General features: G+C 42.5%; 1 protein-coding gene across 1 annotated transcript; it reads right to left on the bottom strand.

The window, feature by feature from the left end:
* Positions 1–43,477: 43,477 nt before the first annotated feature.
* On the bottom strand, positions 43,478–52,962 carry valopb (vertebrate ancient long opsin b). The gene is made up of 5 exons (XM_031561299.2): positions 51,878–52,962; positions 51,190–51,400; positions 49,835–49,952; positions 48,912–49,151; positions 43,478–44,460 (listed from the first exon to the last, which is right to left on the bottom strand). The coding sequence occupies exons 1-5, from the start codon at positions 52,239–52,241 to the stop codon at positions 44,173–44,175; spliced, it is 1,221 nt and encodes a 406-aa protein (XP_031417159.1). The 5' UTR covers positions 52,242–52,962; the 3' UTR covers positions 43,478–44,172.
* Positions 52,963–72,089: the final 19,127 nt, after the last annotated feature.

Genomic DNA, 72,089 nt, shown 5'->3' on the forward strand with positions numbered 1-72,089 from the left:
ACAGTATATTTCTTATTGTCCATTGCTGTAGATACCATTCCATCACTGCCATTGAGGTGGACCTATTTGCTCTAAAACCATACTGATGTAATTTAACAAAATGTAATGTTTTGTCTAGCTCCTGTCTACACAAATGTGTCATCATACCGATGTGTTTTGAAAACAGTACAAGGATACTTGGTCTATGGGTAGCATATTCCATCATATTTATTTATCTATCGTTCTTTGTGGTAGACAAAGAAGCTCATTCCTACTCACTGGCACAGACCTGTAACTCATCAACCGATTATCAAACTGAAATGATAATAATGAAATGAATAATGAAATAATAATAAAACTTAATAAAATAATACGTTTTCCCAAGATAATGACATCATTAATTCAATATCTCGGAAAAACAATACATAATAAGGAAGACAGCTAGCAAGCTCTGTGAGCTCGATTTTATAGTGGACGTATCAACTTGGCAACCAGACCTTGGGATGCTGGGTTTCTGATGAATGTGGGAGAAATAAAACATATCCTGTTGAATATTTTATTGTTTTCATCCTAAAACTAAAAGCATGTGATGTGTTTGACTGGGTCAAAGTGAAGTCTAGCAAACGCATACCCCAAAATCTCTGATTTGGACATTTTCTCCAGCAAGGCAAACCATTTCAGCAGCCATCAAACCTTGTGAAATTTGATGCACTGATCAAGGCTGCTCCTGCTCCTCAGTTATCGCTACCCTAAATTATATTCCATTAGATACCGGATTAACTTGTTTTCCTGGGAAAACAATGTATTATTTTCCCGAGATATTGAATTAATTATGTCATTACATCGGGAAAACAATATTTCGTTATCTCGTGACAATTACATAAATAAGTCAAGATCTCGAAGAGTAAGTAAATCATGTAAAATTGGGGTCAACATTAAAATTGATGGCAGCTTAGGGCATCTGTACATGTTTACACACTTCTCTTTTGCTTATTTCAAGACTATGAGCCCAGAGAATACTGGGTTGTGGTCTAGCAGAGGCTAGTTTATTCTTTTGAGAATTGCCACCTAATCTGGCTCATTTCTTATTCAAACTGCCTACTGTACTTCTAAAGGGCTACATGAATGTACTGACTAGTAAGAAACTGAAGGGCCCTTTTTCAACACCATCATAGGCATAGGCTGCGAAAGGTCAAGTCATAAGTTTTGAAATGCATGAACTCCAGTCATATCACTGCAACTAGCCTGTTCTGTTTAAATTCTCCAGAGCTTTGTAGACACTGGGTGTTTTAAAGAGATTATGGGCTTATCATGCTAACAGGCTTTTTTTCAACTAGCTTTGCTTTGATAATAAGACCGCTCATTCTTAATAAATTAATTAGCCTCTCACAGCTGAATACAATGATTAAAGATGAACTAATTTTGCTTGTACCAGCACATGTTATTTATTGATCATTGTACATAAGTTAGCTTGCTAGATTCCATGTAATTTTAAGATGGCCTGACAAAACCCAGCGGCACATTGTAACTGCCGTACCCATGACAACAAACAGAATTCACAATCTCAGCCAGCGCAAGTCTTTCGCGTGGAGCTGAGAAAATTAGGTCAAGTGTGGAATATGAGCACTTCTTTTTCTGTACTTTACACAAACTCAGAACAAGGTGCTTTCACCTTTCATGTCGCCCCCTTTCCAAACTCACGGTGAACTCTTTAGCCAGAGAGCTTCCTTTTCTCCCACAGCTCCTGCGAGAGTCCTCAGTTAGTGTTTGACATCTCTATCTGTCTAAATGATAGCGTCAAAGCTCAAGCACTAAAAATGAACTCGGAATCACAAGGCAGCCCATGCTCTTTGTAGTGTTTATTTCGCTAATGATTACTTTCCCAGAAAAGACTTGTCTGTACGCTGTAAACGAGGGGATGAGTTGAGCAGGATGAGCTTTAGATGTCAACAAAGTCAGCACAGAGCACTGCCTCTGAGAAATAGAAAACAGAGCTATGTCAATGACATACATATATACGATACATAAAGTAGGCCTAAATATAGCTGATTATGAACCTCACCGTACCACTGAATGTAATTATATGACCCTTGGTCAGAGTTATCATTTGTGCGCAATACAGGTTAGGGTTATTCATGCTCCTCCAACTTATCCAATGGTTCATACAGTATATCCAGTCATTAAAGTTGAATACAGCGCCTGATGACTATCTAAGTCTCCCAGCTCTAACCTTGCCTATAGTCCTGTGGTGCCTCACAAGCTCTGATGATGCTTTAATGCTATGAGTCAACCGATATTATGAGAGGCTATTTGTGATGAACAAGTTATAATTATATCGAGCGAACAGCTACAGAGTTTCATTACTGTACAAGAAGAGTGCAGTGCAGTTATGCTGCTGCTCCATGTATGATTGCAATTGGGTTGCAGAGCAGTGTTGAATTATTAAGCATGGTAAGAAACACATATCAGCTTAAAATAGCAGTTTTACTCCGATGGATGCATGCTTTTAAATAATTAGCATATATTTTTAGCCCAGACGACAACTATTTTCTGCATTGTTCAAGGAAAACCACGCCACTGGAAGGAGATCTTTTACCTCTGAAGTGGGCACCTAGAGGCTCCCCTCCTTTGAAGTGGGAAATAGATGATATAAGGGAAAACAGGTTATCCCATAAGAAATAATACATTCCGGAACATGAGCACTGCTGTAACAAAGGAAAATGAATGGACGATGAATTATTGAATGCCCAGGGATGGGAGTCAGACACAGACAGAGGTCTCTGAACAGGTGGGTTAACATCACTCTCGTTACACCTATGGAACACCCTGTTCAAAAACGCAGACAGTCATAACGTGTCAGAGACTCCTGGTTCATTTCTTTCACCGTTTTGCCTCTTTTTTTCCTATTTCTTTTCAATTCTCCTTTTAGTCTCTCTTGCTTCCTTCTTTCGTTTCTTTCATTCTTCCTTCAGTTCCCTCTGTCTCTCTCTCTTCCTTTTCCAGTCATTCTTCTGTGTTTTTCTCTTATTTCACTTCCCAATTCCCTAACCACGTGTCTTTCCCATCCACCACCCAGGCACAGTTTCACTGCCAAACTAACTCACACACTTCCCTGTGTCTTTCTCTCCCTCTTCCTCGTTCAATCCATCAACCTGGGAACCAAACTGTTTCCCACTCCTTATTTCTCTCATTCACTGTAACAAACTAACCCACTCTCTCCTTCTTATTCCCTTTCTCTTCCTCTCTCGATCCATCAACTTGGTAGCCATGCTGTTTCTCTCTCTCAGATTCTCTCTCACTCTCCCACATGCACTGCACCCTTGCTAACTAGCCGACGCTGGCCGACTTTCTTTCTCTGTCTCAATCCATCAACCTGGCAACCATAGTTTCTCAAATATTTTTCTCTGTGTTCTGTATCTCTGGAGCTGCTAAACCATCATCCACTCTGGACCATGAGCACACCGCTATATTTCAGTATCCAGCATACAGGTATGCAAGACAAAACTTCACAGAATGCAAACAATGAGTGCGCCCAATTAACTTTGCTATAGTTATATCTTACATAACATGTATGTTGTGTTACAGTATATAATGTGTATGATATATACATATATGTTCACCATCAACAAACCAACTGTATTTTTCTTTCAGTCTTCCATCAAGAGTCATTCAGACAGATTTCTGTCACCTGATCATATTTCTCTCTGTCTGTACTATTCTTTTTTTCTCTTCTCCACCTTTCCGTTGTACCTCTCATTTGACATCCACCCTGAAGTAATCATGTCCTCTTTTCCTCCTTCTTTCTCTCTCTCTCTCTCTCAGTTTCTATTCGTCTCTCAATGTGGGCGCACAGGCAGTGCTGTACAGGCAATCAATCTGTCATGCGCTGGGTACTTTACAAACGCCCACCTTCAGCATTAAAACAAAGACCTCCCACTACCTCTTCTTCCTCCTCCTCCTCCTCCTCCTCCTCCTCCTCACTCCAGCACCTCGCCACCACCACCACCGCTGCTGCTATCTGTGCCACAGTGTTGACGGCCTGTCAGGCTCCCGTTTTTAAGTATCCTCGCCTGTCAGGCACTGGGCATCAGTCCTCATTGGGAGGGACAGGGCTGAAGGTTGGAGGCTCAAGGGTGGCAGTGTGCTGGGAGTGCAAGCACAGAGGGGAGAGAGAACAAGAGAGAGAGAGAGAGGGGGAGAGAGAGAAAGAAAGGAAGAGAGAGAGGAAGAGAGAGAGACGGAGCACCATATGGTCCTGCCCGAAGCCACGCGCAGGCCCCACTATCTCTGCCTCTCCACTGACATGTTTGGGGAAAAACAGCTCAAGACTTACGTAAGACGTGACAGCGCAAAAGGGCCCTTGGTGTCCTTTGGGAAAGTAGAGAGGGGGAGAGAGAGAGAGAAAGAGCTGGGGAAGAGAGGCGAGAGAAGAGAGGAGTGGAGAGATGCTGCATTTTAAAGAGTCTCCGAGCTAGGGGGATGAGTCTTGCAAAGGGGTCTGCCAAACCCCCTCAGTGTTGTTTGTGTTTGCAGTGTGGTTAGCAGCCCACCCCCATACACACACACACACACTCACACACGCACACTCACCCTAACGCACCCACACACACTGCTGGACAATGACAGCTCGCATATCTCACACGCGGCCCTGTCTCCCATCCAGCCAACGCTCTGCTGGACGGCTGCCTGTGTGAAAATGACTCGTTTAGAGCGTTCCACAAGTTTAAACAAACAGCGCGCCCCGCTGCCGCCGCCACCACCAGCAGCCGGAGGAAAGCTAAATTTATAATCGCCTACAAAACACGCGAAGATACAAGATGCGCCTCTGTGCTGAGACAGGACTTTGAATGCACCCCCCCCCCCCCCTTCTCTCTCCTCTCTCTCTCTGCTACTGTCACTTCTTTTAGTGTAGAGACTGAAAAAGAAGACAGAAAAAGAGAGAGGGGGAGGGGGAGAGAGAGAGAGATATAAAGCCCAAACGACTTTTAAGGAGGTGTATGGTGTGTAATGAAAGCAGCCCTTGGTTGGCACAGTCTCGGCTCAGCTCGATTTATAAAGACAGTTGGCACCCATTACCGCATCGAAATAACAGGGATGCTCTCCCACACTGCCAATCGACCAATGAGCTTATTTCCCCCCTATCCCTCTGTGAGGATCTTCAGTGGAATACCCTTCTCCGCAGGTCCCCCCCGCACACCGTAAGAGAGAACTTAAAAAAAAAACAGGGGTTGGGCTTGAATTTTATCTGCTCAACCAATCACGTCGCCCAAGCTTCTGAGCTATGAGTCAATGAGAACTTAATTTAATAAGCACCTCTGAACCATGTAGAAGCTTTGATGTGATTTTTTGGGGACGTTTTTTAAGCCTATTTGCTCTTCCGCGGGGAATATCTGATTTTGTCCTCATTTAGATTTTTCTTTTTCCTGTCATAGAGAGATGTTCTCCCTCTTTATCTAAACCGTTATCAATACTTCAAGTACATAAATAAACAGAAACACACAGCCATGCATACACAAAGACACAGACGCACACATGCATGCATGCACGCTCACTCACACACACAGAGAAATGGCAATGGAGAGACCCGGAGGCTGCAGAGAAACAGTAAGTTAAGCTCATCAGAGACCTTTCTGTGACACGTGTCACTGCTTCAGCTGGCCTGGAATTCCTCCTGCCCCCTAAAAATAACAGGAGACCTACATATCAGAGGGACGAGAGATACTTCAGCTCTTGCCCCGGCCTGCATGGATCAGGGGTGCAACAAAACGCTTTTAACACACCAGTGGACATCGCATCACACGGATGATTTGCTTGGCAAAAACATACGGAAGGACTCAAAAAAAGAGAAGAAGGAAACTAAAAGCGGGGCGCTCCGCTTGGCTCCGCGGGGGGCGCCCGGCTCGTGAGGCACCGGGGGTTGTGACACTGATTAGTCAAAATGATGGGAGCAGATGTGAGATATGACCGTTGCCAGGGTGTCGCTGTCTGCATGGAGGCAACATCATAGACAGAGAGGCAGAGAGAGGGAGAGAGATGGTACAAATATTTGTTTGTATTTGTGTGTGTAGGACAGAGAGGGAGAGAGGCCATGGTACAAATGTGTTTTTGTATGTGTAGGATAGAGAGAGGGAGAGATGTGGGGAAAACAAAAAAGACAGAGACCGGGAGTGAGAGTGAAAGTGTGTGACAGGGATGTATACTTTTATGGAGAGAGTGAGTAAGGGGGCGTCACAAGGGACAGCCGTCAGATGTGGTATTGGCTGATGTCAACCCTGTTTAACATTTGCACAGAACTGATCCCCAAGCAGTAAAAGCTGAACTCATCTGACCCCCCCATCTAAAAGTAAGTGTAAGACCCAGGATAGATGTCTGTATCGTGAGAGATTACGCCTTGGCAGTTCTGATATTGGCCTCGCTCACGTAGTGACATGCCCCCCCCGTAAGTGCTTATGGGGTTATGTAGACTCATAAAAATATCAGAAAGCTCTTGAGACGTTTAATACCAGCTCTTATTGTGCATATAGATCTCTCAAAGCTGGCAGGGTATTAAAGTCTTTAAAACCTCTGATTCAGGAATTAATCTCTAAATGTACCACACTCTCTTAAAAGACGAAAATTCTGCACCACAGCAACGGTAAAGTGTGTGTGTGTGTGTGTGAATGTGTCCAGCTGCGGTTCTCAAAGGTCTGAAAACATCAAAGAATGCCACATTTTGCTGATTTCACGGGACAATACCTCACCTTTAAAATGTGTGAAATCTGACACTAGTGACCAAAGAGTGCAAAATTGGACCAGGCTTTATCTGTCGCCCTCACTCTCATCACTCCCCAAAGTAACCTTGGAGAACCACTGATTGGACCTGAGAGACTGCTCTCGTGAGTTCTCCCAGCAGCCGTCAGAGTCTGTAAATCGCCACTAACGCTGATTCTGTTTTGCACAGCCAGCCCCCCCTGACAGTTATGAGGTTCACATTGGCCCGCGGGTCAAGCTTATCTCTTTGAGCATCCTGCTATTGTGCGGCGAAGTGCCAACAGAAACCGCCGGCCTTATTGTCGGAGACATTTGGTTGACCCGAGTAGAAGAGGCTCTTTAATGGAATTAGCTTCCCGGCAAAGATGCGTCTAATTAAGACCTCAGTACAATCCTGTGTTTTGGCATGTCTCTGATCCGCCCAGTTTAACAGATTTGAGTGTCTGTGAAGATCCTTCCCTTAATCAGCACCCCATTATGTCATTTTGGCAGGCAACCTTGGCAGCTGTCCAACACTGATGACATTTGTTAGTGTAACTCCATATTTTAAAGTTAATCCTCCCTGATTAGGCCTTGTGGTGAGATTTGTATTGGCTTGTCCTAAAACCTAATCTTATCATTCAAAGCCCAGTCACAAAGGATAGGTGTATTAGTCCAAAACATATGAGTAACGAGCATCAGAAGGCACTGAAGCCAGTCTGGCACTGCCATCCCACATTCATTGTGGTCTGGAAACATTCCATTGGATACCAATTGAGCTCGATGTGTAGCTAACCAATGGCGGTTCAAATTATATTGAAGCTGAATGGATCAGCACTTAACACTTAAGTTCACAGAAGAGTGAGATCATAATGTGACAGCAAGTAAATCGTTACATCTTTTCCCTCTAGAGAAATCTATGCAAAATTCTAGGAATAGTTTTAGACACTTCATTTCCCTTAACACAGATCCACAGATGGGATATTTTCTAGGCCCTTCCATAACAGTAACATTGTCTGTATTACCTAAACTGCTCCCCACAGCTCACTGATTGTGAATACAAAAAAACAATTATCCACTGAGAATTTCCAGACTATAATACTAAGCTGATCTATGGAAGTATCAAGTCACTGTAAAAGTCATCACTTTCAAGTCTTCCCCACAAAAAAAAACCCTCCCTGGACAAACCATGAATCGTGTCACTGGAACACCTATTAATAATGAAGACAACCTAGACACAGGCAGAGGGATAGAGAGAAGAGTGGGGGGGAGGGAGAGAGAGAGATGCTGGAGCTTGAAAGGGAGCTTTATTTGTCTGCTTCCCAGACATCAATGCGCCAGAGAAGAGTGGAGTGGAGCCTGGGGAGGATGTGAGCGCGGATGAGGCTTCCGTGTGCCGAGCGTCTCGGCATGGCAGATGAGTTAATGAATCGCTGATTACCACCCTCATTAGGTCCCCCTAGCTCTGCCGCCATGCAACGTATGTGTGTGTGTTTGTTCTGCTACTGCTGCAGCAGAGGCAGCATCAGTCCTCTCACAGCTGCAGCCATGACGGAAGCACCCAAAGGACTCCCCTCCGTCAGGCTGACTCTCGAGCGGCCCCTCGTATTGGGAAGGAAAGCATATGCTGCCCGTCAGGAGAAATGGGACGCATGGATCTTTGAAGTGGATAAGTGGAGAACGGAGGGCAAAGTGTTTGGGCTTGAGACGTGTCTCCTGTGGTGTTTTCATGTTATGCCGTGTAAGTGTACAGTGATATCATTACCACAGAGCTGTTCTCTTTCATATCTCTTCACTCCCCTACATAGTCCAAATGTACGGGGAATCAACCCACCGGATCTAGTGACATATATACTCTTTAAAGGGAAACTATGGGTTTTTTAACCTGGGTATATTCCCATCTTTTTGGTTCTAAACTTACCCGGGACAAAAACGATCGAAATCAATCCAGTATTGAGTTAGAATGTATCACCGGCAACCGCAAAATAGCTGTACAATGTAATACCATGGGGCAAGCATCTGTGTCTGACACTGACAGGCTCACAATGTTATCATAAGTGTCTGACAACATGGAAAGGATCCCTTCAGAGATAGACCTCTGTCTGTTTACCTCAATAACCGTAAAGAAACCTGTTTCCATTTCTTTACTGGTAATCAACCCCTCTCTCTCTCCCATGCGAAACAGTGTGCCAAATGCCCAAGAAGAGGGTGACATAGTCAGCTCTGTGCTAGCGGCTCCTCCCAATAACTGTCTGAAATGGGAGACCCACTCCCATTAATACCCTCAGAGGAAGACGTGGACGTGGTTTCTCTGTTCCCCTCTGGGGATAACGAGATGTTGACAGCAGGGCGAGCTAGAACAGGGGGTGAAAGTAGCCCAGAGACTGCTGATCCATCCGTGGATTTTCAGCTGTAGGGCGTAGTGAGTAGGGCAGCTGCAGCCTTAGATCCTAGTGTTCTCCCCCTCAGCTGCAGCCTCAAACCCTAGTGTTCTCCCCCTCTCAATTTTAGGACAAGAGAGAGGTACAGCCGGCTCCTGTTAGAGTGCCTCTTCGCCTTCGCCAAGTATTGGATCTCAGCGAGCTAAACCAGTTTATCCATCCCCCTCAGATGCAGAATGATGACTATCCCAAGGGTGCAGCAGGCAATAAGCCAAGACGACTCTTTTGTGACTGTCAATCTTCAGGACACTACTTTCAACTACCCATTTGGAGAGGACATTGGCATTTACGAGTCCATGATCTTCCCCTGCGGAATTTCTCTGGCCCCACCAACATTTACAAAATGCATGGAGGCTATCCTTGGGTCTCTCCAGCATCAAGGCCTCAGGGTCCTAAACTATCTAGATGATTGGTTGGCGTGTGCCTGAATAACAGATGTGTCACCACCATGTGTCTGTGCTGCTGGAACACATCCAAGGCTCGGGGCTGCGCTTGAATGCAAAGATGAGCAAACTGGAGCCTTCAGAGGTCACACAGTTCCTTGGTATGACCTTGAACTCCAGGACTGCCATGGTGGCCCTGAGCACAGAGTGAAAGGAGGCCATTACGGCCTGCCTCTCTCTATTTCTCCTTCATACAACAGTCAGCTGGAAGTTGTGTCTCCGCCTGATGGGGATAATGGCAGCCTTGGTTCAGTTGGTCCCGCTTGCCCTCTTGCACAAGCAGCCTATGCAGCTATGTTTGCACAGCCTGGGCCTAAACCCCCCAGTCTCCCCCCATCAACTAGGGTCCGGGTGACTCGGTGGCTCAGTGTGGCACTCTGTTGGTGGAAGCACCTGGAGAATTTGGAGAAGGGAAGCAGATTGAGCCCGGTGGTGCATCAGCAATTTTTGGCAACAGATGCCTCACAAGAAGGCTGGGGGGGGGGGGGGGGGCTGTGCATTCAGGCTTCTGCGTCAGAGGTCCCTGCACTGGCAAATGGGTGGGCACATCTATTCGCTCAAGCTCAAGGCAATTCACCTGGCACTCCAGCACTTTCTTCCAGGCCTGCAGTTGTCATCATGTGCTGGTCCGGACCGACAGCATGGTGGTTATGGCCTACATCAACAGTCAAGAGGGGGGGGGGGGGGGGGGGGGGGGCTCTCGTTGCTTGTGCTGGTTGGCCCACGAACTATGGACATGGGTGTATCCATAGTTCCTCTCCTTGTGGATGGGTCCTCTGAACACTACTGTGGATCAGCTATCCAGGGGAGGTTCCAGGAGAATGGAGGCTTCCCCTGGAGGTGGTTGCACAGATCTGGCACCAGTTCAGGCCAAGTTGCTAATCTATTTGCCTCCAGCAAGACAACACATTGTCCAATGTTTTTCTCTCTGGGGAAGGACAACTCACCTCTGGGGACGGACGGATGCCTTGGTTCATCAGTACAGCAGATCCTGCAGTCTATCAATCAATCAATCAATCAATCATCAATCTTATATAGCGCTTCTCTAAGTACTCGAAGTCGCTTTACAGAGTCCAGTAGTCATTCTGTCATACCGGTGGAGGTAAGTTACATCTGTAGCCACAGCTGCCCTGGGGCAGACTGACAGAAGCTTAGCGACCAATCAGCACCTACGGCCCCTCCGACCACCACCAACAGTCTATGCAGGAACAGCTGGATATAGAGAAGGCCGCCACCATCCTTAGAGGCATGGTGGCTGCACCAGTGGAAGACCATAGGCTATCTGGTCACCGCTGTGCTTTGATTGCACAGTTTCTGAAGGGTTCCAAGGGTGCATAACACGGAGAGTGCAAGACACGGATGGAGCCTCAATGGAGACTTGGAGTGAGTTTTAGGAGAACAGCATGTTGGTCTACGTCTCACTAATTCCGCGAGGATCCACATCTATCATCCGGTGGGTCGATTCCCTGTACATATGGAATATGTGACCGCATACAATGTAATCGAACGTTCTACAGCCAACTGCCTGCATTTTGCATCTCATCACATGAGCCAAGGCAATTATTTTGGAAAAGCAGTGGGTATTGAATGAGGTAATGAATTTCATACATGTCGGCAGGGGAATTTTTTTTATTCAATAATGTTAGCACATCACACAGGAACAATGCAATCAATCCTCTGTCAATTCTCAATTCTCTGTCAAGGATTTAAGACTACCTTAATTACTGTTCAGAGAACAACTGAATGTCTGTTCTTACAGACATTTCTTTTTTAGTTTTTCTTCAGCTCAGTCATTAAATTCTTCAGTCAAGGCTTTGCTGAATATTTATATATTTATATATTTAATATATATATTTAAGGGAATATTCGTAACTGTTCTGGGAACAGTTTCTACATCCTGTTTGAGAAGCCCACTGGGGGCGAGGCCTGCTCTGGGTCCAGATGGGAAGCTGCTGCATCCAGACACCCAAGGACCCATCTGCAGCTGGGCCGAAAATTCCACGAACATCCAGCCATACGGTCACACTAAGAATAGCATCTTGAAATACGTTTGGCCTACATTAACCACCATTGGGAATCTGTTAGATTTAACACAAATTATGTGTCTGTGTGTGTGTTTGTGTGTGTGTGCTGGAAGACGTCACCTTAAATCTTGGGTCTCAAAAATGTCATACAACAAATCATCAAACATCAAGTCACTGCTGCAAAGAAAAGCATTAGACATCAATGCTGTTTTTATAGGTGTGTGAAGAGGTATTATGAATCACGTATCAATACCTAAAAATATTCAAAGTATACTGCAATTAAAATGGTATCCGTTTTCTAAACAAAGTTCGGGATTAATAGCTCTCACTCACCCCACTTCCTCAGCCTTATCTGTCTACTATGTCATGCGTTCCACTGTAGCTCTTAGCTCACATTACCCCTTGTCCATAGCAGACTCAGCAGACTTTGCACATGTGATCTCTGCTATAGACATCCCAGGACCATGGCCAGCTACCAAGCTAAACACGGCTTTAATTAGCGCTCTGATGGCCGAACTAGTGAAAAGGATATTAAAAAAGTATGGGAGGGTTTAAAAGTACAACTAATTATCCTCTTAAATAGCGATATGTCCTGAGTACAGAAAACTATTACAGAAGAATATTTTGAAAAGTACACCTTTGAATCCAAAACCTCGCTATAGTTTTCTGTAACCCAGATTCTTTTTCTTTCAACTCATACGAAGCCAGCCGCAGCTGTCAACACTGCTATCTATTATCTTATTATAGGCATTACAGCACTGCAAAACAACACTCATTTCCAGCATAAACGACATGCACAACCAAGAAAATACACACACTCAAACACACACACACACACACACATACATGCATGTACAGAAATAAACACACACACTCATAATGGCCTGTCGTTTCTGCATGTGTCACTTACTTTTTTTTTGTTTGCCTTTACCTGAGGGGTGGTGGAGAGGGGGGTTGTGGGTATTTAAAATGTCTTAATGTGTTTTTTCTTTATTTATTGGCTCATGAGCCGTGCCGTCCCTGGGCGCTAGTGAAACCGCGTGATCCTCATTCGCCCTGACTCATCCTCTTTAAGTGCCTTTCTCAGCCTCCACAGGAAACAACCCACTCAGGAGAATCACACTGCTGTGTCCCCCCCCCCCCTCCCCCTGCCCCCACACACATCCCACCCTACCACCACCACCCCCCCACCGCCTCCCTCAACCCACCAACCCACCCACCCACCCACCCACCCCCCTCCCCAGCCTTCACCAGCCCCTGTCACATCACATTGTGTAAAGGATTAAATCATAGGGAAACTTCTTGTTGCTGTGCTTGTTTATTGTCAGTAAATATCTCGGGACATGAGCATTCACAACCGCCAGGTTCTGCCCTACCCTTGGTCACGCCTCTCTGCAGTGCGACACAGGCAGAGGGGAACTAACGCCATTATGCAATGTAGAGATCAGTCGCTGTTTGCTAAATATGGCTAATTATTTTAGGGGAGGCTTTTTATTTTATTTTTGTTGCTGTTGCTGTTGCTGTTGTCATTGTCGACAGCAAATGTTTTATGGCTTGGTGTTGTGTAACTGTGGCTGAGAGGCTGAGAGAAAATTCCATACACAGAGATAGAGCTGTCTGGATTCATTTAATTGAACTAGTTTAACTTCATTGATAACAATGTGCCAATAATGACAATGGTGAAATGGATTTCCTGGCTATCTTATGGATTGTCAGTCATATGTCATTGTTTTATTTGCATTGCCATTGTCTACAACCAAACAAAGACATTCAGAGTTTACTGAAACCAATTAGGTCTTACAGGGACATTGATGTAAATTATTGTTCTTGCTCCAGAAAGACTTCTTGCAAGATGATTTAGTTGCATACATAGTAACCCTGGCCTTGTGAATCGTTTTATGACAAGACTATTGTCTCTTGTGTGCTTATTTCCTCAATCCTTCAAGTTAGACTTTTAATTGGCAAACCAGTGATTGATAGTATCCAAAGCCTGTGGTGGCATTAAAAAGTTAAAAAGTTGTTTGTTAACTAAAAACCGACAGTGCTGTCTATTTTCTGATCATAACAACTGATAAATCTTTGCTCAATGTATTCATGGCCGCCACAAGTAACACACTGATGTAACAAGCTTCTAACAAGGCTTTTATATGTTCTCAACTCTGAGGGGGCTAGTCGCATTATGAGATTATTCATATCATATCGCTATCCAAGAAAAATCCAAGTTTCACTTTGACATAATCTAGTTGAACTGAATTTAACAGAATTGGTCTCGCTTTGACCAAATGCATAAAAGCAAGATGAAAGAAAGACTTCAGGTCAATGCTACTTTCCCATGCAAGTGGATTGTATTGAAATAGATTTTGTTCTTTTGTGCTGATTGTTTGGATGAGTTGTGTTGAGCCATTTGCTTAAAGTAAGCAAAAAGTAAGACGTTGTTGTCTAAAACTTAGCGCGCTAACTAGCTAAAAGCCAACATACTAGCCTTGTAAATAGCAACAACAGCACAGTAGCAGGGGCGGCTTGTCCATAAGGGCGATTGGGGCGATGCACTGCCTAGGAAAAAAAAAAAAAATGTAATATTTTTTTTTCTGTCAGATTCTACCACTAGACCGTCTGATCTGCCTCTGTATGTCATTGTCGAATCAGGTAACAGTCATTCAGTCAGCCTAAAGTCGTGCTTCAAATGGCCCCGCCCCTTCTGGGGCGATTTGGGGCGAAATGAAAATCGCCCCAGACCTCTCCCATTGACTCCCATGTTAAATCCATTTTTTTCACAAAACAGAGCTCTCTGTCGCTACCGGACGGTAGTCCTTTAGCGGATGGTAGTCCCTCACATTGCGCATGCTCAGACATAAACGGTTTACGGCATAAAACTCAAACATAATCGCGCATGCTCAGACAACAAAACGGTTTACAGCATAAGGCTCTGGCTTGTCTTAACGCATGTTAGATTTAGGTGGTTTTCTAATTTAAGTTCACAACTTCACATAATTTCACATACTTGCAACAACCCCCAAAAGCTAGTTGGCATAGCACAAGCTAGAGCCATCAAGGTGGCTCCTGGCCTTTTGTCTATGTTGATGAGCCATCAGACATGGTTCCTGACTTTTGTGTGCCTTGGAACTAGAAACATTAGCTGGCTTTTGTCTACAGCCACGACAGGATGGTCAAGGCCACAAGGCATTAGCATCTATATGGCCATACCTGACCATAGACCCAGTTTTCCCTCTGACCTCCAGACACACCCATGCCCTCCCCTTTACACCTCATGTTAATTCTGCAATATAAAATGTCTGTACTTTCTGTAATGTTGGAGAAGATGAAGCAAGGAGACCGAGCCGTGAGCAGACGTGCCTAGCGCATGCTCGTGCTGCGCCGAGCTGACCGTGGCTAGTGACTGAATAAAACACATTCTTTCGCTAAGCCGTCTTCTACAAGTCTGTTATTCCTGAACAAGCTAACTTGAACCAAGCGTGGGCATCCGACGAATTCGACGGAGGACAGCGAGATCTTTCATTTGGCGTTTCCACCCAGTTTCAAGAAGTTAAAAGGACAAATACGGTGAGAGAATATTTGTATTTTTTACTTCGCTGAAAAGAAGAACAGAAAGTTGCTGTGTAAGAATTTAGAGCCAGTTAGCAGGAATACGAATGTAAAGCTGGGCCTACAGTGATTTTGTTTTTCCGAGACAGATCAATTGTTTGTACGTGTTACGATTCCACAATCGTAAGCATTTTGAGCATTCCTTGTTGAATTGTATTGTTTAAGGTATCTATTATTAGTAATATTACCTTTTCGGAAAAGCATACATAACGGTGTAGGCTGTGAACAAACGTTTGATAAATTACTTGGGACTGAGGTCCGAATGGAAATAATTCCAGTGTTGAATTTTTACAGGGTGAAAGACGATTTCAAAAGTCGCATTATAAACTGACCGAGCGTTGACTGCGGGAAGGATTTTGTTTGATAATTATATCGATGGCTTTTGCGCACAGAAGTGGCATAGCAAGGTAGTAATTTATCAGAGTGGGCGATTTGATTTGCTGTCCGGGTAAACTGTAATAATTGCAATAAATTGGATGGGTTATAGTAAGGTGAGTTGCGTTGCATAGGTAATTTTGACCATAGCGTTTCGTTTTTTGAATTGCCGTCAAAGGGATTTAAACTCGTAGTTCCAGCTGACCGTTGTCCGAGAGCCTATGAGCTCGTTGAAGTGAAGAACTTCTGTTTTATTTAGTTATTAGGGATTTGGTGTTTGATTTAAAACTAAAATAAGCAAGCGACCAGTTGTTGGCATAGTTTTACTCGAAGGTATTTTGTGCAACATCTGTGAAGAGAGAGAGCATTTAAATTGCTGGGAGCGCGGCGCGCGTAACTCGTCTGATATAAAGATGTTTAGGAAGAATTTGAAACAGGCTAAAAATATCCCAACCACTGAGAAGGGTGGTTTAGGAGTCCCGGAGGTGGACGAGGCAACCATGATTGAGACAATCCAAGGCTTGTTGAATAGTAGTCTTAAACTGGATGAGACCGAAAGGAAAATTGAGTTTAAGTATAATATTGAACATGATTTATGGTGTCTAGACGACGTCAAACGCTGTTTCGGAAAAATCATGCGTGTGAAAGAGAAAATCCCACTTTCTCTTGTCACACTAAATCAGTTAATGCGTCGTCAGAGGGAACATCAGAATGCAGAATCAGAGAGAATTCTGAGATTGGAGAGAGATAAAGTTTCGTCTCTTGAAAGTGTATTGGCTAAGTTGAAGGCAGAGCTAGCCACTCTGAAAGGACAAAGTGACGCATCCGGAACAATGCCGATGTTAATTACTGAGTGTGAGCCAGAGAACCTGAGTGTAGACTCAGATGTTAATGATGGAACTATAAGGTTGAGATCGCTAACAGCTCGGTGTGCTGATAGACATGTGAGGCATTCTTCTAGATTTCAACATCCCAAACCCAGATGTGGGTCCAGAAGGAAAACAAATGATGTATGCCGTAAATGTGGGGATTATGGCCATTGGGCAAGAGAATGCAGGTCTCAGGGCAGAGACAGACATGCTGCTTATTTTAAATATAACAAGGAAGGAGATCATGAAAGCATGTTCTGTAAGGTTTTGGAATTTAAGGTAAATGCTAGGCCAGTTGAGAGTCAGTGCGGTACAAAATTGACGAGAGCAGTGCAGAGAGCCAGAGTGGTGTGCAGACATCCAGAGCCACGTGATGGGGAACGTACTTTGTATGAGAAACCACAAAAAGTATTGTCATTCCCTTCTGCTGCTGCAGTCATGGTACATGGAGAACTGACGGCACCCACAGCACACAATGCATTGCCCCAGAACAACCATCTCTGGTGGAGCGCAAGAGGGAAGCAACTTGACTACGGCTAAAATCAAGTCATGCTCTTTTGTGTTAATCATATCATTACTTTTAGCAATGATATGATGATTGGATGGGAATTTAGATGATGGACTTGATTATGGACATGATTATGAGATATGGGTTGATGATATAGGTCAGAGCCCTAGTATTAAGGCAGTTTTAATGTTCAGTGTTATGTTTTTTTTCAAAATAGTTTGTTCTGGTCCTATGAGTGAAATGCCTCATTTCTTGGAATATGTGATACTGCCGCAGTTTTCTCTGTTTGTTTTTCAGAACAACAGTCTAAGGAGCAGCATGAGGGGAACTGGAACGCAGGAACCATTGACCCGCTGCATTGACCAAGCCATCACCGTTGTCCAGATTCACCTCACCCGTTGGACAGCAGTGACGATACAACATTCAAAGACTTGACCAACAGAAACTGATGAACCAGAGATGCATGGTCGCCATTCACAGCTCGCGGAAGGCGGGGGTCGCTGTGCAAAAAAGCAGGGCCGTGAAATAATTTTACCCAAGCAAATTATGGGATTTTCGATTTCACCTGAGATAAAGGACATGACATACTGGTTGCAGGAAACACCAGATCCTGACTATTGATCCCAATACACTATAGGAACATAAATTGATATCACTACACTATAAGAACATGTGTTCTGTTTTAAACCTTTTTACCACTACACTATGGGAACACGTGTTTGTTGACATTTTGTAACAATGTTGGATTGTTTGATCACTATGTCTGATTATGTTCGTTATGGTTTTGTTAGGGTTTATTGTGATCATGATGTATTTTGATTTATGATCAGATGGGGAAATTGTTAGATTTAGGTGGTTTTCTAATTTAAGTTCACAACTTCACATAATTTCACATACTTGCAACAACCCCCAAAAGCTAGTTGGCATAGCACAAGCTAGAGCCATCAAGGTGGCTCCTGGCCTTTTGTCTATGTTGATGAGCCATCAGACATGGTTCCTGACTTTTGTGTGCCTTGGAACTAGAAACATTAGCTGGCTTTTGTCTACAGCCACGACAGGATGGTCAAGGCCACAAGGCATTAGCATCTATATGGCCATACCTGACCATAGACCCAGTTTTCCCTCTGACCTCCAGACACACCCATGCCCTCCCCTTTACACCTCATGTTAATTCTGCAATATAAAATGTCTGTACTTTCTGTAATGTTGGAGAAGATGAAGCAAGGAGACCGAGCCGTGAGCAGACGTGCCTAGCGCATGCTCGTGCTGCGCCGAGCTGACCGTGGCTAGTGACTGAATAAAACACATTCTTTCGCTAAGCCGTCTTCTACAAGTCTGTTATTCCTGAACAAGCTAACTTGAACCAAGCGTGGGCATCCGACGAATTCGACGGAGGACAGCGAGATCTTTCACGCATAATGTAGGTTTATTTAACGTAATATTTAATAATGTTGTAAACGGTTTAAACTACAACATATGGGGCTTGTCTTAACGCATAATGTGGGTATATTTAATGTTATATTTAATTATGTTGTAAACGGCTAACAGCATAAGGCTCTACGTCAACATATGAAACGAAACTGGGGAGAGACTTTTTGATCCTCCACCTCATCTGTTTTGTCCACTGTGACAACATCTTCCTCGTTTTTAAATAAATGGTCATGTTTTGATAAAACTGGCTTTCGTCGTTTTTTTCCCCTCCATGATTGAAAATGGATCTGTCGTTGTGACGCCTGCGCGGCTTCGCTGTCGACAGCAGTCGACAGTGTCGCAATGTGACGCATGCGCAATGTGAGGGACTACCATCCGCTAAAGGACTACCGTCCGGTAGCGACACTCTCAATGCATTCTCTATGGCTTCCGGGAGGGCTCGCCCCTCCATGTCGTGTCATAAGTAATGGACGTAAAAGAACGTCATACAGCCTTCGACAGAGGCATATTCTGTCAAGATGGCTCCTGTTCAGTGCAACAACTCGATTCGCTCTTTGACAGAGACTCCTCTTTAGTCGGCGTACTAAGATAAATTGACAACAAAACAATTAGGACTTCCTAGACCAAATGTATCCATTCAACAGGTTTCTACAAAGGGAGGGAAATCCTACATCCAAGAATTGGAACGAAAGAAAATCGCGGTCGTGAAGTGGCTAACGCGGTCTGTATTTCTATACATGTATTTCTATATGGTCACTTTTCATAGGTTTCACAGTGTGTTTCACAGTTCGCTTCTTGCACTAACACTGAATAATTTTTAATGTGATGACTTATTTTGCTTTTGTAAGCCAATACTTTCAAGATCAGTCAATAAATATTGTTGGTTTTGACTTATGTTACCCCTTCTTTATGTTGTTACTGGACATATCATGTGTGTTAAGCTATGTTACATCATACAACATTTGAGATACGTGGATAATGAAAAAATGGGATAATTTAATGTGGAGCCACATCATGTTTGCTTATGAAGGCTCCTGGATGCAACTGTCTTCCATAGCTTTCCACCTGTAACTTGCTACTCTAGCTATGTAGCAAGAGGGGACATATTACTGTTGTGTGTTGCCAATAGTGGACAAAAAGGTATTGCTTTATGAGTTAATCAGCTAACTTAATGTACCTACAGAATGGGTCATTAATCATTATCAAATTATATTATAAAATGGCCCCCCCTGAGAATTTTTTCAGGAGCCGCCACTGCACAGTAGATAGATCACAAAACTACACAGTAAATGACTGTTGGCTGTTGAGAATGGCGGTGTTTTTCTTTAAGTTAATGAAAGTTAATTTAAGCATGTTATATAAACTAGTTATCGAAAAAAGGTAAAAAAAAAATCAAAATGGTCAAAAGCTACATAATTTGCCTTTAAATTGGAGAGTGGAAATCTTGACTATCAAAACAGTGTGTTTGTCAAAAGCCTGGAGTTTTGGTATTATACCCTTATGGGGACATGGTCAATTAGCTAGAAGAGATCATATTATTTTTTACAGTGACCTAAAGCACCTTAATGTGGACAGTGTTTAATTTTTAATCTTCCCACTGACCAAAGAGGTCAGGCATAAAATAAGATCCACGTCCATCCATGTGAAGGTAGCACAAGTCCAAGGGTTAACTAATGAGTATAGTGGGCTAAAAGGGTTCAGGTTGATCAATTTGCCAATTAAGATTTAGAATGAATAATTAAGGAGTGCACGTAAGTAATGCTTCTTTTCCAAGAGAAGCAACAAAGTAAACTGCCTTTGCAGGCACCAGAGTGACCTTTTATGTTAGAAAGAAACTAATATCAACTCCACCAAAGCTTCTTTCACTTTCTTTGGAAATGCCATTTTCATATGCATATATGCTTTCAGAATTGACTCCACACAAAAAAAAAAGAAAAGAAAAGAAACGAGTCACATGTTCTTTGGCCATCGCCACCGGGCATGTGCTGTTGAGGATTGCAGTGGCACATATCAGGCCTTATTCTGATTACATACAGCAAGCTCCCACACACACACACAATACACCCCCACTGCCATCACTGAGACGAATCTCTCACTGAAGTGACATGAGTGAATTCGAACACCCCCTCTGGCTCTTCCCTCTCCTCTCCCTTCAAATACATTTCTATGGAATGTACAGCTGTGTTGTTTGTGTTTTTGTATTTTTTTGCATGGAGTAATGTGCAACATAAAGATTTAGGACAGACTGAGGAAGTAAGGCATTACGGTTTTCATTTCTCATGTGAAGGTCCTCCTCTCAGAGCCAAACATATGCCTCAAAGCTTATCAATTCTCTTTCAACTTTCACAGAGATCTCTTTTTTTTCTCCCTCCTTTCATGATGTTTCAGCGAGGTATAACGGAACAGGTGGCAGGATTTTGACACGTTCCAATTCTTTAACAAAGCAAGTGTGCATAGTTAGGCTTGCATTTGCGCGTGTACAAACACACACACAAGCCCACATACTTAGGAACACACTATATATACACACACACATACCCTTTCAAAATATATAAGCTATGTATGCATTCAAATCCACACATGGATTCCATACAATCTATGCCCATTTTGACTGAGAGGAACACGTACTACTGAGAAGAGGACATACTACTTGCCCATTTCATCACCCCAAGAATGCCTTGGTGTCAGAAAATCATTCTCTCTCACCAGGGATTGGTGGACTAGGAATCCTGGGAGACCCACATTCTATGGTGGTGATTACAAACCGAGTCCCTATTGGTTCTGGATTAGGGGCCCTGTGTGACCCCCCACACATGGTCACCTAGCACCAGCGAGGCCCAGGCGACATGCTGCCCCACAGCGCTCTGACAGGAGACACATGAGTAAGCGCTCCCTCGAGGGACTGGAGAGGCTAACTCCCTATCCGTGAGGGCCGTGTCCTTCTGTCTCCAGAACATTCCCTTATGCCTTTTCATTTTTCTCTTACACAAATGGACATTCACACAAACACACACAAACACAGACAAACACACACATGCACAACTTCACATGGACGCGTGCATACAATCTAAATTTCATGCATCGTAACTTACTAAATGAAAGTGCGCACGTGCAAAAGGACACACACTTTCTTTCTCTATGAGGCATATTCTATTCACTTATCTTCTTACATTCATAATATAAGCCAATGCATGCTGACTGCCCCTGCTGGTCTAAGCTGTTTTTGCCGAGCAATGGCAATCTTATGCTGGTCTACTGTAAACTCAGTAATGCTTGTCGTATGAAGATGTGTGTGTGTTGGGACATCACCTCAGACATAGCCTGACACTGGCAGAGTATATCCAAGTGTAGCGAAGGGAGAGCGTGGTCACCCCACCCGGACTCGAACCCAGGTCTACAGGGTGCCAAACATGCACTCTGACCGCCACACCAAAGAGCCCAGCTCAATGGCATGGCAGCCAGAGAGCATATTCATCTGTAGTGACGATCACATCATCACACTGCCCTCACCTTCGGGAAGCGCACCCATGCGCTACACGTACACAGACATCCCTCACGCATACACCAATCATGCTTCTCCCATCCAGAGCACCCCACACACACAAGTGCTTCACCCAACCATGGGGTGCTTCACACGGGGTCAACATTCCTGGGGGTCCCTCACACAATGTTCACGGGTGCGCCTCCGATGACCTCACAGCAGGGCATCCCACTTCTGACACCATTTGTAGCGAAGGGAGAGCGTGGTCACCCCACCCGGACTCGAACCCAGGTCTACAGGGTGCCAAACATGCGCTCTGACTGCCACACCAAAGAGCCGGGCTCAATGGCATGGCAGCCAGAGAGCATATTTATCTGTAGTGACGATCACATCGTCACACCAAGGTCAACTTTTGTTTGGATAGGCTAAAGGCTCATGGCCCTCGGTTGAGAGCCTTAAGTGCCACACGTCTGACAGCAACAAGTTAATGGGGATACTTTAGGTGATTACATCAAAAAGCAAAGGCTGGAAGGGGATACTGGCAAAGGTCAAAGCCTGGTCCAATCAATTCAAAATATCATTCTAGTATTCTATACATTTTATTTGCTTATATAGCATAACAATTTACATAGTCTCAAAGCGCTTTACAGAGGCCAAGGCCTGAACCCACTAGAGCAAACACAAAGTAATGGTGCTCGACAAAGAAACTCACCCTTAATTGGAAGAAACTTTTAGCAGAACCCAGCCCGGAGGAGGGGACCCATCTGCTCCATGCAGGCCCTGTAAAGGGATAGAGAGAGAAGGGGGCAGGTAAAGCAACAAGAATCAAAAGTCAAGCAGATTATTAAAATATTCATATGAATAGGTACACAATAGATATTAGCACACATGAAGCAAATACTGCATACACCCACATTTCAAGAAAAGGAGGGGGAGTATAAGTAGCCAGCAGCCACAAGACCACGCATATCTCATATACCACTGAACCATGCAAAATCTGATGGAAATCCAAGACCACGATGAATGAAATTTGTAGAAGAGCAACCTCATGATGCCCCCAGCAACAACTTTGCACGTCAATAAATGCTATGCTGGCTTCTTGTGACTCTAACTGGTGTGACCTAAAATCCCCACTGGATCAAAACACAACATGTGCTTGTCAAGGGTGTTAGTCTGTGAAACCAGTATGACCCAGCAAAACCTTGCACCAGCAAAGCAGTTAATCCAGTAGTAGCAAGGACCCTACCTCCTGGAATTAAAATATCATGCTACAACTGATAATTTCCCGTTTATAATCAGGACATGAAGTTCGTGCTCTCTGCATGAAAGTCCTTGAATTATTAATGGATTAACAAGTGGAGGAAGTAATAAAGAGGATGTTCTCATTATATGCTGTGCCTGTACAGCTTCATTGAAAGGCATCAGGGAATCTGTTTCTCGGGAGACAGTGAAAGATTGGGAAGAGAAGCTCTATGTAGCCATTTTGATTGCTGGGCTTGTACTCGGGTTGTTCTTAGTAAGCTTCCTTAATAATACTTCTTAAATGTAAACATGTACAAATGCATTCTCGTTATACTTTCCCGATCACATAGCTTATCTGGCCTGGAATGGAGCTTATTGACATATGTGCGGAGGTGGGAGCGAGGCACAATGATAAAATAATATCAAAAGGAAAAAAAAGACACCATAACCATGATTTATGACAAGTAAGATAAAGAAGGCAAACAGCGCCATCTGCTGTCTGGATATAATAGCTTGGATTAAAAGTGACCACGAGGTTTCAAACCAATGTGTTCACCGCCGAGTATGAGTCCCAGAGAATACTGTAGAGGGCAGCAACGTCATTGGGTCTAAACGCCTCCTCTTCTCACCAACCTCACCGTAGGGCAATATTGGGAGTTCTGTCTTGTCTTCTGTGTACGTTTATTTCTTGAACAAGCTTGCACAGCACACAGTAAGTGGGGTCGGAGACTCTCTTGAACATGTACTGGTATTGATTATTTGACTTGACAGGGATAATTAAGCTTGAGATGATAACCATGAGCAGGGAGTCTGAGTAAACAAACCTGGATATTTACTCACTGCTTCAAAGAAAAATGGTTTAAGGCAATTCTGGGAGGAAAAAATGTGGATTGGAAATCAGAGCGAGAGGGAGAAATAGAGAGAGAGAGCACAAGTAAGCACAGACATTTGCTTAAGGGTGTCAACAAGATTTCTAAAAGACAGTGAAATTAAAGGAAGGACTGAAAAAACAACAACATGGGGAGCATGAGAATCAGAGGCCTTACGAGGAAATGTACATATTTATCTCAGCTTCTTAGTCCCCTTGAGATACCATTCTGTTCTTCCACTCGGTTTCTGTTGTCATTGACTTTGAATGATGGAAATATGAGGGCAGTGGACGCTGGGTCTTCCCGTTGAAAGGACAGGGGGCACGAGGGTCATCGGGAAACACCTGGGTTTAGGGCCGCTGACAATCTTGCCACATCACCCCGTCGACCCTTTGCTGTGGCAAACACACACATCAGCCCCACGTCGACCTGGGGTGAGATGGTGGCAGACAGACCGAAGTCCCACTAAATTATGGAGGAGCCTGTCAACCTGCCAACAAGATTTAACACCATTCACACCCTGTGCGTCCACACACACATACACACACGTACACACGGCACACTCTTATGCCTGCATGCACACATGGGGCATGCTGACGTCTGATTTACCTAGGGGGTCATGGCAAGGGGCCCGTCCAGAGGTGTTCATTCCTGCGATTGATGAACGGAGTCGCTGACCCGGCGAGAGCAGACAGAGGCCGCCATGTCTCCCTCTCAATCCGGTTCTTCCTTTCATCCAGGATTCCTCGTAGGCTGTTCTGATAAGGCAGATTCTTGCCTTTGATGGAGAACTAAAAAGCATGGGTTTATAAGGTTCGGCGCACAGCACTCAACCCCAAACTGGACTCTCCCTCAGAGCCTTAAATCACACGGCGGCTCGCTATATTACAACAGAGATCCGCACGGCTCAAACGCCGCCTCAAAACATAGCATACTAGACCCGGAGTTCATCATCCCGTCCAGCTTTGCATAACACTCTCCAAATGTGAAAACATTCATGGCGAATCTTTCCTGGGAAAGTTCCAAAGATGTAATTTCAAAAGGTCACGCTTGAACTTCACCTTCGGCCTGAGGAAGTTCTCATGTAGCACTGCAGTGCATCACCTCATGTCTCGTGCACAGACTCCTTGGGCTGGGAGGGAGATGGAAGTAGGTGTGATGTGAAGAGGCCACAGAGAAGAGGACAGAGAAAACGGGCTCAGATATGTGTCTCTCTCTCTCTCTGTGTGTTTGTGGGTGTGGGTGTGTGTGTGTGTGTGTGTGTGTGTGTGTGTGTGTGTGTGTGTGTGTGTGTGTGTGTGTGTGTGTGTGTGTGTGTTTCTATGTGCACATGCCTGCACTTCAGTTTCTCGTCAGCTGTGTGATGCTTATGAAGTATTCACAGAGTGCAGTCTTGCTGAACCACAGAAACATTCCAAAGGCCGTTTGGGTTGGTTTTGAAAATGAATAATTCCCTTGTGGCCCATGCGCAGAAGTGCAGAGGAGCTCTACTCAACTCTATTATAGATCTAGGCAGTGTCCCCAAAATAATAATTTACTGGTTCTGAAGTCTAAATTGGGCTCATGAGAGTTTAAAACACAATGTGAAGAAATCCCATAGGCATCTGTCCCTTTAGTGATTTGTATTGACCACCCCACTAATGGGCTTCTTGACCATGTTCTTTGATACCATCATGGTGTTAATGGGCAGTGACAATTTGATGAGATGAAAGTGCAAATGTTGGGTTGGTTAGCCCTGTGGGTAAAGTAAACCAAAGCTGCGCTCAAGTGAAAGAATTGTTACTTTATAATAATAGTGTCTCAAGCGGGAGTGAAAATTCCCCCTCAAAATAATTACTTGAGTAGGAGTAAACATTTCTCATAAAATGAGTACTCAAGTAGTTTATGTGATGATATTTTTACACCTATTAGGCATATGTATTATATTCAAATGTGAGGTTATGCCCAAAATATAAAAATGTAATATGCTTTTCTAATAAACACAACGTAACCCATCTGCACATCCAAGTCAATGTTTACCTTTTACCAACATGCTAAAGTTACATCTGAAGCAGGAGAAATAGGTTATCAGCAGTCAAAAGGCCAAAGCAGTCGACGTTGTAGGCTAGAATATGTGCGTGTGTGAATACAAATAATTTAATATAAATGTTGTGAGACGTGCCCGGCGTAATGTACCAGAGTATACATGCATTTTTTTTTTTTAAACGTAAATGTACTTGAGTAAGAGTGAAAAGAATTCTGCATTAAATTTACAATTTATTGGAAATATTTAAGTGCATATAACGGATTAAACCTAGCGTGTTACTACCCACCGCTGGGTGTTTTCCAATGAACACGACTATGTTGGTGGTTTATTTTGTCACACAAATGCTGGTCCTGAGGTAAATGGAACAGAAGAGGTAAGGCTGGTGGCTGAACCATTAGAGGGTTTTATGATTATATTAAGATCCCCATTAACTTATACAGAATATCAGCTCCTAGGGTCCACACAAAATATGGAAATATGACAACAGATGAATCACTTACAGACGAAACAACCACATGAAATAAAACTAAGAAAAGTATAACTAAAAACATAATTTCTTGCAAATATATCCCTATACGTATTCCTATTTACATACACTTGTCACTTATACTATATATTAATATACACTAAATTCATAAGAACTGAATATACATTCAAAGGGAAAACTTCCTACATATTCAAATGCACGTTCCTATAAAATGTGCGAAGTATGGTAACAGGCGTAGTTGTAAACTTTGGTATGAATGAAAATCATGGAACAGGAACACACCACACCACACGTCTTCAATACATTACAGAAACTCGGATTTCTCCCTGAAGAGCTCTGGCAGCAACAGCAGTGCAGCATCTGTTAAGAGATACTCAAATTAATATCATGCCCATTCAGATTTTTATTCACACAGGCTATCACCGCAAAAACTAAATGTACCATAATGGCCACTTATCTCTGTACATTCTAGCAAGAAAAAAATACAACAGATAATCTCTCTCCATTCCTGCTTCTCAGACTACCTCGGTTTGTCAATGATGCAAAAATGTGTGCAAGAGTGTTTTCAGATTTATGTATTTAAAAGTAGATTGCATGCATTTTCTCATGGGTTGGTTCAAGGAGGGAGGGTGAAGTGTGTTAAGTGATGTTGTCAAAGAACAGTTGGATCAATAAAGACCATAGATGGGATTTGTCCTTCTTCTTAATAGCTGAATCTTTCCTCTGGAGAGCAGCTTGCAGCTCTGGGGGGGGGGAGGTGGGCAGACTGAATACTGCTGGCCAAGGTTGGGTAAAAGAAGACAAGCAGGGTCCTTGTCTAAGCATCTCAACACTGGCCCAGGACAGTCTAGACAGGACAGTCTGTTGCCTATGGTAACATTCTCTGAACATCACACACTTAAACTACGCACACATAATATGAATGAACATGAGTTAATGTAGACATGCTATACTTACTGTGAGCATGGTGCATGGTCCTCCAGGGGCAATCCAGCTTCATGTCTGGGTGAGAAGAGGAATTTGTTCAGTTCTTTCATAAACATCACCTGCAATTTCATTGACGGGAATAGTTTTTCAACCATCCGTTCAGTGAGGCCCAGTAGTCTCTCCATCAATTTCCTGTTCTTTAAAACGAAAAATAATGTCATGTTAGTTCAAGTGTACTTAGATTCACTGTGCACTAATGTCCCCAAGACACTGAATACTAACGTAGTTTAAGAGTGTGTTCACCTTTAACTTTGCACACTGTGATGCAGTTTGATGAATATATCATCATCATGAACATAAGTGTCAAGAGCGTGATAATCTTTGTCCTCCCCTGGATGAACCACATCTGCAGAGACAACAGGGGTAATGATTATGAATGAAATGTTGTTGAAGTTCAAATAGCCCTTGCGTGTATGAAATAGCACCCTTTTTAGGCAAAAGGTTCTATTTCCTTGGCTAAGAACCCCCATGGTTCTATATAGCACCCCCATGAACCCTTTTTTCTTAGAGTGTAGGTGCTCAATTTGACCTATGGCTAAGCCCCGCCCCTCGGACGCAGACGAGCCAATGGCAGTTTAGTAACAACTGCACTCGGACATCTTGAGTTTACAACTCCATAGAGTAGCATTAGAAACCGTGATTCTTCACTTGTTTTATGGGGTTTGTTGTAATGTAAGTTGAACAAAAATGGTCAAACGATGTGCATGGGGTAGATACAACACTTATACGAGGTATCATGAGAGGATAGGCAATGGGGTACATTTTATCCCATTTCCCAAACTAAAACAAGGCAGGGCCAAATGTCTCCGGTGGATTAAGTTGTGTGGCAGACCACACAGTCAACTCTACGTTCATTAGCTATCTGCCATACTCTTGTTAGGTTGGAAATGTCCTCTGCTAAAGCAATCAACTAAGCCTACATGATCATAGGCATACTCATTATTCACATTATTGTCATTGACAGTACCGGCTTACTTTCACCACTGATGTTATGCTAGGCTTAGACAAGTTATCTCTGGCTAAAACGGTTAAAACTAGCTAACGTTAACGTTAGCTATTCACTAGCTGCGCTAGCGTAGCTATGTCAGTTATCGGACAGTTTGTTAAAAATCAGCCATTCTATTAAACAATCGATATGCACAAGTATACATGAGTTTAATAATGAATTAACATGACAACATGAACATTTGCCGATAACACACGCATGCCGGTTACGATAGCTAGCTAGACAGTTAGGACACTGTCCTGTCAGGGGCAGGTTAATGCTAGTTATAATAAACGTAGGTCTACATCTCAGTGCCTCTCCAGATTAGTTAAATTAACTGAAGATAAATGAATTTAATCTTTCCCTGCGGTGCATGAACAATGCTGGTATTGGATGTATTTATCTGCAATCGTGATGACCGTGAGATGAGGCTTCTCCCTCTTGCATAGTGATCTGTACATTTTCGCCTCAAATTTAAGCTTGTTATCCACCATATCTAGTTTCAAATTTTATATATATCCCTCCATTGCATAATGAAGTCCCTTTTGAAGGCTTTTAGACGAAATCAGGTTCTTTTGTCTCCTAAAGTTGTCTAGAGCCTCTTGGGATATCGTTTTGACACTGATAGCTGCCATTGTAAACTATAGTAAGCTCCGATAACTTGTCCGAGTTAGCAACAGTAACTAAGGGGGGCGGGGCTTAGCCATAGGTCAAATTGTTTTCTAAATCTTGATTTATTGTGTGCTTTAGCAGTCTGAGCTGGTGCTGAGTTCCATTCACTATATGGCTCGATACAACACTGCGTTGCTTTGATTGTGTTCTAGATGTAGGACCTGTTTAGAGATGGTGGCATGTCTGGTGGGGTAGGTATGTGAGAGAGCTGAATGTCAGTTGACTATACAAACAATTAAGACAAAAACATGGAGTGATGCTGTCAACCTCTCCTCAACTTTCAACCAGGAGATGCATGCCATTCAACCTTAGCAAGACGAGTTGCTCTGTTCTGAGCTAGCCGCAGTTCTCCTAAATCATTCATCGCAACGCCTGACCATATTATTGGGTAATAGTCTAGATGTGATAAAACCTCTGCAGTCTGCAGGACTTGTTTGGTCAAATATGGTGTTAGAAAAGAAAAGCACCTCATTATAACAGACATCTTCCTCCCCATCTTTACCACAGGAGCATCTATATGCCTTGCCCACTACAGTTCACAATCTAGAAAAACTACAACAAGCTTTGTTTTCTTCACTTGCACAACAGCTACGTTGTACATCATCAAAAACATCAGATTCAGCTGAGGTCTAGAGTGCAATGAGTGGTTAGTATCAAATACAATGCTTTTAGTCTTTGATATGTTTAAGACTACTTTACGACCCATTCTAGTGCTGTCTGCAACTCTTTGTTGAGGGTTGCAGTGAACTGTTGGTGCATATGTATATTGTTGTATCATTTGTATCATTGTTGTATCATTTGGGACATGGGACAGAGTGGACAAAGTGGAAGATCATCAGTAAAAATGGTAAGAAGTAAAGGGCCAAGCAAGGTTCCATTAAAGAAAAGTCTGTGCGTTCTATTGGATAGATAGCTTTCTAACCATGATAATGCAGATGGAGAAAACCCTTAAGACATATACGTTTTTTAAGTAATAATTTGTGATCAATCACTGCTTCTTAGTTCTCCCAGGCTTAGGTGCTACTTTTAGTGCTAAAGGGGCCCAAAAGTTGCACTATTTATCAATTCACCATTATTTTTAGGAGTTTTTCCTAAATCAGCAAGTTAGGAGCTACTTCTAGTCTTAAGATGCTTTGTGAATATGGGCCCAGGCCTCCCACGCTATAAATCTCTCTGCTCACCTCACCTACTCTATCAAGCAATTCACACAAATGATCCAGATACTCACTCCTAGAACTTGGTGGCCTATAACATTTTATTATATAATCCTCCATAGGTCTCCTCCATAGGTCCCTTTTATAGATCTTAGTTCCCTGTATTGCTAGTGCAGCAGTATCAAATGAGTCATTTAAGTGGGTCTCAGGGTTGGCCAGAAGATCAATGTTGTTTGATGTTAGCAAGTTATCGATATCCTGCTCCCTATTTCTGATGCTACAGATATTAACATGGACTACTTTTAGGCCTTTCCTGGGACATTTATCAGATACAGACATGATATGGAAAAGAACAAACAAAGCATAAGCATAAGCAACACTATTCAACATTCAGTCAGGTATGTGTGTGTGTAAGTGTGTGCGTGTGTGTCTGTGTGTGTGTGTGGGCTTGGCTCTTTCCACTCTCTCAGTTTTCTGGGAAAGAGGGTGAACAATGAGTGTCAGTAGCAGATGTATGCAATGTTCCCTTAACCTCTTTCAGCAAAATGAGTTATTTTTGCGTCTGGCATACTCAGTATGGTCCTCACTGAGGAAGATGTTAGCTCCCTGCATTTTATGGCCATCTTGTCTTTTAATGGTTTTAATGGCTGTTGTATATCTTTATAAGTATTTCCTTTGCTCGTTTATCCAAGCCAGGATCATAATTGCATAGAGCTTAGAGCATCTCACATTCATAGTGCAATGCAGGATCAACTTAGACAACATGTCAGTCCACCGCATGATGTCTATATACATGTGCTGGCACACACACAGTCTTACATCTGTGTCCAATTTACCGGGTCAAAATAATCTAATCTGTTTTTGGACTGTGGGAGGAAACCATAGACCTGATGGAAATCCTCATGAGCATTGGTCAAGACATACCTGACATGGATCTAACATTATTTGAGCAGATTTAAGGGATTTTGGAGCCACTTGGAGCATGTCATTTCTCCTAGTCATTTATAATGTAGTGATTTAAAATATATCTACACACGTGCTTTCTAAGAACTGAACCCAGGTGCTTTACCTGTCAAGCACCATATTCTCTGTGGGGGAGGGTGTTGGGATAGTGACCCAGGTCAATGATCAGTAGTCTGCTCACGCTCATGTTATAATAAGTTGTCAGGTTTTATTGGCACACACGACATACTGCAACACACACGTGCATATATGGAGGCGACACAGGTCTGAAGATCTGGGGAGGAGCCAACAGGGAAACGAACCCATGACCTTCTTGCTGTGAGGCGGCAGTGCAAGCACCTGAGCCACCATGCCACAATAATATAGTCACTGAAAGACCAAAGAGAGGCTTATGTGCTCTTGTCACAATTTTGTGGTTTGCCTCCTCATGCTGAGAACCAAAATGATGTATGTAAAGATTTTAATAACACACTCAAGCAGTCAGACGTTCCATTTGGGCTCAGAATCTAGTGAAGTTGTAAAGTATCAGTATCTAGTTTAAGTCTTAGCATTGATAAGCAGTATCAATGTTATTGTAAGACTGATGAAATATGTACAATAACCAAACTTAATGGCAGTTGATTAGGTCAAAACAGAACACACTGTATTGGTTTGCATCAGTTGTTTATGTGTTTGTTTTTTATAACAACTAAACTCACACATACAGACATGCATGCATACATACAAACCTGGCCTACATGATTAATATGTAAGAGATAATGTATAGTCTGCCGTTTTTTTTTTATCAAAAAACACATCCCAACAGGACAAACAGGACCCTGGACAAGCAGCACGACCAGCGGACTATACATTGCCCTGATTTTGGTTACTTGCCAAAACGATGAAAGATTCCTTCTCTCCTATCTCTTTTTAAGCCATTTTGTTGTTGTTTGTGGCAATAGTCAATAGTTGCTGACTTCAAGTTACAATGATTTTTTTTACAATAAGTGAACGGACTACTTGCAGAATGATATGAAAGATTGAAATTGCCAATGCCAGCGGTCATAACTTTTTTGCAGCAGCAGTCATTATAAAGAGATATGGGACCTCCAATTGTTGGGGTGGCCCATTCAAATCAGTGCAACATTCGGCAGCATTCTGAGGAACCGAATTATAAATAAACTTTAGCAGATGGATGTTGCTGCTATGATGTTTTCAATTCATTGCCATATTTCGCTGTTGCCCGCCGCAGAGGCTTGCTGCCCTTTTCCATTGATGCCACTGTGTGTGGATTGTTTTTAAAACCCTCTGTGGACTATATCCCTGTGGAGGGATATTTAGTTTTTGTCAATATGCCTTTAAAGCTCCGCAAGATTTTGTCTTAGAGTCATAAAAAGAACACCCCCATAAACCTTTAATCTTCTACATATATGCCACTTGCGCATCAATGTTTTTAGTTAGAGGAAATATACAAAAACATCAAGGCATGTCAGACTACCTAAAAAGGTCTAACAGGCCTTAGACCTTTAAGGTAAGCTTCTCTCATCCCCAGAGTTGTCCCCAGTTGTCAACTGTTGAGTTGAGTTGCTTGTGTCTGTCTCTCTCCAGCACGACTCGCACCAGTCGGGGTAATGAAAGGCTTCTCACACAGTAACATATCAGTATCCACAGCAGCATATACAGTATACAGCTCATTTTCCCATGACAGCCAGAAAGACAGGTGAGGTGTGGTGAGGGTGAAATTTATTTTTCCATTTATATTCCACACTAACAGATTTGTAATCTACTACCTGGCTTGACAGCCCATACTCACAGGTTAATCCAACAAGAACATCCATTCCTGTGTTTAGAAAGGTGCAATAGGCAGCATTCTATCGGTAGAAAACTTAGTAGTAGTTTTCAAAGAATGTGATCGAATGAAAAATGAATAAAACTGTTGATCCAGGGTCAGTGTCACATTTCCAGACACTTTCAAACGTCACTTAATTTGGAAAAAAATATTTATTTCTTGTTAAAACATAACCAATTGTGGTATTATCTTCTCTACCCAGTATGGGGGGAAAGATGTGTGTTGCATTTTTATTCACAGGAAACTAATTATAAACTGAGAGGAATGGAGTTTCAAAATCGGTTGGTATAGTTTACCAACTGGGGGGACAGATTCACAAATTTCATCTTCTCTCTAGGAGACCTGCTAATGACCCCAGGAAAGCCTCTGTTCAAAGCCCTACCCCTACCAAGCAGGTGTTATCCCTGTTTAGGAGAAGAGGCTTAGAAACTGTTCTAAAATCAGTACGGTTTTGAAAGTTACTTCAAAATACCATGATACCATGACACACAGACATTGGATATATTTAAGTTTGACATAACCTACAGTAAATGTTTTTAGTTGGCACATTTCAATTGATCTCATTCTGAATAGGTCTGAGGTTAAAGGCAGACTCCATGATTCATATCCATTCATGTACATTCATAATAATAATAATAATTCATTTTCTTTGTAACGCACTCTTCATTCAGAAGAATCTCAGAGTGCCAACATATTACAAACTAACTATAATAATATAATAAAATAAAAATTAGTTAACATAAGCATAATAGAAAACTTAGTGGCAGTGATTTAACACAAGGCCAGAAATGCCTTCCTGAATAAAAATGTTTTTAGTCCAGCTTTAAAGTATCAGTATCCAGGAGTCCAGCGTCTGCGTTGCCCTTAGGTGGTCAGGGAGGCTGTTCCATAAGCGTGGCGCTGCCGAGCCGTTTTGGATGCCGAGCCGTTTTGGATGTATTGCAGCTTCTGGATGTTGTTGCCAGTGATCCCATAGAAAAGTGAATTACAATAGTCCAGTCTTGAGGAGATAAAGGCGTAGACAAGCTTCTCTGCATCTGATAGGGTTAAAGTGGGGCGGAGTTTGGAGATGTTTCTTAGATGATAAAAGGAGGTTTTGCACAGATGTTTTATATGGTCATTAAAGGTCAGGTGAGGGTCAAACCTAACTCCGAGATTAGTGACTGTGGAGGAGAGGGGGATGACCTGGCTGTCGAAGGTGAGATGAGTTAAGGAGGATGACTGAACCTGGTGTGGAGTGCCAACAAGAAAGGCTTCGGTTTTGCTACTGTTTAGCTGGAGAAAGTTGTTGCTCATCCATGCCTTTATCTCCCCAAGACAGGCGGTGAGACATGACATGGCTGCAGTGGGGCTTGGGGCAGTTTTGATATAAAGCTGTGTGTTGTCAGCATAACAGTGGAAAGACATCCCATGTCTGCAGATGACACGACCGAGGGGGAGCATGACCGAGGGGGAGCATGAGCATCATATACATGTCTTGTCAAATTCAGCAGATTGCTCCTCGTGGTCCTCTAGCTGACCTTTCAGTGTATGCGCTCAGCAAAAAAAAAATCGTACAGTCTCTGTAAATAGGAAACACAGTGGCTCGGACAAAGCCATAAATAATTCCAGCCTATCAAGACATTGCTTCAATCTGAAAAATTCTGATTGGCTGTTGAGGTGAAATATCAACAACCTTTTGCCAGAATTGTGGACTCTACCCTTAAAACCGATGACCTTCTCACGTAATTTTTTCAATTACACTTCAACCCTCAGCTTAAATTACTCAGCAAATACATTTCCGGCGGGAAGAACATTTGCCTGGAGAGAAAAAAAAATCCTCAAGGTGTGTGCTTCTAAATGCAAGGCTGATATTGAAGTGATTCTCCTGACATGACCTGACGTCTGTGATTTGGCTACTGGTTTATTGCATTTGAACGTTTCTACAAACGACAGACCAAAGGGCCAGAGGACAACAAACAGCACAGAGGGATCAAAGCTAATCCTTCAAAGTGGGCTAGCTACCTAAATGAGCCTGGGAGGGGGAGATAAGTCAGTAATAAGACTGTTCATTACCGCCAGCATGGTCAATCATCACTTACATAACCGAATACCCCCACCTCCACTTTGATTATCCTTTCTGGAGATGTCAACCAAAAAAAGTCCATTGGTAATTCAGTCATGCTTGTACGTGTGTGAGTGTGTGTATGTGTGTGTGTTGTTGTGTGTGTGCGTGTGTTGGGGTGCATGTGTCAGAGAGAGAGACTAGTGATATGCATTTGCTCTCTGTATATGTAACCATTCTATCATTATTGAATAATTGCAAGACAGGCCATAATTATTCAAGGGGGGGGAAATTGTCACACTAAAGAGCCGAACATTTGTATTCTCGAAATCGATCTGGCCTTGCGCCTCCACAATGACAAGGTGACATGAGAGCTAAGGAAAGACATGGTGGCTCGAATCTTGAGGATTATCACCAATTTCATGTCTCAGCCTATCTATGGCTGCAGAATGTCTGAGCTGTACAGACTGTACATTGATGCTATCTGCTATGACTGTGATTGGGGTGGGGGTCTAGTTACTCCCACTACTGTAATGCTATGGAGACCATAAATCCCAGTTTACTCCCCAAAGCAAATATGTAATTTATGAAATGTATGTGATGACAGTTTCAATGCAACAGTGGTAAAAAGACTTAGGCAGCTCGGGAGACAGGTTGTTTCTCAGTGTTCGCAAGAAGTAGAGCCGCTGCTGTGCTTTCTTGACTGTGGCGGTTGTGTTCATCTCCCATTTCAGGTCCTCTGAGAGCATAACCCCCAGGAACTTAAAGCAGGAGGTCCTCTCCACTTCCTCACCATTGATGATGAGGGGTTAAGGGGTTCGCCTTTTGCCGTCTTAAGTCGACTATGATCTCTTTTGTCTTTTTGACATTCAGGGTCAGGTTGTTTTCTTTACACCATCCTGTCAGTCTGTCTCTTCGTCTCTGTAGGCACGTTCGGCTTACACAGGCTGTAGCCGAAGCCCAGAGTTTGGTGATCAGCCGGTTTGGGACTATGGTATTAAAAGGTGAGCTGTAGTCTCACATATGTCTCCTTCTTGTCCAGGTGTGTCAGCGTTGTACGGAGGGCTGTGACGATAGCGTCCTCAGTGGACCTGTTTTCCCTGTAAGCATACTGATGCTGGTCCAGGGAGCGAGGGAGGTTAGCCTTAACGCGCTTCCCCACCAGCCTCTCAAAGCACTTGGCGATGATGGGAGTGAGCGCCGCAGGTCTATAGTCATTTAAAGTGCTGATGTTGCTTTGTTTGGGCACTGGAATAATGATTGTTGTTTTAAAACAGGTTGGTTTATTATTAAGAGAACGAATTAGCTCCATGATTGACATATCTGTGCGTCATCCATTATGTTTCTTCAAATCAATTCATATCTTTCTCGATGGCCACAAGCTAAAAATGCCAGTTCTCTTTGCAACATAGCATTTTGATTTCACTAGCTAGTCGTTTCATTTACTACATATTATTGAAATGTGATTGCTGTATTCTGTAGTCACCCCTAACTAATCAGTGCACAGCAGGCTGAGAGCTGAACGTTCCCGGTTATTAACGCAACTGGATTTCTTTCAAATTCCACAACCTTTACCTGCTGTTTTTAGTTGTATATGCTCATTTCCAACATTAATAAAATTCAAGTGTTATTCAATTCAAGTGTTATGACAGCCATGCCCGTAACCATGAGGTCACAGAGTTCTTGGTAATTTCACCAGGCCTTGATCATTTCTTTAGATCTAAAAATTATATTTGACGTTAAATACAACTGAATAAAACAAATCAGTATTTGAGACCGTCTCCTCGGAGGGACAGTTTAGACTTGTTGTTATTTAGTGTCCGCTGTGTGTTAGAGAGTCGTGAGAGAGGATGCAAGCACAGCCCCTTGCATCTTTAGACACGCGTTGGCAGGTGGCTTTTGTGTGTTCTGACAGCACGCCATTTGGTAAAATAGTGATTAAATAATTACACTTTTTAATTCCAAGCCTCGTCTTGTCAGATTCATCATGTGCCTAGGCATGCTGCTCATATTGCACTGCAGGTAGGCTGACATGTTTTTAACACTGCCTGCTGTGACAAATATGATATGGCATGTTTCTGTCGAATGGGGAGGGAGGACAGTGTGGTGACATTCCTGGACTGAGTTGTGTGTGTGTTGGATGCTTTAATCGATTAAAAGCTAATAGGTAAGGAATCACGTTGGTGCTTGATTTTTGAAGGCCGATGTAGGCTGCTGGTGAAGCAGTGTGCTCTGTATTCTTGGTCTGCCCTGTTTACATTATGTAGTTGGCATGGGAGATTCTCTCAAGTTTGGTTTTGACTTCATAGTTCCAGCAATGTAAACCTTCAACGGGAGCAGCTGGTTTCCAGCAAACACGTTTACATATTTGAAGCACATTCATGAAAATTTCATCCGCTGTTTTATGCAGATTTAAAAATGTGCACTCTCCTCATGGCAGGAGGAGTTGTAAACAGCTGTGGGTTTAAAACTTGTCAAGAGAAACTTTAGTGGAAATACGTCATACAATCTGCAACAAACCCCATGTTGATGTAACTAAACCTGTTTTCATCAACCAGTATCATTGCACCTTATGCTAATCACTTCATTCCAGAGAATAACTTTCTTAAGCAGCTTAAAAGATTTGATGCAATGTTTAAGCATTCATTTGCAGTGAATAATTGGATGGAAATCCAACTAGTGTTGTAACAGAATTATATTGTGCTTTCGTTGACAAGGCATGTGTTTTACGCTACTTCAGGTTAAAGTGTGCTTGATTAATAAAAATACGGCAATATTTTGTGGTGTTGGCCTACTACAGATTCTGTTTTCAATGAAAACAAAGAATGGAAGATTGGACTGGCTTGGTTATTGAGTATGCTACCGTTGCGATACCGACTGTCTGGCCTTTCATTCGAATCACCAGTAGTTTAAAGAATATGTAGGCTTGTCATGGACCATGAGTGAAAGCCGTGCCTGCTCACTTTTGCCAAGCCCTATCTGAAAATAATTTTCTGGCCACGGCACTGGTACGAGGATATGGAGAGATTAATTGCATCGCCAATGAATATTAGGTAAGAAAACACAAAAACAGTCACTTTACCATATTCTGTATATATTTTATATACTGTTTTCTTATGTTTCTTGACTTGCGGTGCTTTTTTACCTTCTTATTACTATGTTTATTGTTATGCACCAAAATGCCAAAGAAACTTCCTTGTATGTGTAAACTTACTTGGCAATAAGAACGATTCTGGTTCTGATTCTGATTCTGATTCTGATTCTGATTCTGATCTGCCCAACATGTGACTTCTGGTATAAACCACACCCAATTCCAATCTTATATGTGACTACAGATACAAATACAGATCATTTTGTTTGTGGAACAGATACAGATACAAATACTACAAATCTCTAGTGTAGTTCATACATTATAATGGTAAAGATTTTCCCGGTGACACCTTAGCGTTTTTTCTTGCTACAAGAAAATGGATTCCTCGTTCTAGGCTCAGCTGTAAAACCCACAGAGCTACACTGCTTTTCAGTTGATGACACTTCCTTAACAAAAGCAGAAATCGTGTTGTGTTCATTTACATGCTCAATATAAGTGTGCTGGACAGAACCTCCTGGGTATATAAAATTACATTGTTGACCTTGCTGTGTAAGATGATTGACCAATCCTTGCTATTATGTGTTGCATTGGGGTTGTGGTTTAAGAGGGGGTACGTGATGATAAATCCTCTTGTGACATACACAGACCCTACTGCAGTTATCCAAAGCAGTTTCATCACAAATGAATTTTGTGATTACAAAAATGATAAACCTTTCACTAAGGAAAGTGGATAGCATCTGGAGAGATGCACTGATTGTCGCCTCATAACCACCTCTCCAACAATTTACTTGAACTCTGTCATTAGACTGACATAACCATGTCACAAACATGTGGTGATAGATGCCCTGTCCTATCATAAGTGATGACTGTCTATGTCCAATGATTTGACAGTGTAATTTTACCATCATTAGGTAATTGTCATGCCAACTCTCAGAATTTTAGATGCCATAAAAGACTGCCGCATTCTACTAAAATGTCACAGCGTGAAACTGTCAAAGCATACATGATGACATGTTACTGAATACAGACTGTTGCAACTTCAGGATAAGAATTCTGCCATGTTTATGACATCATGGATATAATGCTATGGCACAGGAAAAACAGGTTTTCTCTACTGAGAACACACTCTTTTCTACTGTATATGCTGTCAAAGCAAAGCTCCTGAGCCCTGGCCAAAGTGGTGCTCTATTACGTCCTTGACCTATGAGAAATGCCATGGGCCATTGTGACCTCACGCCTTCTTCTTCTTCTGTTCCTCTTTCCAAAAAAGAAAGAAGAGGAAGATGATGGTAAACACACAGAGAGAGAGAGAGAGAGAGAGAGAGAGAGAGGCCTCAGGCAGCAAAGCATGCTGGGATAGGATTTCCTGTTTACGAATGCAGACTAACGTGAGGCCGGCTGTGGCGATGGAAGAAGCACACCGGGAAGCAGAGCAAGAAATTAGCATGAAGATGAGACAGACAGAAAGTGGGAGAAGAAGAAGAAGAAGAAGAAGAAGAGGAGGAAAGAGCAAACGATAACACAGCAAGAGATGTGGTGTAACATGAAGAATTTTGTAGAGGAAACTATAACTAAACTAAACTAGTTTTTGGTGCATGGTACATCTATCTTTAAAGCAGTAATTTCCTCCTTTTGCGTAACAAAGGGAATGTTCATACTCTTTTATATGATGCATTGAAAAGCCTATGATGTCAAAGCAATAAAAACTAGTTTCATGTTTTTAAGACAGCGAAATGCGTGTGGATTTGGGAGGGTTTTTTCCATCAGTTGGCAATATAGTTAAAGTCAAGGGGGAAAGAACACCTTATCTTTTTCAGATTTTTCTGAAATCCAGGATCAAACCATGGCAGGATCATAATCATTGAGGTTTCTGTGTCATATTAAAGGCTGTGCTTCAGAAAATCTGACCATGATACAATCTGAGCTGTATTGTAATTGGAGAGGAGCCACCAAAAAGGGGTCTTCACCTGAGGTGAACCGGCAATAAACCTATTATACATTCTGTAACCTGGACAGGCTGAGGGGAGATCAATGTCCAATCAATCCCAAGAATGCAATACTCTTTGGTGACACTGATGTGCGATTACCACCTGATATCCCATGCAAAACCCAGGCTGGTTTGTAGCATAAATCCAGATATTTACCTGGAAGGCCCAACCACTTAGCAGGTTAATACCATTAAAGCTCAGTGGTCTCAATGTGGCTCTGGAGGCCACAGCACTGTAAACCCGAGATAATGTGCCTAAGGTACTGACCTGAGCCTTGGTGTCGAAGGTTTGCCTTCTAAAATGAATGGAAACACAGCGAGAGGGTGAAAATAACCTTTTCATATGAAAACAAAAGTAATTTCAATGTGCAGCTGTTTGCTTTAGGTGGCATCCACCAAATTCCCCCTTGCCTTGCTTACCGCCCTAGGGTTAGGGCATCTAAATGTCTGTCTGTTGACTCTTCATCAACACCGGCCTTGCAAGGTCCAGGATGGTTTTAAACTGTAGAGGCTTGTTGAGCCATTTACAACCCATAAAATGCAGATTTTGATAAAAATAGGACTTTTGTCAATTTTACTACCTCTTTAACATGAGGGGGTGATATTAACTAGGCCTACTAGCTGATTTACTGGTGACTTTTTATGTAGTGCCATATATGAGGTAAAATCAGAATTGCCTCAAACTGAAGTCAAAATATTTTTAGAGAAGAGGTATTCTGATTGCATAGCCTTAAGCAGTTTAAGGAATATAAAATAAGTAGGTCGCCATGCAGCCTCTCTCATAGTCCTTCCACCCTAAGTTCATTTAAATTTGCCTTAGTTGCAATCTGACTAAAAATAGCATCAAACGCATACTTTCCGTAGGTTTGTTTTGTTTTAATATGAATATGGGTAAAACTCGATGTTGTTCTGCGGCTGCCCCCTGCTGTGGAGATGATGGACTTCTGCTGACAAAAAAAGAGTGAACTGGAAAGAAAAGAGGAAAGACCGACTTCGCCCCCCGTGATTATTCCACCTTTTCCATGACACTCGATTTGCCCTCCTTCCCGGGGCGCTAGGAGCTCAACGGAAATGAAATTCAGATGTTTACCACGATGTTGGAAAAAGACGAGGGTGAGGGCGAGTGAGTGTCTCTGAGATTATGAAAACAGACGCTGAACTGTTGCTTGGTCACGGAAAATCTCATCATCTGGGGTTATTATCTATTTTACCGTCCCCCAACTTCAATGTCACTTTAGACAGATTTCCAGGAATAGTAACTCTTGTGACGTGTGAATATTTGTCTCGCTTTGGATATAGCCCATAGAAACCTCTGTAAAGTGGGTGCAGGTCAGACTATTTCCCTGTCATTAATTATTTCAATCCCTCATTTGATCTCTGGAGATTGTTTTTTCTTTTATCTTCAGTCATCTTTTCCCACAAAACGGATCACTGTAGGTGTTTCATTTGACACAGTATGCATTATATTCCTGTCACTCAAAGATGACATAAAACCAACAGGCCAAAGAGGCCTGATGTTATCACTGAACTTTCAGACTTGTTCCTAAATGTTACCGTTGCATTATGATTTAATTATGACCTAAATAAAACGCCTCCAGATTGACAGCATATTTGAAAGGGTGCCATGTTTCGGATTAACAGTCAGTCAAATAATTCTGTTGAGAGCATTGCCAGCCTAATCAATCTTATTAATCAGGTAAGTGCAGGACTGCCATGAAAGCCCACACACCATGGATATGAACAAATGGGGTTTCCAACTGTCAGCTTATTCATAGGTTTTAAATTGATAGCATACATATGGTGCCTATAAGTAGCCTTTCACTAGTGTACAAATTGCATTCTCTTAGTTTGACATATGTGTGTGTGCTCTGCTGAATTTTTACTAAGAGTAACATTGTGAGATGTATGAAAACAAGTAGTTTTATATGTTGAAAGATATATATATATATATTTATGCATATATAATGTATACATTATATATGTATGCCTTGTCATGAAATTAAACTTCAGACTTCAGAAAATAAATTTTATTCCCAAGAAAATACCCATTTTTATTACATGTAATATCCTTCTGCACACCAGATAGACTCAAATGACACAATGAACGAGTTGCTTTGACATTGTTGCTCTGACAAATAAATAAATGACCACAGAGAAGACCATTCTTAACATGCCGCAAAAATCAATGATATTGATGAAGCTAAGATTCAACCAATCAAGCATTACACTGAACACAACAGCTAAAGTTTTCAAAGGGAACTGTGGGTCAAGGCACTCCTTTCAGATGGAATATTGGACTCATCTGTGAACATCACTCAACGTCAAGCACGTCTTTACCTTTTCACTCGTTGCCCAGATAATGAAGTGAGATCTCACAACACAGTGCTGTCTGCACAGGAGAAAATGCTTCTGCAATTCATCTAGTACAGACCTTTTAAAGAGAAGCTAGGCTCTGGACAAAAAATCCCCAAAGAAAGCTTTCTTAATAAAATGATCTCTGAACAAAAGAATGTGCCACTTAACATTATCCCATTTCCATTCAAAGGAGAAGCCTTTCAGCTTAATCTGATCATCAGAACACAGCCACATTACTGAAAGAATTACACTGAGTGGAATATGCTACCGAGTTCACAAAGAAGTAATTGCCAGAAAATTAAACATGCCAAATGCCTCCGTTTTTATTCGATTAGCTATTATTGCTGCATTACATTGGCAATTTTTCTTGGAAATATCTCCGGTGTACCACCAGATGAAAAGTTTGATAATGTCTCAGAGATGACAGCAGAGCTTTGAAATAACTTTTTTTGTCTTCTTTAATAAGACCACCAGGATTATCAGGCCTTTTCTCCGAAAAACTGTAGCAGCAGGCAGTCGGAACATGAGCAGACATTCTGTGGGCCTTTGCCAAAGCTGTCTGATGACCTTTCCTTTTCAGGGAATTACACATATAAATCGCAAGGAATATTTAATTTCACTGACATTCTACAAGTGTGAATATGGATGTACAGCATTGGTGAGGTCATGCTTTGTTCTAATTGGTGACAGAGAACCACCCCATCCCCCCACCGCTGCCACCACCACCATTTCCCGCCGCGTTATCTGCAGAACACCATAAGCGTAGTGCTGACTTTTTGACGTCCCTGGCAATGGTGTATTGTCACTGACATTTAAACTGAATTTTTCTACATCAAAGTCAAACAGCAAACAGAAAGTAATACATGCTATATTCAGTATTGCACTGTGGGATGGGGGGGGGGGGGGGGGGTTACACAAAATGGGCTACCAGAGATATATCCGCACAACAGAGACACCACACAGTAATACTCACCAATAAGAGACACCATTTAAACACTGAGCTTACAAGAGCAAGACACACAGACACTGTTCTGGGTAACATGTTCACACACTTTGAAACAAAAACTCCTACTTACCCATAAGGTGTATTTGGGGTGGACTGACATTGGCATACCAACAAATTCAGCATTAGCATTCCCACATGTACACACAGACACACACACACACGCAAAAGCTTCTCTACCACAGATCTCACAGACATCGAGACAGACATTCGCAAAGGACATTCACACATACGCTCTCATGCATACATACTATATGCTAAGAGGCAACACTTTAGGGAGAGACATTGCTCAGGGGTAGGGAGCACTCTGTTTAGTTCCACATAGCTCTTTTGACACACCTTATTCTGGGGGGTATTTGTTCCCAAAAAGCAGTGCACCACCTGCACCCCCCTCCTGAACTCAACATGTGGGAGCTAACGCTAATTAGCAGAGCAAAACTGTGAAGAGCTTCTGAAGGAACAAATACCGGCCCAAGGAGAGCCCTTGAAGTTCTAATAATCGAGAAACAGGGTTCTTAGGCAAAGGGGGGAGGGTTACAAAATTACGCGAAAGCAGCAACCATTTATCTCTCCTCTCCCCTCCCACCCCCCTCAGTTCAGAGAGGGCACACTTTGTTCTCGTTGATGGGGAGCTTGTTGGTTCCGCCGTTGTTCTCGCTGTGCTTCTCCTCCACCCCTCTAGCCATCACCTCATCTTCATTATCTTCATCCTCCTCCTGCGTGCGCTCCATGTTGCAGACAGAGAGGGGCACACGGGCGGCGATGGTGGACATCTCCCCCATGTGGCTCTCGGCCGTGGTGCCGCGCTCCGACGTCTGGTTGATGTGAGTGGAGTCCAGGCTGGCCGTGCCACCCTTGAACATGTGAACGAGGCACTTCCTGAACTGTAAAACAGAGAAAGAGGCAATATGCGAGTGTCAAAAAAAGACAAGGAGAGAAGACATATTGTTTGTCAGAGAAAAGCATAGGCTATATATAGATGTGTATGGCTGAGAGCGGGGGGGGGGGAGGGGGGCGGACGGACGGACAGTATCTCAAGATCTCTTGGCCTTGGAGAAGACATCTCAGAGAAGCTCTAGAAGCAAACCAATAACACACATTCTCTCTTCCACTCTGTCCTGCCTGCCTCTCATATGCAAACACAGATCCTCTCAGTCCAGAGGCCCAGACAATATAGAAAAGAAAAACAACTCAAACTCAAATCAATAATTCCCTTCTTCAAACATGCCAAGGTGAATTCTCGTGTCCAACAATGCTTAATTCAGGTGTTGGGCAGCATGCACAAAAGCGCTGCATTACAAATCAGAGGGAAAGGTCATTACACCATATGTATTTTGCACACTGAAAAAAACAAGGGCACTTCTGACCCTAATTAAAAAGGAAAAGGTCAGGCTGAGCTTTGCACAATTCGTGGCATTTGTATATTTATTTCCTCAAGGTCCGAGCTGAGCCTGGACGCGAATGAGGTGTCTTGGGTAATTACCACGGAACGCCTTGCACAGTTGCATTCATGAAGCGAAAAAGGAAAGCGTGATGAATAATATCTCACCAGCCTGAATAGAATACTCTTTTTTAATAATAGAAAAATCACACACGCACACACACACACACACACACTGCAGCGTAGAACTGAAGTTGTCACACAAGAGCTTCTCCCCAAAGAAGGCAGGATGAGTAGGCTCACTCCTCACACACCAGCTGTTGACACAGCTCTCAATGTCTTTTCGTAAAAACACTGACAATTGAGTGCCAGTCCAATCAGCATCACTGAAACTCCTTTTTTTCTGGTAGAAACACACAGCTACTCATCTGGTCCATCAAACCCATCACCCACCGTAAGCTACCCTCTCAGCAAACATTCACCTTGCTATAATTACTTCACTGCCCTCTCCACAGTGTTCGTCCCTATGTTCTAGCATCCTTCTTTTTTCCTGGTGCCATCATTAGAGTATCAGCCTCCTGCCGATCAGACCCCCGCGGGCTGTAATTCTGCTCAGCGTGTTGTCACACTGTCATCCTCCCCTTCGATTATCTCGCCGCTTTAACTTCTGAGAATCTGCTGACCCTGTGACCCGGATGGCAGCTCCAGAGGAAAGGGGGGGGGGGCTGAACAGCTGGGCCAGAAGTGGGTCAGTCTGGAGAGACGAGAGCAGCTCCAGGGGCCCGACAGCGAGGCACAAGCCCACCTGAGACCATGGCCCTTCGGGTGCTCAGAAGCGCACCCCCCCCCCCCCCCCCCCCTGCCCCCTCCCTCCTCATCCATGGAGCCAGTGAGCTCTTCGTGACGATAGAAGACTTCTAACATCTGTGACTGTAGCTTCCAAAAGTTCAAGTTCGGTGACTTGAGAGGCTTCTGCATACGGCTATGGTAAAGTCTGGAAAAATATTTTGTCATGTAATAATCCTCAGGGATTCAGGGACAGGTTACAGGACTTACAGGAATATAACAGAAAATGGCGTTTCTTGTAAATATGATATATACATTAGTAGTGTAACAGTATGCACTGTGACCCAAACAATTAGTCAGAATAGTCAGGCACGAGTCGTTGTCTATCAGCTGTAGCATGCTAGTCAGTTTAGCCAAAGGGGGTAATTGAGCGAAATGCGTACTAGTCATGGGAAGTGAGAGAGGTGAGACGCCTAACTAGCATTAGTTAAGCATCGGAAAAAAACTTTTACAACATAACAACAAAATGATTTGATGTCAAAATGACTTCCACTCATTTCGGCTATTTTTGACATCAAATCATTTTGTTGTTATGTTGTAAAAGTTTTACGTTTTTTCTGATGCTTTAGATCACCAACCAGAGCCTTAAGGGGCCAGTATGGTTAACGGACCGGTCACTGCGCACACCAACGGTAAAGTTTAAATCTAGCTCAATAGACAACGATTTGTGTCAAACTGTATGCCTAAATTGTTCAACTTGAGTTGGATATGCCTGTGGATACATTTCAAACATATTATTTTACGACGTCATCCCTGGAACGAGACCAAAACAGACAAGAAGGCAAGTCTTTCTCCCCATAGCATTCAGGCAGTGTCTCACTTCAGACCATGCCAAAGTAATGCTAATGCCATAGAGTATTTATCACTGAGGACATGCGACTATATTCGGTCATAGGATATACAGAGTTAAATCATATGGTCAAAGTGCTTAAGCCCCGTTATAATGTGCCTTCACGTGTGCATTTTAGTCGTTCCTTCGTTCCTGCCCTGAATAAACATGCCCAGGCTGCAGTTAACGAATTATCAACAGGTCAGATTCTTCACATGGAGCATTACTGACGTTTGTGTTATTTATTTTTCTTATAAAACATTTCTTATTGACAATATACCAATATTTGAGTGCCTCAACTGTTACAGTAGGGTATGGCCAATTAGCCACTGTTTAAAATATTAATGAAATATTTAATATTTGTTTTCCCTGCTGTACCGAAAACATACTGAACCCTAAAACTATGGTACACACCGAACTGTGAACTTTGTGCACTGTTACACCCTTAGTATGCATAGAATATGGGTGTCCTCAAAATTATGTTATAGTATCTGTGCAAGAAGACTTATAGAAGTACCAATTCTAAATAAATAAAACATAGATTATTGATCAGTACAGTATTGATTAATATTGATTGGAATGGCATATCACTTCGTAGAACATTCCATCCAACAAACCATCCACCAGCACTCCAGAAACACTCCAGCACAACATGACAAGGATCAGGACCTCTGACCCCAGCAGCAAGACTCCACTGCCACACGCCCACCTGTCAGATCACTTCCTCCTACCACACCAGGGCGCAGTGTGAGAAAGACAGAGAGAGCGAGCTCGGGTCTCTGAGTGTGAGGTTGGTAGCTAAGGAAGGGAGGCAGAGCTGATGTATATTTAATTGGGCATGCTGGACCACTCAAACACTCGGGACTCCATTTTCAATTATTAACCTGCAATCCATTATTGATCTTGTCAAAGAACCAAAGCACATCAGCCTCATGGGCTGTCAACCGGGGACTTGTCAGGTACCTGTTATTTGGTCCTAACAAGCGATAAGTTGGAGTGAAATGCTCTCTGTGAGTGTGGGATGTGGGGGGGGGGCAGGGATGGGTGGTGCCGGTTTGTTGAAAATCTGAGCTCAGTTGTTCAGTTAAAATCTGAGGGAAGTTTAGTTAAAAACAACACTAAGAATGCAATGAGTTGGAATGGTACTCAGAGAGAGAGAGAGAGAGACTTAGTGAGAGAGAGAGAGACTTCATGAGAGAGAGAGAGAAAGAGAGACTTTGTGAGAGAGAGAGAGACTTTGGGAGAGAGAGAGAGAGAGAGAGACTTTGTGTGAGAGAGAGAGAGACTTTGTGTGTGTGTGTGAGAGAGAGAGAGAGACTTGGACTTGAGACTATATTGAAGAACATGAACATGAAACAAACACAAAGGTTATGCTGCCTCACTTAGTGAAACAAATAACTAGGTAGACCACAAGCACACCAATTACTTCAAGCATAGGACATCTATAAAACACGCTGCCTCAGAAAAGCCCACAGCATCCTCAGAGACTCAACACACCCTGGTTACCACCTATTTGAACTGTTGCCCTCAGGGAGACGCTTTAGGACCATCATAGCAGACAGGCTGAGAAAACAGCTTCTATCCCAGAGCCATCATAGCACTTAACAATGCACAAAACTGACCTGTATTTGTCTCTCTGTTGTGTTATATGTCTTGTGTTTTTATAGTGTAAATATGTATGTATATATATATGTTCAATCTATATTTGAATTGTTTTTGTGTCTGAGAGCTGCTACCTTAATTTCGTTGTACTTGTGCAATGACAAATAAATATATTCTATTCTATTCTATTCTAAGCAAAACAACTATAGGAGGGCTTTAACCTACTCATAAAAATACTCAGTGAGAAAACACAAATGGCACTTTGAAATAGGTTTATTCGACATTTAGCACCAACTTCACAAGCACTCTAAAGCCAGTAAACGGGAACAACGCTCCCACCCATCAGCTGTGCAAAGAAAACCTGCTGCAAATTAAACCCTGTGTATTTTAGAAACTTATATCACGTCTAACATATAATTATGACAATCACAAATCAATGTCAGAGGCAAGAGCTTATGAGCAATAGTTTTAAATGACGCATACACCGCCACAAAAGCTGTCCACTGTTAGTACCCAAAGACATTCAAAAGTGTATGAATTCACTGTTCACTGAATTCAGATACCCATGATTTTTTCAGATTGCCTGCAGCTTAGTAACTTCTAAGGTATCAACACCAAAAACATTAATGTCAGGAGCGTGAGTGAAAGTCTTGAAAGCTCTAATAGGCAAGTCTTACCTGCTTGTTCATGAACACATAGATGATTGGGTTGTAGGCCGCGGCAGTCTTGGCAAAGAAGGCAGGGGCTGCAGCCACCCTGGGGTCCATATGGATGGTGGGACAGACTGTGACCGTAATGGCGAAGACTGCGTAGGGCGCCCAGCCGATCATGAATGCCATTATCATGACGATGACCATGCGTGCCACCTCCCTGTCGGGCTTCCTGGCACTGCCGAGTCGCCCGTGGGTGTTTGACACCTGTGGCACAGACACATTGGACACAAGTCTACGGTGACTCACAGTCAGACTGCATTATATTCCATTTTCAAAAAAATACACAGATATCTTTATCTTTTTGTGCTTGCTGAAGAATGACCTATTGAACTATTTCCTGCTGAACAAATGTAATTTCTCATTTCATCATTTATGTATAAAGAGCAGATGTGGTGCACATCATCTATAAAACACAACTTGCAGTCCGCTACAAACATGCAGTCCGCTATTCAGTTTGGTTCTCGCTAAAGGTTGTTCATATTTGTGCTCAACAGTCAATCAAATGACACCCCTCCCCTCTGTGCTCCTGAAGCATAATGTTTAATTGGCTGGTTTTGTTTATGGCTCGGTATGGGCCACTGTGTTTGTTTCCCATTTTCTAGGACTAGCTAGGACTGTGAACGAACACGACTGTTTTTGAGCACAAGCACTGAACGGCCAGCTAGGAGACCGTGAAGAGCAATTCCCTGAAATTTGCCAAAAAGTTAATACGATTAGAAACGTGGACTGCACCTTTAAGCCTTTTTCAAGAATCCTGTACTTTAAAACACAAAACATGATACTACAAAGCGCCTAAAAATGGGCATAATGGGGAAAAGCTAAAGCCTTGATTTTAAGAATACTCTCCACTATTAGCAGAGTAGCAGTTTAATTTTTGTTGAGCGCACCTTTCTGAGCTTCTGCATGAGCTTGCCATAAGAGCCGATAATCACTCCCAGGGGCAGGATGAAGCAGGTGGTAAAGAAGGTAATGATGAACATATGGTCTTTGTAGTCAGTCGAGTACCTGGAGAACAACAGAGGAGACAGTCAGAAGACTTTGTGATTGTCTCTCCCTCTTTTTTTTGCTTCAATTTCTTGGAGCAACATACCATGCACACACTCTCCCACAAACACACACACACACGGCCGCACACACACACACACACACACACACACACACACACACACACACACACACACACAGTTATATTTATTTATAGGCACCCAGGCAGAGTAGTTTCTGGGAAAGGGAAAGAAGATAGCATTTTGTGGGACTGTATTTGTAAGTGAATGTGTGTGTGTGAGACAGAGTGTGTGTGTGTACGTGTGTACACTGCGTCGGTGCCCTTTGCCCATGTCTTGTGATGAAGTCATGACATGTCATGTGTGGCACATTCATACTTGTGTGTGAGTTTGTGCAGGGGAATGAGCAGATAAGGAGTCCCTTTAGGCCAGCCACCTGATTGGACCAGCAGAAATGTCAGAGGGAACAAGTGCCATTGATCAGATGCGGCGATACAGATCACTGCATGTACTGCAAGCTTAGCGACTGCCTCACACCCAAGTCTATCTTGCACAAACATGCATGGTATTTTCAAACCGATGCCATTACAGGGCAGTCTGCCGTCGAATTGATTATGCCATGTGTTTCCAGTGATCATTTAATGGATGCACAGGGACAGATAGCAGGTGAAGGATGTTGCATGTCATCCATTCTGTGCACTGCTTGTGTAAACCTTTAAGGCCAGGGCATTCAGATGTGAAACCAGAGAGCAGGTCTTCCCCCTTCTCAGCACAATCATCTCATGATAATGCTCACAACAATGGAAGAGAGACCATAGCTGGTGGGGGTAATGGCATGGTGCAATTACACTTGAAGACATTTTTATACTTGCTCCAGGGGAACTAATGTTGTTGGGTGATGATGCATCCACTAATGTCAAGAGCTTTAGAGAAACTTAAATGTGCTTGAAAACCATTGTGTAGGTTGTGAAGGGTAGGTGGTGGGGTACAAAGAGGAGAGAAAATTGACAGGTGCTGATAATACCTCTGGCGATATCCCTTCCATGCAAAGCCAATGCCCTCATTAGTTACAAGAAAGCTGCATTCCGTTTGATAGACTAAGAGTGCACGAAGTAGCCTGTTGTAACTACATTTATAACTTTAGTCTTTCAGTTTCATATGAAAAATATTTGTTATCGATATAACTTTTGTCTTAAAATTAACCATAATGATATTTCACTGGCCTAGCCTGAACTCACCAATTAGGTTCACAGGTGGTTCCAATCTTGCTGACTGTGTAGCTGTTCCAGCCTAGCACCGGTGGGATGGTCCAGATGAACGAGAAGGTCCAGACAAAGAGGAGACCCAAAGCGGCATGCTTTCCCCCAAGACGCACGTTCTTTAGCGGTCGGCAGATGACAAAGAAGCGCTCGAAAGCCAGAATGGCCAAAGACCACAGAGCCACTATACCTGCGTGAAGACAAAGCACACCTCACAACATCAGTCTATTTTGTGTGTGTGTGTGTGCTGATAGATCATATAACATTTTGACACTTTCATTCAACATTTGTGATCGGTATACTAACTGCTGAGGGAAGAGAAAAGCCTTTTAACTTTCTTTTCGCACTTGGACTGGTAGGGGACTTCAGGTGGACAAGGTTTATGTGGTGAAATCGATGATGTTGAGTCAACGAGGTAATGAGCGATATTGGCTTAAATGACAATGTGTTTGTCGCGCCGGGTGAGGACCGGGAGTGTTTACTGAGTGTTCCCTACCGCTCTGACAGGGACCAAGGTTTTTTTCCCAAGAGGGAAGCGACGCAACACCGGTCTCTCAACACCAAGAGAGTGAAAAACTGCATACAAAATTCTATGTGGAAGGACAACTACTGCTGTTTGTATTAAGTTAAAATTAAGAAGAAAAGAAACGTAGGGAAATACACTTACCCAGATATGTGACGGCGAATCCTTCTGTGACGCAAGCCCAGTTGCCCAGGACAAAGTAGCCATTTGCGTTGTTTAGAAAACTTATGGACCCTCCAATGAGTGACACAAAAAAATCTGCAACGGATAAGTTTACGATTATATAATTTAAGGGTTTCCTAAGCTGCTTGTATTTAAAAGTCACCAGCATAACGGTGAAGTTCTCAGAGAGGGAAAGCGAGGTCACAAGGAACATTAAGCACGCCAAAAAAGTATAGGTCCATGGCGAAACGTATGAGAGGGGTCCTTCGAACGGATTCTCGGGTTCGAATTTCTCCGTAGCTTCGGTGAAAGAAACCCCGTTCACTGACAAGACAAAAGACTCCATGCTTCCAGGCGAGGTCAGGTTCTGCAAAAGGTAGAGTCTGCAATATGTCCACTGACAGTTAACGGAGATCAGTGAATAAACCACATATTACTGGTTAAATCTCCCTGGCTCTCCGGAAAAGCATTTGCGTGACAATAACTGCTATGCTGATACTATGTGGATTCAATTGGCGACATTAATATCATACAAATGTCTAAGAATTCTTTGCAAAAGTAACACTGTCTACATTATGATGAACAATGCGCGCTCGTCCAGTTGTCTATGCAGACCAAGCATTTATCCAAAGGTGCTTCTGAAAAAGTCGCTAGGTCATTCAAAAAAATGTTACATATATGAACATAAAAGTATTCATCCATGGATATGGACAGTGGTCCAAGGGACGTCTCAGGGATGTAGGTACGGTGCCGTGCAATTAAAGCACCGGTTGTAGCGCGACCCTCTCCTCGCGCATCCTCCAGCTTTCATGTTGTCCGTGTGCTCCTTTTTATACCGAACACAATATGCCCGGAGGAGTGAGGCAGCTACGTCTTTCTGTAAGTTTGCAAAGCACGGGCGTGCAAGCATCATGATGCTGTCCAATGATGCCCCAGGTTGCACTCACGGTCATGGATAGAATCTCTCTGACCGGTCTCTAAGTGGAAATTGACTATTGAAATGGAAACTCATTTCTAAAGATTTGTTTTAAAGTCTTTCAGCCACGTGCACAGATAGAGCCCAGCACTGGGTTGCACCAGTTGAACCAAAGTTTAATCCTTGCCTAGTTCGAACGTAAATAGGCACTACACTGTAAACCCAAACAGTTCTACTAACTTATTAACATTATGTATTCAGTACTTAAAACCTGGTATTTAGTTGACCCAACTTTAAATGTATTAGTTTTCTGACAAGTGAAGACGTTTTAATTGTATTGGAATGTATTTGTTTGAGTAAACATTGCCTGATAACTCATATTTTTTTAGTTTCATTCAAACGTGACGTCTGACGTCATCAACGTCTTTGCAGGACTAGTTCAGAACAGAATCAGAGATCTTGTGATGAGAGACGGAGACAGCGGACTTAATAATTGTATAGTATCAGTTAGACTTCTATTAGCATGTTCCTCCTGTAGAAGAGGAGTCGACCAACTTCGTAGGGTGACCATATTTGAGTTTGTGAAAAAGAGGACACTTCGTCGCGGGGAGGGGCGTGGTAGTGTGTAGCATACAGATGACCCCGCCCCCTCCCCCGCGACAGAATTTTGACATCTTTTCCACATGCAGATGTCCTGTTGTAAACAATGGAACTAGTGGAAGCGGCACGGTGCTAAGTGTTGCCAGATTGGAAATGGTGAAGTATCGTATTAAATGCTCAAAATGATCGTCTTTGGAGGATAATTATCGTGCATCTGGCAACACTGAGAGGCCGGTCGACCAATGACAGTTCTCGCTACAGTCAGAGCTTGTGCTAGAAGGTGGAACGTAAGGGAGATACCCTTTCCTAAACTTGTAAGGGCGTAAAAACTCGTTTGTGAAGGACCCAGAGAAACACAAATATCCTACGAGGCAAAATCCCTGACGATTTTGCAATCACTGCCGGGACGCATGTCCGGGTAAAAGAGGACGTCTGGTCACCCCACCAAAGGAGATATTTTAGTAATCCTGTCGCTGCTAAGCGTCCTTATCTGGTAAGTAAACAGTGTTTTTTAGGTGTTTGTTGGGACAAAATTGCGGGAGCAAGTGAAATTGCGATAAGAAGTGGCGAATTTCCCTCTTTGTAATTATTATTGAGTAATCACGTTTTGGCTGTCAAGTAGCAAGTTCAGTTGCACGACTGTTGGCGCTGGCCGCTAGGAAGCTAAAGAGCTAAAGAGCTAGTTAGTGGGTTATTTCCCCCCAAATATGTTCATGTGCAAAGTAAACAACAATCAATTGTTTATGTTGAAAACAACTCATGTTCTACAGAAACACCATATAATTTATATCAGCATGCTAATGTTATATGTAACTTTTTAGCAGCTAGCTAGCTCCTATGTGTTTTAATGGATCTGATGGATAAAAGTGTTAGCAGCAAGCTAACAATAATGGTCGAGAACTTCAGTTAAGACCTACAATATTCTTTTTGCCCTGACAGCATTCGTGTTGCATATAAACAACAAACCGATTTGATGTAGACATATAAAAAGAGGAGTCAACTAAAGGAGATATTTTTGTGTACAGGCAGAAGGCATCACGGACTGGCAAGACAGCAGAGGTGCTACGGGTGATCCTCGAGGCTTATGACCTTCAGGTATGTCTAGGATTAACTGCACAACAGTGATCAAATTTTGTTTGTTACTGAAACTTTAATATTAGTTGATACTATGTATTATTAATTGCCAGTTTTTTTGTATATGTTTCCATTGAAACTCTCCTGGTAATTGTATTGATGGTGTTTTGCAGGAGGAAGAGGAGCCAGATTTTGATGATGCTCCTGTTGCTCTCCTTACATCGGGTCCCGACCCCTTCAGCTGCGAGAACATCTTTGAATTGGGTGCAGAGGATTTCTGAGGCATTTATGTTGTTGTTTGGTCTGACATATGCTTTCAATTTAGAAGAATATCCCAAAAAACTCACGCACACCTTCTTATACAGAACCTTTTTATGTGTCTGGATGACAACAAACCTCTGAAACCGTCCTTACTCACCTTAAAAAATTATTTGTTGAAATAAACGATTTGTTGTTGACTTGTTAACTTTGTAACGCTGTTCTTTAAAGCTTTGATGTAATCTTTTATTTTGTCAGTTTTACAAGAAATATAAATGATGTGATGCCTCTTAAGTTTTTCTCATCTCACTCTTTTTAATAGAAATCTTACATAGATTTAAATGTTTCTTGTAGAGTAACTTTCAGTTTAAAGTCAGTTTGTATATGTGGTCAATGATTGAAAATAAGTAGTGCTCACTTAAAAAAAGTTAGCTATTTAAGTATTACCTACTCAGAATAATCAAGCGGAGGTAACTTTGAAAATAAGTAGTGCTCACTTAAAAAAAGTAAGCTTATTAAGTATTATTTACTCAGAATAATTAAGTTGAACTCTTTCACCAATATTAAGTGCACTGAACTTGATTTTTAAGGCTTAAAACTTAATTTCATTTTGTGTTGTTGAGTGAAAATTATTTAGTACATAGAGGTTAAAAGATTTAAGTATAAAAATATTTGAATATAAGTTCAGAGAACTTAAAAATTATGAAAACGATAACAAAATAAATCAGTATAGCTGATGTATCATTTTTAAGTTAAGTTTACTTAAAAATAATAATATATGTACTCAAATTTTATTATGTAATCGGTTACATCAAAAGTTTTAAGTACTCTGAACTTGTTCAGGTTTACAGTGTACGTTGGAGTTGACGAATTACATAAGTGTAAGTTGTTGCATCACGCAAATAGTTTCAGCATAACACTATAACATAAACACCTCCTGGTTTAAGGTCCACCGTAAACAAGTCGTTACCATGGCTATACGTGTTAAACGGTAACATTAAGAAGATGAAATTCAACGGATTAGGCCTATAACAGAAGAGCTAAATATGACACTGATTACACACCTTTATTTCACTTGAACAGTGTTTGAACCCTGTTTGTATGCATTGAAAACCTTCTGAGCCTGCAAAACGAATATGAAACATGCTTAACAAATGACTACTTAACGTTACCGCAAAGAGCTATCACACATTTCATTAAGGCTGCTAATGTTAGACCACTTATCAAATTTATTTACTAAACACCCAACTTTATCACCCATGTTATTCCAGTAGCCTACAGCGGTGAAATACTTGTGCACCCCTGGCAAACATATATCTGTCCACCGGTGGATTTTGGTCGGCACCCCACTGATTGTGGGCCACTTAAGGTCCGCTCTAGGACCACCATCATCTTTAGTGTAACCGGATATTAAGAAAATAACATAAAATGTAAGCAATTCCTGGAATTAATAAATCTTACCCTTGGCATAGTCTTTTTTTAAAATATCAGCCACTAAATAGAATAAGTTCATGGTACTAGAGGCTCTCAAGGTGTAAAAGGACATGGTCCATTAAAGACTTTCGTTCCCCCCTTTAACATCTATAAAAATGTTAAGGGTTGGTGAAAATTATGAAAGAAAATGAGTAAAGAAAAAATTGTTTTGAAAGCAAGTCGCAAAATGATGGGCTGTTTGTCTGTAACTCACCAGCGGACCGCTGGAAAACCGATGAGCGGCTCTGCCCCCAGTGGTCCACTGGCCTTTTGCCATTAGGGACTGTCAACATGCGAAGTATGGAGAGCTGTGAGATGCTTCAGACAGTGATATTGATTGGCTTTCAGTGGTGAAAACATAATTCTGTGCAACAATATTTTAATTTAGGAGCAACTAACTATGATGTAACTTAACTAGCAGGGGTGCAACCGAAAAAAGAGAATGCAGCGCAGTTTACAATTAGAGATGCATTTGTGCAAGAAAAATGCGAATGTACCTCAGCAACAGGCAGCTGTTGCATACCTTCACCTTTACTTGGATGCTAACACAACAAGAGATCAAGTCTCTTTTCATTAGTGGTACCTCGATGGTGGAATTACCTACCTAGTGCTATCCGATCAAGTGACACCCATGGTAGACTACATTCAAAGAGGATCACAAAGCGCTTCACCCCTATGGAGTCTGAGGCCTGTCAGGCCCCTTTGAGGTAGTTTGACATGCCTTGATATTATTATCTTTTTCCCTATGTGAAAACCTTGATCCCAAAGTGCTACATGTGCTATTATTGAGCACAAACACAGCAACAATAATCTCAGAGCATTAAGGTTATTATTATAATGATTGTAAACACAGTTTTCAAAACCCGTATTTTCTAGGTGCTGAGATATTGTGATAAAGACACACTTATTGCTGTGGCCAAGTTGTAAACGGGGATAAGAAGAGTGAGTATACCGTCTTCTTGTATCTCTGTGGTCAGTATAAACAACCCAAACATATACCCAACGCAGGGGCACAGGCGGTCGTAACAGTCTGTGTACTGCACCTGCTTTCAAGGTAGAGACCCAACTGAAAAGGTCCTGGGATACTAGAGAGTAGCACGTGAGATAAACGGTTAGGGTCCCAGGTTAAGAATGAATAGCCTCTGGGAGACAAGTGGGGAGCTCCCAGCAGACATGCAGATAGTTCCCCTGATACACCTACTTCCAAGCCCATCTTAATACATTCCACACATCAGTATGTTTGCTATACTTGATACACATTTAAACATAGAGTGCACATAATTGATGGCCTATGCTCCACTATGAAGTGAGAAGGCGAAGAAGAAGAAAAAGCACATAATTGAATTCAGTTCAATAGTGTGAAATCATTTCAGTAGTTTGTCAGACTACCATGGTGGTTACACTGATTGTTGATTTTCTTCACACACAGATTATTCAATCAATTCAACTTTATTTCGCCATGTATACAGATACTAGGAATTTGATTTGGTATTCTCCATGCAGGCTATAGCATCACAAATAGAACAACAAGACAAAACAGAACAACAATACAAGGACAGATAGTACCAGTATGAGCAAAATAATAAATAAGAATGGATGTAGTGCAACAATAGTAATGTTAAATAAAGTTAAATAAAGTGCCATAAAGTTGATGTGTAAGACCTATTTAGGAGGGCTATTGCTTGGGGGGAAAAACTGTTGAGGTGACGTGATGTTTTGGTCATGATGGCCCTGTATCGCTTTCCAGAGCGGAGACGGTTAAAGAGACTGTTGGCAGGATGTGAGGGCTCTGCCGTGATCTTCATTACTTTCCTGAGGGATCTGGAGCTGTGAAGGTCCTTGATGGAGGGAAGGGGGCAGCCGATGATGCGCTCTGCTGCCCGTACGACTCTTTGGAGCCTGGCCTTAGAGCGGGCAGAGGCAGAGTCATACCAGACCGAGTGAGAGGATGTAAGCACACTCTCAATGATAGCCCTGTAAAACTGCACCATGATGGGGGGGCTGACCTGTAGTCCTCTCAGTTGCCGGAGGAAAAACAGGCGCTGCTGACCTTTCTTCACTAATTGAGTGATGTTATTGTCCCATTTTAGTGAGTTGATGATGGTTGTGCCTAGGAACTTGAAATGCTCTACTACAGTGACAGATGAGTTGTTGATGACAAGTGGAGGATGTGTCGGAACCTTTTTACCGAAGTCCACAATCACCTCCACTGTCTTGTTGACGTTGAGCTCTAGGTTGCTGACTACACACCAGGACTGCATGGCATTCACGTTTTCCACCACAGTGTCACTCCAAACCTATCGAAGTTTACAACACTAACATAACCAAAGAATAACAAGAAAATAATGATACATTTTAATACTGCTGGAGTTTTCAGCTCATATACAGTACATTGTTTTTTAAGCGTTTGAATGTAGTGTATGTGTAATCTAATCAAATGTTGTTGGCGACATGCTTAATATACATTGGATAGTGTCATTTATTTCAAGCTAGCTGAGTTAGGTTTTCAAGGTTGCAAACTTCCAAACTTGGCGTGAGATTGACGAAGACTTTTTGACGTGAGATGAATTAATATATTTGGATGCTAGCCTGAGAATGGACAGGATGACTTTGGGCATCAGGAAAGACTACAAATCTCTTTGAGACCGGGAAGACACCAATAAGGTTACAGTATAAATAACATTGGCAGGGATGTTAATGATGAAAAACTAGCAAGTCGACAACTTTCCTTACACAGCCAAACATCAAGCAATAAGTTACTACCGACTAGTCCTACGAATGAAGGCCTGCTCGACATCCGACTTGCATCCTATTGTAACTTTAACTTTCACCAACGAGTAAAAGCTAGTCCAAGACTGACTCTTTGTCGGTCATTTGCTCGGTTACTCTCTCTTTTATACTATTATCCATGGCATCAAATTTCAATGAAATGCATGTGCCCAAATTGACTGTGTCCAACAACTGCATTTGGGTTCTAATTTTGCGATACCGCACAAGCCCCTGCACCTCCCCCTTTCTTCGACTTCCCTTACCAGGGTACGTGCGCAAATCAAGCGTACTCCGGAGCAGCATCCACGTCTCCCTGACTTGCTGTCATCGGTGCCCTAAGCCTCAGCATTGTGCGTCACTGTTGTGAAAATAAACAACGATTAAAACATCTCAATGTAGCTTAACTTAGACAAACCTCAGGCTTAACAACAAACAAGCTAGTCTTAATTAAAAAAATCCTTTGTCAGGCAACTTATACACGTACCAACAGAAGTAAATATGGATAATATGCAATCATATTTGGATATCAGAAAGCCTATCTGTCACCCCCTTTCTTGTGGAGCGCTGATAGATATGCTGTGAAATGTCAAGGAAATGTTCAGTATGGCCCACACCTTCATTAACAGACTATGGGTTATTATTAAAGGCATGTTAAGTTATAACCGGAAGCCTACTTCAAACAATACATAGATAGATGTGTCAAACTACTTTGTCTTTCCCCACATGTTTTTCCCTTAAACTGTCAACAAGAAAATATCATCAGAGATTCATCAAACACATTTTGGCAGATGCAGAACTGACTCAGCAACTGAACTGTTAGAAAGGGAGAATGCAAGAGATCCAGCAATGCGATTGAGGGAATTTCGAGCAAAATAGTGCTCTTTATTATCTATGATGGCTCAAAGCGTATCATTTTGCACAAATTATTTATGGAGAGTGAACAGGGCTTTGTTTTTAATTGTTTGTTGAAGTACTAATTATCAGACCCTTGTACTCCCAAATTGTGAGCTTTTACACAGTCCAACAAAAGCACACAGACACTTTTGCACCAGACTTGTATTTGAGTTATTTTGTCAGAAAAGGTCATTGACAGAAAAACAAATTAACAGAATGTTTGGGTTATGCCTTTTGGCAAAACATTAAACTCACGTTAGTCTTGTATAAACATGACATTTTTAAAGAAGGACTGCTTGTGTATAATCCATATACTGATATATTGAAATTCCACGTCACAAATTCAAACAAGCACTTCTTGATAGACTGTAGTCATTGAATCTTCAATCTATATATAATGGTTTTATTTGAGTCAGGATTAAAACACTGGTGTGTGTAACAGTGTGTGAAATGGTAAATTGACACCCAATTCAATCCAGTGGTCTCATGGGTACATTCCAGTAATAGAAGGTCAATTGATCTGGGTGAATTTAATTAACTTGAGAATCCATCTAAAGTTACATTGCTTTGAGGATGGGGACCAAGTCTTTGACGTGCACAAGGCTTTGAGCTCCTAGATCAAATTTGTGTTGTCCATAAACTGCAGTTGATGTCCAGCGAGTCTAATTTAGGCACATTTCGTACACACACACACACACACACACACACACACATGAGAGAGCACCTCCCTATTTCACTGCTTGAAAAGGTATCTGAGAGTGCTTTCAGGTATCCTGGAAGAAGGAATTTGATGGGGGTACCCAGGAAAGTAGTGAGGAAATCAGTAAATGAATATATGGCTGCAAGTTTTGTAGACTATATTCGTTACTCCACTCTCGCTGTTTTAGTTATGTAATATTTTCGCTAATCCACTTTCTGCACCAATTTGTGAGATAGGTCTGGGCCCTACTGAATGTAGACTAGGCCTACGATATGCCCCCTCCCTTCAAAAATAGAGAGAAAAAAGGTAAGCTTCGACTGCCGTCTCATTTCATAACTTTACCAATTATGTGTCCACAGTTTAATCATATTTCTGTGAGCATAAAATAGCTTATTTTTTTTTTTAAACTAAAAGCTGATTGACTACAATAAAATATAATAAAGGGCGAGAATGTACTGTTGCAATAACATTGATCAATTTATTGTTAGTTGTAATTTCCCTGTATGTCCTGTCGTGACCCCAGTGAGTAGCCCCTGGTAAGAAGCTCTTAAGGCTCATTTATGCTCCCTTTATGCACGAAAATAAATAAGTCCATTTCAAACAATGTAACCGTCACTTCCCACATGCTTTACTATGCGTCCTTTATGCTTACAACTCACATTTGAATCACGCCCAGTCCCCTCCCAGCTGTTCTGTAATAACTGCTTGTCCCTGTGCCCGGGCGAAGTAACATTATACATTTCTTACTAAATCGTATTACCTCTCTTCAAAAAGTTCCGCCATTTTTTACATTTCTTCCCCATGTCTCGCTTGAACTATTGGGTACACTGCCCTCACGATTTATGTTGGCACTGCTCCATTTGATAGGCACGCCTGCTCATGGCTTTCATCTTGAGCTTAATTATCCCTGGCAAAACAAGGCAAATAATCACAGGGTTGCGACGCAGAAAAGTATGACATCTGATTCGAGTAATTTCCAGGTCCAGATAAGTATGGAAAAAGGAAAGGAGATTGTGGAGAAATATTTGTGTTTCCAGACTATTCTATCCCGATTGTATTTTCTAAAATATAAAATAAATAATTGAATCATTCAAGCAGAGTGATTTTCATGGCAAGCAAAATGTTTACCACTGTGTGAGAGAGTGCAGGACAGAGCGAGCTTGATGATGACTGAAAGCCCACTCCTACGCAGAGCTGCCTGTACACCTATCCGTCATAACCTGCAAAACAGCTCTGCCTCAAGTGCTTTAGAACTGTACAAAATCTGCATCTACAAAGCAATTGGTTGAATTAGAAAATGCGGCAATATCTTACATACATACATACATACAAGCTAAAATAGGCTTGTCTGAATATTTATGAGTTACGCAGTGATGCAATTATCAGAAAAGTAAAAGGACTATCTTTTCTACAAAAGGAAACCATTCAGCTGCGTTCATTGTCGTTTCCATGGACACGGTGAATAAACAAGGTTGCTCACAAAGATGCCTCCTTGATCACCATAGCATAGACAAACTACTTTCAGAGTTTAGGATAAGGAAGAAGGTTTCTGAGCGAGATGTCGTCACGGTCAGAAAAGAGACCAATGGGTTCCTTGTCACAGCTGTGACAGCTGTGACAAGGCTGCTGGTGAAATGGCTCCTGAGGTACACACTGGTGAGAAGCTTGTCTTGGCTTGATTCACAGAAGATAAAAGAAAAGCAGGACCCTACTTTTGAGAAACAAAACTGAGAAACAACTGAGGCTGAGACTGCAGATCATCTCCAGTGCTGGACAGATCAAGAGAGAATCCGAGAAGTGTGACACAATCCTCAACAAGTCAAGAGGAGTGCTCATAGAGTGTTCAAGATTTTACATTTTGTTCTTATGTATGTTCTTAAGTTATGTAAGGTCTTAAAATGCATTCTTGTAATGTATGATTACTAATTATTATTTGACTTTATTTATAGTTATATGTTACAGTGTTTACAAGTATGTTTTATACCAACTAACAGTCAATGAAACAAAGTCAATGGAGTTAAGTTCTCTTTTCTAGTTCCCCGGTAAATTGTACATGATCATCCCTTTTGTTCTTGTAGGTGTTGAAGGTATACAGCTATTTAATTTTACAAGACAAAAAAAGCTTTCTTAAAATGCTGTGCCTTTAACTTGTCTGGGTTTGGTGTTAATGAGTTGTATGAGCAAATAATTGGATTTATTCAAAACTCAGCAAGCATACACCATAAAGACTTCAGGAGGGGTAAATGACAAAATAATGAACAAACCAAAACTAGCTGTTAGGAGTGGAATCTGATTCACCTGAAAGCTAAAAGACGACAACATTCAGAAACTAACCTCACTCCCTGACTAACAGGACAAAACTGTCTTGAAGACAAAATAAAATGGCATTCGACCTCCCTATAAAGCTTCCCAAGCTATTGACCAGACTATAAACAATGCAATTATTGAGATAGTAAACTGACAGCACATGCCACACAAAAGGCCATTAAAGCAGAAAAACAGGCTATTAACGACAACCATCAACAATCAACTAAATCAACAACAACAAGAGGAAGGAGAGAAGCAGAGAGAAACAGAGAGGGGAAACACAGCACAACACAGTACAACAGCAACAACAACATAACAGCCAGACAATCTTGTCACCATTGTGCTTGCTCTAAGGGTGTCCAGGCCCTGGGCTCTGTAAAGCCCCTTGGGCCAATTGTATTGTACATGTATTATTCAATTAAATTTTTTTAATATAGCACCAAAACAACACATCCATACATGTACAACACATCCATAGATGTAATCTAGGGATGTGTTGTACGTGTATTATTCAATTCAATTTTATTTATATAGCACCAAAACAATACAATTGGCCCAAGGGGCTTTACAGAGCCCAGGGCCTGGGCCATAACCCTGGACACCCTTAGAGCAAGCAACTAAACAATACACTAAACAATACACAACAACAAATAAATAAATACACACATACATACGTCTTATAATGTAACACCCCCACCATTACATTACAAACAGGTTTGTAAACAAATCAAGTCACTTTCCCAGATATAACCTCCCCATCACTCCTCATCACCCACAAATATCACAAACGAGGGCACGGGACAGGGCATCAGCAATAACATTCTGAGTACCTTTCTTGTGCCCAATGTCAAGATTGGACTCCTGGGCTTATGAAGGCCAGCACATCAGACGCTGGTTTGCATTAGACATTGTGGGCCGTGTAGATGACAATCCGAGGGGCGCTACCTCCTAAATCTAATTCAACTGCACTTTTTTAAGGGTAGTCAAAAATTTGCAGTAACTTTAGCCTCAATAGGCCTCGTTAGGTTAAGTATTAAAGAAGCACCAGAAAGCCTACCAAATTCTAGAGGTAATGATTTCAAATGCTCATACATAATTCAGCTATCACAACAAATCCCCAGTGCAGAGATGTCAGATGCTGGGGGAGAAAGGGAGGTACAGGGACTTTGACTGGGTTCAGAAAAACATCACTGTGCTGTAACTCTGGAAGGTGGGAAGGATAGGCAGATTTATTCGAGTCCTGGAGACAGATTCAGGAAGTTTGAGCATCACTAACAGTCAATCCATCATCTTCAGGACTGAGGGCGGATGGTGATACGGCGACAAAGTCAACAGGCACAGTCTCGTGCAAGGGGGAGGGGCTGGATGCATGTCTTGCAACATAAGACTTTCGCTGGCAGTCAGGTGACCTTAGCAAAGTCACAGGTAAAACACAGTCTTTCCCTGAAAGATCTCTGAGGACTGAGTCCTGCCCTGACACACTGAAGAAGGAAACATAGATTGGTGTGTGAGCACAAACTCTTCAGCCAAAACAGCAGCATCAGACAGAAAGGTTAATTCCTGCTCATTCAAATGAACATTTTCTGGTTCACAGCCTCACTTCCATGCGTTTATCACGAGCAGGCTAGACTACTGTAACTCGCTTTTGTCTGGTCTACCAAAAAAAGCCATTAGTCAACTACAAACAATACAGAATGCAGCAGCGCGAGTCCTCACTAAAACAAGACGGAGAGCGCACATCACACCAGTATTAAAATCACTGCACTGGCTACCTGTTAGTTTTAGAATAGATTTCAAGGTTCTCCTACTAGTCTATAAATCACTCCATAGTCATGCACCTGAATATATAACAGACATGCTCTCAAGGTACACACCCAGTAGATCCCTGAGGTCCTCCGGCACTGAACTTCTAACAGTTCCAAAAGCCAGGACAAAGAGACATGGGGAAGCAGCTTTTAGTTTCTATGCCCCCAACCTTTGGAACACTCTGCCAGAATACCTAAGAATGGCCGAAACGGTTGAAACCTTTAAACATGCACTTAAGACATACCTCTTTGATCTCGCTTATCACTCACTGTAAAATGTATTTAACATTTATGGAACATTTATTTATTTACTTATTTCTGTCTCTTTTCAAGTATTTGTACCCCCCCCCCAGCAGCTGTCTCTTAGTTTGACGATAACTGTGCTGAGCAGTTCTTTATGGTGCCAGGGCGGTTAGTACTTAATTTCCTGTTCATTTATCTCTGGCAAAATCTGTGTCTTTTTATAAGTGTTTTGTAACTTGTAAAATGTATTTATTTAACATTAATGTAACATTTATTTATTTATTTACTTATCTGTGTCTCTTTACAAGTGTTTGTAACCCCCCCCCCCCCCCCCCAGCAGCTTAGTTTGACGATGACCGTGCTGAGTAGTCCTTTACGGTGGCAGTGCGGTTAGTACGTTTATTTTATTTTATTCATTTATCTCTTGAAAATCTGTGTGTTTTATACAAGTGTAACCCCCCCCCCCCCCCCCCTTTTCTTTCCTACTGTGAGGCGCATTGTGTTACTTCCTTGTATGAAATGCGCCGTACAAATAAAGTTTGATTTGATTTGATTTGATTTGAAGTCCTCCTAATAACACTAGCTCTTGAATCTGCTCAAAGTTTGTAGTACGTGTGGATAAATGCCAAGAGCTCTTTTCTCTCTAGCAAATTCAACAAAGGTCTGTCTGGCTTCTGTATGTATGCCTGAGGCACTAACTCATAGGCCCTGAGAACTGCAGTTTTAGCAGTATAAACCAAGAGACTGGTCAATTGGCAAGGCTGTACACATCTCTTGCGCTTTACCAACCAGATTAAACTGTAGGAGCAGAGCCCAAATATCTCTTGGCCCATTACATTTTGCAGCCACATGTTCAAAAAGGGATCAAATACGAATCAACCTCAGTCTCCCTAAAAGGTGGCACAAGTTTGATAAACGTACTGACATCAAAGCTAGCAGGGACTCCAGCAACTGTGTGAGGTGCATTACCAGCACTCCGGAGCTGGAACAGGAACAGGAGTAGGAACAGGCTCAAGACCAGGCCATCTGTGTTTTGAGTTCCTGTCTTTTCATTTCCAGCTCTAACTCCTTCAGCTTCGCTGCCAAACGCAGGATCATAGTGAGGTGTTTGAGACTCAGGGGTAGCGGGAGGCTTTGTGGTGGAGCCGCCTCCACCAGAAGAACTGCACTAGCCTCCTCCTCCACTGACTCATCTGGAGATACGCCACTCCAATTTAGCATATAACTCAGTCTTAATAACCTGTTTAGCTGCATGGCGAGGAACTGAAATGTCAAAGAAATCTGCATCTTTACAGCACTTGTTAAAGTGTTCAGCGTTAGAGAATAGCGTACGTGCAATCAGGTCGAATGACATACTTATCTTCCATCATCTCCCACGCCAACAAGAAAACAGCCAAAGAGGGAAAAAAAACACTTACCCTTCCTAAGAGACCACTATGACACTTGTGGTCCAACAATCAACGCTTTTGCAAAAAAAAATGGCAATTAATTTAGCCCCCAATTTGTTATGTCCCCCTTTTGTCTAGGAGTCAAGGGGACATAACATAAGAACAAACTCCCATCTCCTGTCCCCATCACTCCACAACACCAAGGGACCAAGCAGTGAGCCCATGTACAGTTGTTGATGAAAAAACAGGCCTATAAGAGGTAAAAAAAATATAACTATGTAATACAACACCAATGAAACAGGATGCTAACTGAACAAACTGACCTAACTCAATGAGGGAACATATGTAGTGGCTGCGCCAACCCAAATAACACACAAGGGGTAAACAAGATGGACTAATGAGATGAGAGAGTTTGAATTGGGGTAATATTAGACACAGGAAATTATTCAGTACGGTCCACACTGTCACTGAGGCTATGGGTTTTTATAAAAGGTGTGTTAAGCTATAGCTTATCAGCATACTGCAAATGATAGATAGATGATGTGCTACTGTAGATATATTTATTTATTTTTTCATAAATAACTGTCGCTGAGGGAGGTTCACTGTTTTTTAGTCTGAGCACCTTTCCCACAAAATGTCCGTGCTATTGATCTTATAAGAAAGTTAGAAGTGATTACATCCGAAAATATCAAACTATTTTCCTTTTCCCTGTGTTTTTCGCCCCAAAAAAGCTGAGCCTTTTTAATTCATTTAATTCAGAATGAAACACATTAATGGTGCATTAATGATGAGGTGAAAAGATGTGAAATTGACACCCAATTCAATCCAGTGGTCTCATGGGTGCATTCCAGTAATAGAAGGTCAATTGATCTGGGTGAATTTAATTAACTTGAGAATCCATTTAAAGTTGCATTGCTTTGAGGATGGGGACCAAGTCTTTGAGGACAGATTGAGTCTGTGCATGTGCGCGTGTGTCTGCGTGCACAGTCTTTGAGCTCCTAGATCAAGTTTGTGTTGTCCGTAAACAGCAGTTGATGTCCAGTGAGTCTAATTTAGGCACATTTCGTACACACACACACACACACACACACACACACACACGAGAGAGCCCCTCCCTATTTCACCAAACCTTTAAAGCATAATGAAGCATGCCTAAGACAGCAGGCTGCTTGAAAAGGTACCTTGAACACCCTGACCCCAACACACACACCCACACACACACACACACACACACGCACACACAGAGACGCACACATACAATGTCCACCACCGTGGCATTAATGTGACCCCTGTCCCGCTGAGCAGCAAAAACACTCATTAATTCGAGTCAGTCTTATCAGACGGCACACCCAGTCTGGCAACTGGACAGCAGATGACAGAGCTGTCCATCAAACACAGCATAGGATATTTGTGTGTGTGTGTGTGTGTGTGTGTGTGTGTGTGTGTGTGTGTGTGTGTGTGTGTGTGTGTGTGTGAGAGAGAGAGAGAGAGAGAGAGAAAGAGAGAGAGAGAGAGAGAGAAAGAGAGTAACACAGACGAACACAGCTTTCTATGAAAAAACAGTCGTCTTTAGTCTCCAAGGCAGGTCAATCCCCCAAACAGCATGGAAACAACATATCTTTTAGGTTCATTATTTTGGGAAACTGACTGACATTACAATGGCTCCAAAACTGGCACTCTTGTGTAGACCAACTTGCCTGTTAACAAATCCTATCTCTGATAGCAAGCTATTGAGCTAAGTGCTCAATAAATAGCCGCACCCTTTTTGAGTTTATTTGTTTTCACACTTACAATATGATTCTATAAAATTAAAACCTCCAGTGTCAGGCAGAACCTTATAATCCCAAGGTCTCAAAATGCAGATACTATATCAAAGTTGCCCGATGCTTCTCCCGGAAGACCTTCCTGCCACATGCTTACTATATCTATCTCCCCCGCCACCCTGGATAAAAGTCAATGTGTAATTGCAATGTCCTTGTCGAGGTAAGCCAGGTGTGTTCAGCCAATAAAAGGTAGCCTTGACTGATCTACACATCTGGGATAGCAGAGGAAGAATGGTTAGGAAATAGGCAGCATACAGGCCCTCCAGGAACCCTATAGATGTTATTCCAAACCTGATTGGTGGAAGGCTATCGACTTGCAGAGATGTGGTAATCATGTGTAAGCTTTTCCTGCATTGTTAGTAGTTCTAGTTTTGTTGTTGGTTGTGGGAGGTTTCGAGTTTTCAAACACAATTTGCAGCTGTGGTTTAGCCTCTGACAGGGACTTGGGACTGACAGCGTTTGACTTTTGGAGTGTCACTCGCTTCTCCTGGTTGTGGCACATCATCTGCAGCGTTTTAGGACGAGGGAAAATGAAATGAGACAGCGAAGTGAACACGCACAGGAAGCTGACACCCACATGCAAAGACGCAGACAGACACATACACACACACACAGAGGAAAAGCACTTTGTACAGTATTTATGAAGGTGACTGGCCATGGGGAGAGAGTGCTGTGATTGAGGGGCCCACTGTGTGTGTGTGTGTGTGTGTGTGTGTGTGTGTGTGTGTGTGCGTGCGCGCGCAGGGTTTTTAGAACAGGGCTGATTACCCCACAGTTTCCCTGCTGTGCATCAGGAACTGCGGTTTGTTGGATCTCACCTCCTGCATGTTACCCATGCGTGGCAGATGTGTGCCCCGGACCCTGCCAGATCCTCACCAAGGCAACGCAGAGCTGAGAGGGAGCTTGGCGCGAGCAGAAGCCTGGGCCTTCAGCAGTGTGGTGGGGCCTTGGGCCTTCACATCTTCCAGCTAGATGTGACATGGAAGACTTAAGAACAGATGACACTGAGGCCCAGCAGACAGAGATGCGGCTTGTGCTGGAAGATTCTAGAACAGTGCTTCTCAGTCTGGTTCCTAGGGGCATTTCTGCTCTATACATTTTATGTCTTTCCTTCTTCAGCATACCTGAGTGAACTCATCAGTGGCACTGAAGAGCTCTTGATTAGCTGAACAGACCTGATGTAGCTAGTCAAGAGCACGATGTCTGAAATCACATTACACCGCCTTAAATTAGGTGCACTTGGAGCAAGGACAGAAGATATGCATGGTACTTGTGCTTTCGAGGAAAAAGATTCATAGAGCCGGGATTTTTTCTTATTATTATTTTTGTAAAAAAAAATTATGACAAATAAACATTTGAGATTCAGGGCTATCCATAAACCATTTGGAGCTGTAGCCCTGGACGCCCAAGTCTAACAACGCCCATGAGCCGAGTAAAACCTGAAATTACAAACCATGGAGTCTTCGTTCTCAGGGATACAACCTCAATTGTATCCCTGGACAGTTGTTTTAGTCCAAGTGTGTTAAGGAAATAGATCTAAGGAAAATTATCTTTTCACTTTTTGAGGATGGCTCGTCTGACTTTAATGGAAACTGCTCAGTGGCGCCCCTTTCACATGGTGCCCAGGGCACACGCCATACCTGCCATACCGTAGGTACGTCACTGCAGACAGTAGTCTCCCTTCCATATTACAGCACACTGCATTACTCCTGAAAGAACCTTTGCAATCACTAGTGGCATCTGCGGAGCCGGAACCAAGATGGAGCCTGAAAGGCTCTGAAAAGGACTCCCGCGTGGCGAACGCCCGTGATTGTCAGACAACCTTTTCTCTCGCTCGGATCGGAGCACGCGCAGTCCATAATGATTCAGCATTTCAAAGGGCCTTCGACGGAAGCATAAAATGTCATTCTTCTGTGAACGCCACGATAGAAATCTCATCAGCTTACAGAATTTAATTTGGCCCAAATTCCACAGGTGGGGAAAAAAGAACTGAAAAAAACTGTTGGGCAGACTAAGGACAGATTATTTTGTAGATATAGGGTGTTATTTTTGGCCCATTTACTACTGAGGGGATAGGGGACCAAAATTATTGTTTTATTGGTGATGTGCAGTGCAGGGCTCACATCCCTGTTTCACAGTACATGTAGCCCAGGAGAAACGAGGGCTTTTCCTGGAAGAGTAGGCGTTCAGATGTTTGGCCAGAAGCTTGTCCCTGGCCACGTGTGATCATGTCCGTCCCCGAAAGGAATAGGGCAGCCAGGCTGGCATAGGAGCCCATCTGCCCCGTGCGAACACCCCCCCCCCCCCCGCCCCCCACCCTACCCCCACACGTTCGTTTTGCTGCCACGGCCTCCGCCCATCTGCCCCGACACCCCAAGGGCGAGACCTCCCTCCTTCTCCCTTCCTCACCTCGAGATCTGCCACTCCCACAGTGTGTGCCCTCAAAAAAGGGTTATTTTCTAGTTCTTTCTGGAGATGGCTTTGGAGGGGAGACTGAGGGTCTGCATACAGGGTCTAGGTCCAACTGTGGGATCTCCGGAACGCTCTTTGTGGGTCTGCGGATTTCCCTAAAAGACACTTGTCATATTATTGCCAGGGAAATATATTTCAAGAGGGAACTATGAGAATAGCTATTTGAGAGGATGGTTCTCTGGACCAAAAAAGGGTTTTTTAACAGAACAAGGGAAAATAAGTAGGACTCCCCACACCATATCTCCCAGGTGAAACGATGAAATGATGGGTAGCAAATACAATTATGACCCCTTTTGTCCCTGAGCACATTTCATTCGTATTTTCAGTTAATACAGCGGAGACCAGCAAAAATCACAAACGCCAATGACAGGGATGTGCACAGACATTTTGGGGGCCAGGTGCTCGGACTAAAAGAAAGGGAACCCCACTCATTGACAGTTATTTATGAAAAACATAAGCATTCCGACAGTATTACATCATCTATCTATCTATCGTTTGAAGTAGGCTTATGAGGTACAGCTTAACACGGTTTTAATAATAGCCCATAGCCTATCAATGAAAGTGTAGACCAGAGTGAACATTTCTTTGAGATGTCACAGCATGGATGGCAACATGGCTACAGCTCTATGTTACGACCCTAGCGGGTCTAGGCCCCGCCCTGTGATATTTGCATGCCTGTTCTCTCTCTGTCTCTACAGCAGATGATTGGGGACAGGTGTATCATTGATTGGCTGGGCTACGAAAGCCCTGATCAGCCGGCAGACGGGAGAGCTTTGGTCTTCCCGGCATTTGGTTATCGTTGGATAGAGATTGGATTTGGATTATCGTCGTCGTTTGTTCTGAATTAACCTTGAACTGACTTTACATTACATTTTGGTTTATATTCACAACACTGACATTCACAACACTTTTTGCTATAATTATTATATAAATATAAACCTGTACCAGTTAATAAATACCTTAAAATAATAATAATAAATTCTGCCTGGCCTCCCCTTTATGTTCCATGCATTTGAGCCGTGCACGTAACATCTATCAGTCCTCCACAAGAAAGGGATGAAGGATAAGGACAACGTTTCTGATATCCTAATGTGATTGCATAGACTAATCATGTTATCCATATATACTTGAATACATGTATTAAGTTACTTGACAAAGGAACTAGCGGAGTTCTCTCATTTCATTGACAAGGCTACTTTTCGCCATGCTAGCTTGTTTGTTGTTAAGCCTAAAGGTGGGCTATTGTCTAAGTTGGTCCATTGCAGGCTGTATCAAGATGTTTTACTAGTGGTTACATTTCACAACAGTGATAAACAGTGTCGTAACCTGGCTGTCACCAATGATGGCAAGTCGGGGAGCCGTGGGTGCTTCTCCGCAGGACGCTCGATTTGCGTACCGGTACTTTAACTTTGGTTATTGCTGCAAGGCTAGTTGAAGGGGGACGCGCAGGTGCTCGTGCAGTATAACAGAAT

Source organism: Clupea harengus, chromosome 23 (assembly GCF_900700415.2).
Source record: "Clupea harengus chromosome 23, Ch_v2.0.2, whole genome shotgun sequence".
Taxonomy (NCBI): Eukaryota; Metazoa; Chordata; class Actinopteri; order Clupeiformes; family Clupeidae; genus Clupea; species Clupea harengus.

Excerpts from the sequence above, each read along its gene's own strand:
- valopb (XM_031561299.2), bottom strand. The coding sequence starts at position 52,241 with ATGGAGTCTTTTGTCTTGTCAGTGAACGGGGTTTCTTTCACCGAAGCT. Across the intron at positions 49,152-49,834 it reads TCATGCAGAAGCTCAGAAAG|GTGTCAAACACCCACGGGCG; the intron begins GTGCGCTCAACA and ends TCTGTGCCACAG. Across the intron at positions 44,461-48,911 it reads ATGTGTTCATGAACAAGCAG|TTCAGGAAGTGCCTCGTTCA; the intron begins GTAAGACTTGCC and ends TCTGTTTTACAG.